The following is a 71804-nucleotide window of genomic DNA, read 5'->3' as shown; positions in this document are numbered from 1 at the left end:
CTGAAACGGCAGAAAAAACGAGCAATGACAGCGTCAGATATGACTACGCGTCGCTTGCTTGCGTATTATATGCTTTCTGTACACTGAGGCCAGAGGCTAGTCCGGCTGAGACATGTATCGATATAGCTTAGGTTGCTATTAAAAGTATCGATATAGCTTAGGTTGCTATTAAAAGGATTCACTCATGTTAGATTAGTTTAGGCTTTCAGGATGTGAAACCAATATATTTTCACAGCCATAACATGCAAGTACTCTAAAAAAGCCATAACATGCAAGAAAAAATGATTGACAACATGCAAGAAAAAATGATTGACCAGACTTGATAGAAAAGCAAGGCACCATGGCTTCAATTTCTATATTCATGACCAAAATCAGTTGAAAAATCAAATATGGCCATGTATATGTTTGCAAGCATGGAAAAACAAGAGATGTTGAAAAACGAATTGAGATAAAAGATTAATAGAATTGTTCATGGGGCCTAGAAAATCAGAGCCTAAAATACCTTATGTTAGCTTCAACCTGAATACTTTGTTGTGGTTGCCGCAAAAAAAATTTTCTGATCAATCTTAACTGATTGGTATGGATAGGAGACAAAGGGGATTAGAATAAGGGTTTAGGGTGAGAAAGCAAATGTATAAGATGAAAAGTCATGGCTGTGTATAGAGTAATATCGAGAAGAGAAATCGACGCTGGAATATGGAGCTTCGGCTGGAGTTGGGCTTTTAAAAGGCCCAACAATCACAGCTCACGCTCACAAATAACGCCGTCGACTAGTCGTATGATAGTCATACAAATCCGTCGTGTGTATAGCATTTTCGAAGAGAAATAGCGTGTTGAGGCTTAACGACATGTTACTGCATTGTGAATGGCCTTAGAGCGTGAGCGGCGTACCGACTTGCTAGTCGCAACGGGGTACTCCGTACTACTAGATCGCAAGGAGTAGCAGCAGCGTTCCAAGCAGCTTATTCACGCAATTATATTCAGTACTCCATCCATTCTAAAATATAACAACTTCTAGCCTTTCAAATATATCTTGAAATATACCAACAATTTCTTTATCAACATTCTCTTTTCAACAAATCATAACCCTCCTCTATTTAATTTTACCTATTTTCTTAACAATCGTGTGTAACTGTAAAAATACTTATATTTTAGGACGAACAAAGTACTCCCTCCATCCACAAAAGTTACACCTATTTCACATTTGAGTTTTTCCAAATAAATTGTTCATATTTATAGTTTTTATGCATTCAAGACTTAAAATAAAGAGATAAATTAAATATTTTATTAGAACCCAAGGAGTCATCTAAATACTCATTGGTTACATGCTTGCATTTACTTCTTTATTTTATAACATCCAAGATGATTTAATTTCTGGTTGGTCTTGGCGTCAAAAGTAATATGTGTAACTTTTGTGTGGATGGATGGAGTACTGTTTACGACAAAAAATAAATGATCTTGATTAAAATTATCAATTATTAAGAAAGGGAAAAATACTAGCTTATGTAAGTAGTAGTAACGTAGTGCAATAGAGTAACGTTTTACATCGTATTTTTAAAAGCGTGGAGTCAAATAGTTCATGGTAATAATCCGTTGCGAATCTATCCAATTCACCCACAGAACCATCTTCCGACATTTTTGGACCACCTTTCTTCTCCATTGTACCCCTACACGGGGAAATACTCCACTAATCACATCATAAGAGAATATCAAAAGAGCTATCACTTGACTGTATTGTCGGTTCTAAACCTATGGAGATTTCAATTTGTCAATTTTGAAGAAATGGCCGTCTCATAACATCCAGAAAAGGACACGTAGATAGCTGCCGCACAAACAGGCCCAAAACCACACAAAACGGACCCAAAACCACCCAAAGTCTGGGAATCTCGTGTGAATCGGTGTTACCCCGAATCCGTGTACTCACTCCATAATTCCCATTCCCATCGATTTCATTTCACGTCCCTTTCGCATTTTCTTTTGCCCTCTCTCTTTTTCTACAGCGACTGACGCAGACTGCACGGGAAGCTGAACTACTTGAGGACTTGAGGGTAGGGATGCAAGCGGGCTGATTCACGAGTTCACTTATAAATCAAATAAATAATAATTCATAGGTTTTTATGTTATGGTCCGATTTACCGTATCTAGATATATAAATAGGTTGATTCATAAACACATTTATAGATCAAATTAATAGGTAACCCGCACGTTACGTACTGATTTTGTTTATAAACGGGTTCGCGGACAAGTCCACTTACACCCCTACTTTGAGGAGCGTTACGGTCATTTGGTGTGCCGTGGGAGAGAGCGATGAGCGGGCCCCACCCCACCCCGGGAACGAACGGAAGTCGTCAGACACAGACACAGGTGTCAGGGGAACGACCTCTGGGGGCCGGTGTCACGTGGACTCCGCCAGGTGTGCGCCCGCGACTCGCTGCCACGCACAGGCCCGCACGGGCGCGCACACGCACCGCTACGCGACGGATGCGGTGGGTCCCGCCGTGACGTCGACCCCACCACCCGGCGCACTGATGATGGCGCGTGGGTCCCAGCCCGTCCGTGTGGGCCCCACACCAGCGGGGAAACAGCATTTTTGCGAAGATGTCCCCGCGAGATGCTGGAATCGCGACGCAGTACCTCCGAGAGAGACACGTGTGATGTGAAGAAGTGGAATCGGTAGGAGCGGGTGTTTGAGGGGCTTGAACGTGATAAAGCCAGGTATGGAACCGTATGGGAGAAGGATACCGTAGACGTAGATAGAGGGAGGAGGAGTACGTGTCGCTGGGGGGGATGGGGGTGGGGCCCACGGGGCAGCGAGAAGCGCAGAAAGCGACAGGGGTAGGTAGGTGAAGTGAGGCGTATGTTCAGTGTACTGCACCCGCGGTCCGCGGGCCTTGGCTCCTTCCCCTGGATGGGTGGGCCCCAACGGGCCCACGTACACCGCTCGCGCTAGTCGTTGTTTATAAGTACCGCTAATAGAAGATTTTGATATTTTGTTTGTATTGTATAACCATTTATCGTATTAAAAAATTTGATTATTATTTATTTTTTACTTGCTTTATTATCTAAAGTACTTTAAGCATAATTTTTTGTTTTTTTATATTTGCACAATTATTTTAAATAAGATGAGTGGTTAAATAGTACAAGCAAAATATCAAAATCCCTCATATTATGAGATGGAGAGAGTATTGTATTATTATTCCTTCCATTCTTCAAATTGATCATTATATAACGTATGGACACGTATTTATCGGAACAACACGAAAGAATATGTGCAATCTAAAAGGTATAGTTATATATTATGTTTTAATCGATACATGTGTATATTACATTATGCTATAGCGTCTTTATGTAGTTTAAATTATTCTTAGTTTTATAATATAAATATTATAGGATAATCAATTTAGGATGAAGGTGTAACATGTACTCCTATTCTTTTTGTTTTTCTTACTATGAATTTAGTGTAAATGTTTTGAAATATGTATATAGCTAGCTCTTTTATACTACATCTGTCTCAGATTATAAGTATTTTTAGAGTTGGATATAGTTATTAATAAAGTACTAGTTACAAGTGAATGATGGAAGGTTGTGATTGACTGAATAGTGATTGGTTGAAAAAAGAAAATATTGATGAAGAAGTTGTTATATTTTTGGACAATTGAGGGTTAAAAGTTGTTATATTTTAAAACGGATGAGCTAACAATTTTTTTTAATTTTTTCTTTCACATAAGAGCTTATAAGTAGTTGATTTTATGGTCTACTGTTAGGACGTGGCGGAAGCCTGATGGTGGAGGTGGGTCCTATCGGATCGGACCCACCAGCGAAGCTTTGGAGTTTGGATAAGGACGCTGCCTGCCTCCTGTCTCCTGCCGGCTGCTGGTTTCGATGGGCCTTTGCTCGCCTCATCTGCCACGGGACTACGGTGACTGGCTCGGTGTGATTTAGGGTGTGGTTGTTTGTCGGCTACACTTTATTACAACTAATGTTAGATAAGTTATAGTAGCCACAACAGTGTAGTGGATAAAGTTATCCACAAAGTGTGGTAAAATTAGTAAGAAAATTGAGTTTATAATATATGAGACATGCTATTGAAAAAGTATGACAAGCCACAACTGTAACAGTGCAAACACTTGCCTAATAAATTGTGGCAGTTAAAAATGTTGTGTGGTAAAGTGTGGCCATGAACCAAACACCCCTTAATACTATGACCGAGTGATGTACTCCATCCGTCTCATAAAAAACTAACCTAGTACCAGATACGGCACATCGTAATACAATGAATCTGGACATAGAATATATCACATCCAGTCTTAGATTTACTTTTTTTTACGGAGAGAGCATATATTTTGTCAGTGCTAAAATAAAACAACCGAATAAATAGGATGAGATCTCCTGGTAGTTGAATGTGTTTTATCTCATATAATGTTGTACTCCCTCCGTACTCTTTAGGATAATATTTAAGTTAAATCTTGGGAATATAAAATATAAATAACTATCAAGTTGCTGAGTTTGAAAATGTAAAAATTATATGAATAGATTTGTCTTAAAAATACTTTTATAAAAGTATACATATATCACTTTTCAATAAATATTTTTATAGAAACAAGAAGTCAAAGTTATGTTTTAGAGACCGTGTCGCTGTTCTAAATGACTTACTTTATGAGTATGGAGGGAGTATGATTGCCATGAAGGGAGTAAAAATCCTTTAATGCAGTTTGCATTCGGAACAGGTTAAGGCCCTCTTCGTTTAGGCTTAGGCTTATTGGCCTAGACTTTTAAATTAGCTTATTGGCTTATATGATTTATAAGCAAGTGGATTTAATGTCCTAAGTTTAGTGGTGGAGTCATACAACTATCTCATATAAGCCAAAAAAGCTTCTCCAACCTAGCTTTTGGCTTAACAGTGTTAGAGTGGCTTATGGCTTCAAAAAAACTAAATGAAAAAGCTGCTTGTTTGTTTTGGCTTAGACTTTTGACTTATAAGTTAGCTTATAAACCTAAATAAAAAAGGCCTAATTACCGTTGGGGGCAATGGATGGCTTTGTCGAGGGGAACCGACAGACGTGACCATCCAGCTTAATTGAGTCCGTACATATTTTCTTACTGCTTCGTACGTTTCTCATATTATTTGTTTTATTTTTTATTAAAGTTATTTTCAGTGTGATTAAATTTATCGAAAAACCACAATGCTATTTTTTGGCACAAAATAAATATATTATTAAAATATATTTTATGTTAGATTTAAGGGATAAGTTCATTCTACACCCCCGAACTTTTCACTATGTCTAGAAAACACCCTCCAACTCTAAAACATAACATCCAAACCCCTCCAACTTTCAATACCATGCAGATGACCCTCCCAAAGTTGATTTCTACCTGGTTTTTGTCCACTAGGATGCCAACTGTACAAAGTAGTGAGGCCCACATGTCAGCACGTTCGTCCTCATCCTCTTCGGCTCTTTCTCCCCTTTTTCATCTTCCCAGCAAGGACCTCCATGGGTATGTGCAGCTCCAGCGAGGGCGAGCTCACAATCGTACCCGTGTTCTCCGAGCTCAGCGAATTTCTGCTCAGGGTCTCCGCATCGCCGCCATTGCCTGTCCCAAGCTCCATCTTGGGCGAAGGCGGTGTTGTCACGGCAGCCAGGGACAGCGAGTGGCCGCCGCGGAGGAGCAGATGGTCGATGTCGACGCGGCCGGCGCCGCCGCAGCTGATGGAGGCATACCCAGCGCCTCCTCCTCCATGCGCCAGCAAGCTCAAGCTCTGGCTTCCCGCCGTTTCCCCGAGCGCCGCTTCTTGCCCGTGCCGCGGCCTTCACCCGAGCACGTCGGGCGCGCCGCCTCCAATGCCGGCGCGGCTTGGTCTTGAACTTTGGAGGATGGCGTGGGCCTGGATCTCGACGCCGACAATCTCCCCGCGCCGTCACATGCATCGCCGCTTCTTCTCCACCGGAGTCTTCCCTATGAAGCGTTGTGGAGCACCATCGCCACCTGGTCGAGGATGAGGTCAAGCTCAAGCTTCGCCATCTGCTGCCACCTCGTCAAACTTGAGCTCCTTATCCCCAAGCTCCTCTGCCTCTATCGAACTCGGCGTCCCCAAGCGCCGCCGCTTGGTCGAACTCCGCCGCGGCCTTTCATCGAGCTCGAGCTCCGCATCCCTGGAGCGCGCCACCTCGTCAAGCTCTGCCTCCGACACGGTTCTCCCCGAGCACCGTTGCCTCTCTAAGCGGAACCACCGTCGCTGCTCCGCGCCTCTCTCTTGAGCTCGTCCACACAGATGGGAATGCGAGCTCGACCTCGCCGGTGCTCGCTGGTGGGGGACGACGGGAGAGGGGAGACCGAGCTCACTGGCTCTCGTGGGTGGGGGGCACGAGGGAGAGAGAGATCAACCTCACGCGGTGCTTGCGGGTGCGACGGGGGAGAGGAAGCTCGAGCTCATCGCTAGTGCCAATATCACGGAGGGGAGAAGAGAGAAAAGGGGAGAGAGACAAAGAAGGGGAGGGGGATGAGGTGGCGTGTGCCATGTGGGTCCAATTTCTTTTTTTTTTTTTGCCTAAGTAGACCACCACATCAGCATCACTTAGCAAAAACCACCCTGATTTGAACCAAGGGGTGTAAATTAAACGGTACTGAAAGTTAGATATCGCTTTTAAAGTTTGAGGGTGCGTTTTAAACCACACGAAGAGTTTAGGGGTGTCAAATGAACTTATCCCTATATTTAATAAAACTAATTTAGTATTTTAGATGTTAAATTTATTTATAAATTTGGTCAAATTTTAAAAGGTTTGATTAAAAAAGTCAAAACAACTTATAATATGAAACAGATGGAGTAGTTACTACTCCCTCTGTCCCATTTTAAATGTAGCGATGAGTTTTCGTATTCAACTTTAATCGTTGGTCTTATTTGAAAATTTTTTGAAAAAAAACATAAGTCACACATAAGGTACTATTCATGTTTTATCATCAAATAACAATAAAACTACTACTAATAAAAAAAATTCAAATAAAACAAACGATCGAAGTTAAAAACGAAAACTTATAGTTGTTGCGCTTAAAATGGGACGAAGGGAGTACTTACTAATGACCAAGGGTCTAAAACCTTGCTACTACATCCGTCCAATAATATAAGGAGTTTAAATCTTAAACACATGTATTAAGAAAGTATATGGAGTTAAATGGTGGAATATTGTGATTGTTTGAGAAAACAAATTAGGTGGAGAATTTGAATGGTGAATGGTTATAATTGGTTGAGAAGAGGATAGGTAGGTAAAGAAGTTATTATAATTTAGGACAATTTTTTGTTATATTTTGGGACAAAATAAATGCATTTCTTGCACAAGGAAAGATAAATGACCTATATGCCCCTTAATTAAATAAGGGATGGTTAAAAGTGGGGGTTAAGATGAAGAGAAATTTGAATAAAAAATAATTGATGGAACATGTAGTGCTTTACAAGTGTATTTATTTTGGAACAAAACTAGAATGATAGAAATGCGGCACTTGTACAGGGATGAAGTACAATTTTTCATGTAGCATTTATCTGAATGTAGTATGACCTATCAAATTCGTATGAAGTTCTATAACTACACCGCAATTCTACATAGGATTATAAACATGAGCTTCAGGCTGAAACCAATGCAATCTTTCATTTGATACCATACATCCAAGGCAATCTTTCTCTGTCTTTCTACTCTCTCGAATCCAAATGACAATGAGCCATCCAAATATACGCAAACATTTCAATCCATGTTTTTTTTAAAAAATATATTCTCCGATGGATATGCATCATATAATTGTCTTATGGTAAGACGATGGGTGAGTTCGGATCAATATGAGGACCAAATTGTCCTACATTGCCAGAATCTTTGGTTCTCATTTGAAGTTGGCTAATTTATGCATTTTTTAGATTTCCGAATTCTAAAGGAGCACAAGAAAATCAAAATCAAATATTCCCAACAGCAAGCATGCATAATCAATAAATTGCATAACTCGTTTTAGTAGATATGCTGAGCTTTAAGGATATCATAATGATACGATTCCCCAGGTTTAGGTAGATAGCACAGCTCAGGGAGAATGCTTTCTGAGTTTAGGCTTTTAGCAGATCATGGTGCTAGGTAGGATTGTAAAAAAAAAAAAAAGAAGTTCGACGCTCGCAAGTTGTTTGAGCTTGACTTTTGAGCCAAGCTCGAATCGAGCCTATGCTAAAACTCATGAGCATTGTCGAACCGAGCTCGAGCTTCTATTGAATCTAACAGCATATAATTTTATTTTTATTTTATAAACTATTAGATAAAATATATACTATTTAGATGTATAAAAACAATAAAATAGCTTATATTGGTATCATATATTTATCTTATTTTGTTTTCTCCTTATTTATCAATATGATTAAATATAAATTAGTTACTTTTACTTGGAGAATATTCTCCAAATATATGTATGCAACTTATGAATCAAGCTTTGACTCGATAATTGATCAAGCTGATACTGGACCTGTCTGGAAGCTCAAAAGATACATAGGTCCAATCGGATCGAGTTTGTGTTGAACTTGAGCCTAAATAGGTAAGCTCGCCCGAGCTCGGCTCGTTGAAAGTCATTGTGCTAGCTAGCTACTTGTAGTGGGTGAGATCTTATATACTCTTTAGTTTCCTTCCCTTGTATCGTTGCTATCTTTTATGACTCTGAGCTAAACGTTGTCTAGAATATTATATGTGGAGACAAATTAAGATCGATGTGCTACCACTAAGAAAACAAAACAAAGCTATGTGTTCCGTTAATTAATTAAGCGCCACATTAGATGTGGGATGATTTGATTAGTTAATGCCAGGACCCAACTCACTAGAGCAGCAGATCTCTTTTACCAAAGCAAATCGGCAGAGAAGCAATTGAAAAATAAGTGGTCACCCCTCAGTTGTGTATGATACTGATGGTTTGAGATTCCCACCTGTGTGCAACTTTTTCGTTGTTATAATATCCTTATACATTTTATTCTTGATAAATAATGCTACTCCTCTTATAAGAGTTAGTCGATATAGTGGAACGCCAACTAACTTTCTCGATCTCTTCAGTTATTGATCACCCAAGATATGTCAGATGACGACATAAGAACATACGATATTTGTTAACGAAGTTCAGCCAAAACCTATACCTACGGGCCTCTGATTATGGACGCTCCTCCCCAATCAATATAGCACCTAGCCGGTACGAGTACATGGCTGCGCCGTCATCATCACCCTGCGTATTTGCGTTACATTGTAGTCACCATGGTTATATTGTGGTACCCTCTCTCTATTTACGAGAGAGCATATGATAGAGTCCGACTCTAACTCTATTCTACACCTATTTCAACTCCAGTCCAACTTCTAGTAGGACTAGTATAGTCGATACCTATTCTAACAAACTCCACCTTGGCAAATATATGCCACATAGCTAGAAGTAGTAGAATCACCATGTCGATCCACCGGTCCTCCAGACTTGAATTGTTTTCTTTACAGCTTCACTGAGATCTGCCCAATGAGTCAGCGCTAGACCCATCACCTTTAAGAGATTCCATTGTCTCTATAACTTCTTCCTCTCGACCCCACCTAGAACAGTGCTCCACCTTCTCTTCTATTATCACAGTCGTCTTGCCAAGCGAAGTTGGACTTCTCCTTACCTGACACATACTAGACTCCCCAAAGACCATGTTCACCTTCGCTTTCCATCTTAAGTTTGACTTGATCTAATCCATGGTCAGATAACACACATCAGCATTAAATAGATAAATCAAACACACCAGACTATATGAAGATAACTCTTTCTTTCTTGTCGTCTTATGAGCCAAGCTAACTGTTAGGGTTATGGATACCACATATCTAATAGTAGTTGACTAAACTCGGCAGGGACCACCACATACTATGTCTTATACGGAAACAAATCTCGTATATAGAAGGAGTTCCAGATAAGGAAGGATAAATAGAGTTCTATATGGAAACGATAAGGATTAATCGGATTGTATCCATATTTATCTCCCTAGTCTTACTTGGACAAGGGGACATTTATGGGTATAAATACAAGCCCCCTAGGAGGAGAGGAGACACGCCACAAAGCCACAAGACACAACATATACACAAGCCAACACATGCCGTCAGATCTTGACATCAGAGATTAGCCTAGCCATACCCCATCCGGTGCCTACGGAAGCCAGCAAGAGGGATCTAGCGCCATTTCTGATCTCGACGAGTTCGCACTTAAGGAGAAAGACTACCCTGTTATCGACTACGAGTTGGTTATCTAGCCGCCAAGTCGACGACAGTTAGATAGGTTATCTCAAATATTGTATTTGTGTGATCTAGATGAATAAAGAGCAACACCCGCTTCGGCCAACAGGATGTAGGGCTATTACCTGTCAGATAAGGGGCCCGAACCTGTATAAAGATTTCTTGTAGTGTACCTAGATCTCGCATATACCCTAGTACCAACGATCCCCATACCATCCAAATACCGTAGTCGCGATATCAAACGTCGACAGTGGCACGCTAGGTAGGGGGATTTTGGTGCTTCAAGGTTTCGGTGAGATTGAGGTAAAAGAGATAGAGACATGGATTTTTATACAGATTCGGGCCCCTTATCTGACAGGTAATAGCCCCACCTAAGTTTACGAAGCCGGAGTACGTGGAGCCAACTCGCCGGGAGATCTCGTCGAATCCCTCGAATACGATCTCGTCGGTACCCTCTGTTTCGACTACTCTCTTTGTAATTATTCTCGTCATCATCAATCTCATATAAACTGGACTAAGGCTATTACCTGATAAGGGGCCTGAACCAGTATAATCCTTGTCTTTTGTCTGCTTGATGTCATACTACGTAGACCCTCGTTCCAACGTACCCCAATACTCAACTCATCCGGTCTGCGAGTATCACTCGTCGACTCTAACAAATCCAACATCCACGCTTTCCCGTATCTGTAGGCTGTATCCATAATATTTTGAGAAAATTCATTGTTGCCTTGAATCATTTGAAGAAATTACCACCATAGTCAAACTCCATATATATCAACTCCTCACCGAGTCCCATATATATCATGTTTATACCAGATAATTCCATATGCGACCTGATAAGCCAATCGCCGCTAGTCTACTCGCCATTTCTCTCAATCCGACCGACTTTGCCCATCAGCCTAACCAGCCAAACCCGGTCTGACCGTTCGGCCCATCCTCGTCTGATAGAGAACCACACACTCCTCATGCATAACTCCTACCACTGAAATGCCCGTCGACATACGAGACTGCTTGCTGCCTCCGTGCACCCTCTTTCACGTGTCTTCTTGATCAAATGCTAAAATCTTCTGCTCTGATACCACTTATTATAAAAATTAGTCGATATAGTGGAATGACGACTAACCTTCTCGATCTCTCCAGTCATTGATCACACAAGATATGCCAGAAGACGATATAGGAACATACGATATTTATTAACGAAGTCTAGCCGAAGCCTATATCTCTGAGGCTCTGATTATGGACTCGTAGCACCTAGCCGCTATGAGTCCATGGGAGCGCCGCCATAATCTTTCTGGGTGTCTACGCTACATTGTAATCCTATGACTATATTGTGGTGTCCCCCTCTCTATTTAAGAGAGAGCATATGACAGAGTCCGAGTCTAGCTCTATCTTACCACTATTTCAACTCCGATTTAACTTTAGTAGGGCTAGTATAGTCGACACATATTCTATCAACTCCAATATGTGTTATGTAATAATCCTGTCGTCATAATAACTACACGGGCTATTAAACAATTTGATAACATGCATATACGAATGCACTAGTTAATTAATTTACTCCATAAACACATAGTATATTTAAGGCACACTACATGTAAACTCCACATACCTTTGGTTATTTTGGGTTTAAATTACAAATTCAAATCTTACTGTTGTGTGCAAATTAGTTCCCTCTAATTACTACTATATTATTCCTACTACACATTTCTTGTGCCAGAAAACAGAACAAACTTTTGCTTCTGAAGAAACCAAGCCAGGTCCAATTCTAGTTGTACCTTGAAAAGTATATTCGTATGTCCTGATCTAGTATAATTTTAAACCTAGGGAGTCGATCAGGTTGCAAATAATTGATCACCTTATATAAAATTAGTTCTCAAAAACCTTATATAAAATTCTCCAGCACTGAGTGATGCATCAGTACTAACATACGGACAAAACAAGTAGAGGTGTGTACTGTACCAGTACACAATAATTTAGTGCTGTACAATAGAATAGAGGCAGAGCATCATGATGTTAGTATAGACTAGCAGCATTAATTAATGAAGCACTACTATCATACAGTAGGGGTTATATGGCAGATAGAGATGAACACCATGATGGTGTGATGAGATCAATTGTAATCAATTAGTGGGAATAGAATAATTACAGGACCGTAATGATGGCTTAAGGGGAGCTGGTGGGTTTGCAGGATAGGGCTGTCTTGCTTTCATACAACAGCAATACTTTATGTTGGCTTGTTTATCACAAGCATGATTAACTAGAGATCTGGTTGAGGTTTTATATGTGGCACTAACTAGGGGGGGCAAGTTGGGGGAAGTAAAAGACACGGCACAAGAATAAAAGTTCTAGAACAACGGTATGAGAACAATGATTTAGGGTAGTACTCCCTCCGTTTCAAAATATTTGACACCGTTAACTTTTTAGTATGTGTTTAACCATTCGTCTTATTCTAAAAATTTAAGTAATTATTTATTTTTTTCATATCATTTGATTCATTGTTAGATATACTTTTATATACACATATAGTTTTACATATTTCACAAATTTTTTTTAAATAAGACGAACGGTCAAACATATACTAAAAAGTCAACGGTGTCAAATATTTATAAACGGAGGGAGTATATTAGTTTAGGGCCAGTTGAAGTTGTAAGATGATATCTATGGGGGCCAGGGAATCATAAACCTCCCTACTTGTGTTGTTTTAATAGGACACTTGCAATTTTGTTTAGTGCCAACTAGCTAGCTGGTGTGTTCAAGTGGAACAGCCACAGGGAAAACAATAAAGAACCATGAGACACGCACGGTCCCTTTTAATACATAGAAAATGGAAAACGTAGCAGTATATGGTAAGGCATATACAGAAAAGTAAGGAGCAAATTGCAAGGTGCGTTTGAATTTCCTTACTATAAGACCTCATCGTTTTGTTTATACTTTATAAGCCATAATTTGAATTTTAAATTCTAATTTTAAGGTTGATTTTATCTCGCTTACTTTAGAATTACTAACGATACATATATTAAGTTTTTACTTATAAATCATTTTTTGCTTATTTTGCTTTGCAAAGTGGATCGGAAAGTTAGTCTGAGTTTAAACTACATTTGTGTTTATTTTGGTTCTACTGATACATTCCCCGGGAGTGGTTTGGTTCCGTAATGTGTCAAGCGGCTGTGTCACTGTGTCAGTGACTTCACCATTGTGGAGCTGCTGGTGCAGAGAATGAAGAACTGCTACTACTACTAGGTTTGCATCAGGAATACACGAGCTACTCGCCTTTTGCAGGCCATGGATGTGGTCATGTGGACATCTCTCTGGGCAGTTGCGGTGGCCCGGAAAGGCTTCACTTGAATCACGAGCTCATATAACTGAGTGGGCCGGATTGCCTGGGAATGAGGTCCAATAGTGGAGTGTAAAAGGAATAAGTCTATTCTGCCTCCCTCCTCTTACCCTTAAATCTTCTCTCAACCGCAAAACCCGTATAAGGTCTCCCCCATTTCCCAAAACCAGTCCATATTGACTCGGATGTTTTTAGATGATTTTATCCTATGTGACGCATAGGTGGCATTCGATAGAAATAATAATAATACTAACATGGTCCCATATGTCGATGAAGCATCCTTATCCCTCCCTTTCGTCGACACTCCTGACAACCCCCGAGCCAGCAACTCCAGCGAGCTCACGGTGCCACCGGCAGTGGCTGCCTCATCGCTGTGTCCTTCCTCAACAAGTCGAGGCCATTAGTACAAAAATATTTTTTTATTCTGGACGAGCACCCTAGTAGGCTGCATACGGGTCATAAGTGGCTACTACGTCTGCGAGTATATGCACTGTCTATCAGACCAAATCGACAGCACCAAGGAACTCAATGTACGTAAAAATCAATAATACATTATTTGGATCGATTTCTTGTTTCATTTCATATATTTACATATCATTTTTTTTAAATGATAGATTATTTACATAAGGGACCAAGTCGACCACTCGGTTTGGATCAAGGCTGTTCAAGAATAATTGATGGGATTTATCAACGAACAGATCCTAGATCTCACGGGTGAATTCTACTACGACGGGAATACAATCCCACGGGTCCTGCATTTCTTAGGAATATGATTGTAGCAACCACACCTGAAACATGCAGTTTTGTTGCCGCTATTATTATTGGGCTTAGAATTGCCTTTCCCCTTTTTGGCGTTCCCACATTGCTTTTTGGCTCTCTTACGCTTGCCCTTGCCAGATGAACTTCTAGTCCGTGTATTCCCATCTGGAACATTTTTCTTCTCATTCGCATGTACTTCAGGCAGTGGTGCAGTGCCCAACGGGCGCTGGTTCTAGTTCCATACAGTGAGCTCATGGTTCTTTTCTGCATGTTTCAATGTCTGAATGAGTGAAGAATAAACTGTGAAATTCTTCTCACGGTATTGTTGAGTAATGATCCTTTCTGATGGGAGCATTGTAGACAGAGTCTTTTCATTTTTCTCCGCTTCAGAAGGTTCATTTTTTAACCGGAGTTTAGATCATATCTTATGAACAACATAGTTGTATTCGTCTATAGTTTTAAAATCCTGTAGACGCGAGTGGTTCCACTCATGCGATACCTCTGGGAGGATAATCGCCTTATGCTGTTCATATCGATTTTTCAGAGATGTCCATAAAGCTCGTGGGTCCTCCTCTAACATGTATTCCATTTTCAAATACGGATGGATATGATTCCTTATCACTTTTAAGGCAGAAAATTTTGACATGTTAGAGGGGGTAACGGTTCCATCTGTTGTTTCATCTATACATCTATATAGTCCATTGGTTGATAGACTCACTTTGAGATCCATCACCCAAATAGGGAAATTGAAACCATCGAGAGCGAGCATATCGAACTCTTTGGTTGTCATCTCACCTACATTGTCATAGCCAAAATTTTGAGAAATTTTGGCATAGTTGAAAAATAAAATAAAATAGGGCGAGGAGAATAAATTTGCAAGGTAAATGTAAAGGACATGGAAATGCTTAAACAAACCCATATATTTACAATAACAGAGAATTACAAGGTGCTGATTGTAAATGTAAAACTATGATTATTTGCTGAATTTAAAATGACCGAAGGTCAAGTGCTATAATGTAAATGCTGAAAATATAAAGATAATTAGGTAATGGGCCGAAATAAAGGTTTCGGCCCACCACCCTTTCCGGTCCGCGAAGCGAGGACGTGAGGCGCGGGGGTGGCAGCCCATTAGCATGGCACTGGCGTGTCCCATGCGTGGGTGGCAAATGGGCTGGCCTGGCTTAAGGGAGGGGAGGAGGGTTCGGTTAGGCAAACCCTAACCCTTCCTCCCCTTCAAGCCACCTCCGCCACCTAGCTCGGGAGGGCGCAGCGCCGTCATCGCCCTCAGCCAAGGCCGCCCCGTCGGGCACCGGCGTGGCTGGGGCCGGCCGCCGCAGCCGAGGCTGCTGCCTCGGACGTCGCTGCCATCGGGCTGCCGCCACCACCGCTGAGGATGCCGCTGAGGACGCCACCCACGCCGCCGGGCAGCCGCCGACGCCGTGGTGACGCTAATGCCGCTACCGCCGCCACCCTGCACCCTCCCCCCACCTCCTGGACCCTTCACTGCCCTTGCTCAGGCCTCCCCCTCACCCTAGGGTGGGGGACGGCTAGACTTGCCGCCGCCGCTTGTCTTGGCCGGGACATGCCCGGTCTTGATGACACGACAGGGGTCGGGGAACGGAGGGGCCGGTGGAGGGGCAGAGTTCTCGCCGGAGCCCCCTGCTGCCATGTAGAATGGCGGGGCTCCGCGACATGCAGCGAGGGTTCCTTTGAGGAGGAACTCCGGCGGATTAGCCGGTGTCAGTGTGTGCAACGGCGTCTCCAGCGAATAGTCCGGCGATGGTGATCGAGAAATGGCGCGGCGAAGATGCTGGGTCCAACCGTGATGAGGACAGAAGGCCGTCACCATGTCGGGCAGCTCCTGCTGCGGCCGCACCCTCGCTGTCCACCCATGGGATTCACGGTGATGCGGGGACTCCACCAGAATCCTTTCTGGTGCAGTGCACATGTCGGGCACCACCAGAGGCCCTTGGTGAGTTGCGAGGGTGCTGGAGTAGGTGTTGTCGGCTCCGGTGTTCCTTCGGGCAGCAGCGCCGCTGCTGTGGCGTCATCCTTCACGTCCAGCGAAGCCAAGGGGAGGAGATGGGGGGCCACGGCCCCTGCCGCATCGAGCACGACGCACTGGAGCCCGAAGGATCCTCTCAAGCTGATGCATGAGTTGACGGAGACGACGGGCACGGATGTTGCGAGGAAGGGAAGAACCGGCATCGAGAGAAACAGTACGTGCCATCTTACCCTCCACGTGCTGATGATATGTTATAGAACAAAAAGTGAACAGTGAAAACAGTGAATCCCCTCAATTTTATTGATCTTAATATGCCCCTTTTATAGCGAGGATTTGTATATATACATGCCTAGGATTCTCTTAGGATTTAAGCCTCTAAATATGGCTGTTTATATGTCACAAATAATGCTCCTTAAAATGTATGTTACAAGATTGATGATTCACTTGATTGCTGCCATTGCTGCTCTTTGACGAGATCAAATATGGCCTAATGATGCTTTTTTTGTAATAGTTGGAACCGTGGTTCCTAGGCCCCATCTATTATGGGCCGGGCAACACTACTATCAGCCACTCCATCTTGATCGTGGGCTACGACGTCGACGACCTGGGAGACCTTTACTGGGTCGTCAAGAACTCATGGGGTAAACAGTGGGGCGATCAGGTACATCTTCATCAGCGCCGCGGCCAACGACGGGATCGTTAGCCAGTCAGGGGTCGCCGGCATCCTCACCAGTGCGATATATGTTCAGTAGCTGTGCTGGTATGTACTGTAAGTTATGCTTATTATTGTGTGATTAGATTCTCTCTTATTTTCTCTATGTTCTCGAGCAAGGATATCTGTTAGTTTCATTGTTGGCTATGTGTTCTGCTGCATACTTACAGTGGCAATATTGGTAATTTACTTACAGTTCCAATTTAATTGTAGTTGGTGGATAATTGTAGTATCTAGGTTGGAAAGCTTTTGGCCCTGCAAACCAAAGTTCATCATGACTGTCCTCATTTTGTCCACTTTACTACTCTACTTTTGCATTCCTGCAACTTCTGCCACGACGAACCCAATCTTATATGGCCAAGCATTCCCTGTGAATCGAATTCAGATTTGTTACTATTTGATGTAATCATGTAAACGCACACATGCTGGTTACAGTTTTAGAAAATATTATAACTCGCATCACTATAAATTGTATATAAGTTTTGTGCAAGTGGCTTTATTTTTGTTGATTACCTCCTTGGTTGCAAATGCAGGTGCTACTGGAATTTGGAGACCAAGGAGTGCCCAACGTGAAAATAAATAAATAAATAAGAAGAAAGAGAAACAGGTCAGAAAAGAAAAACGGGTGTTTGATACAGCTTCTGTGAGCAGTGATTATCTGAAAATCAAGCTGTCCTGAGAATCTGCTAGCTGGAGAAGTTATGAATTTGGCAACTTGATTTTTTTTTTTTGGTGTGTGATTGTCTGCTAAGGGTACAATGACATGTATGTCCTTGAAGCTTGATAAGTTATCTGCACCAATGTTTAATATTACAATATGACATTTCTCTCTTAAAAATCGTATCTGCACATGTACACAGGCTGAAACGAATTGATTCAACATTGAACTGAACGAAAACATCGCAAAATAATGCTTAGGAAGAAATCTCATACTGTGTACGCACACAATTTTGCATCGAGGAAAAATTACTCCTAAACAGCAGAAGCATACAACATACGCACTAATCAATTTTGCATCGATACAGTGAAGGAGCAGATGCCTCCCACAATGTAGAATTACTGCTCGGGGAGGTTACTGTATATCCTGTCCAAAGACCCTGCAAACACATGATCCTTTAGGTGAAACAAAAACAACACAACTTTTGAGAATTAAAAATGAGATCAATATTATAAACCCTCTTACATGTAGTAACTTAGTTGCATAGGAAAAATTCTTTTGACACATGACAAAATTGAGCCCACCTAGCTAGTATGTTTTCCCATGCATATGTGACTAAAGAAAATATTGTTGAAATGTCACATGGTTCCTTTTACACTTGGCAAAATTTCTGCTGAGAATGTTTCTAAAAGATGAGAGATTAGGCTGCTGTTTTAGCTTCTGTCATCATTTCGTAAAAACTAATAGCTGATCGCGACCTGAACCACAAGTCACCAAATAGTCAGATTTAGGAACTGCAAATGAAATTATCAGTTACTTCGTAGGGAAATTCAGTTAGTTGTAGTGTTGCTTCCCAAACTTTGCTGCAAAACTGAAACATTATGCACTGCTTAACACAACTGGTACTAACATTGTTGATTATCCATATGAGTGTCCCTCACATTGTTGTATACTAGTTGCATAACAGTACAAGCCATTCATTCACAGTAAAACACAGCTGCCCCAACTTCGACCTGAAGTTCATTCGCAGTAAAACAGCTGCCCCAACTCAGGGGTGGGCCCTATATACGAGTAGTTCTTTTTTTTTTCAAAAGCGTGCTTTAGTACGTGCTTGTGCTTCATTAAGTGGAATAAGGAGGCTTTACAAACTCGATCTATGCTAAATCGTGTATGAGCTTATATGGATTTAATTGTACTACTTCTCTATCATTAGGTTTGCCCAAGCTCATCCGCCGCTCCCCCCCTCCCCTCCTCTTCCTCTCCATCTTTTCCCCCTTCTCCTCCCTCACAACTCCATGGAGACCAGCGGGGTAGTAGTTGGGGCTCGCCTCCCCCCTCCCGCTAGCTCCGCCGCTGGCCGTGCCTAACACGGAGGGCACATAACATAAATCGCCCACAGCCTCATCATGGCCACCCACTCCCGGCCTCGTTGATTTCTCGTCTTTGCGCGTTGGGCCGTCGACTTCGTGTTGTCTGGCCACTGATCCATCGCCACCTGATTCCCCTCCATTGCTGCTGGAGCTCCACCTGCAGCGTCCTCGTTGCTTTGATCTGCTTCCTCATCACCAATCCCAGCGTCTCGTCCCATCCATGCCACTTGTGCACGGATTCCTGCACACCGGCGGTCCGCGTGCAAGGAGACGAAGTAGCGGCACGCCGGCACCAAATTGCATTAGCTGCAACGGCTCTCCTCGCCTTGAGGAACGAGGGGAGAGAGAGAGGAAAGGAAGATAGATGAGGGAGAGAGAAGAGGGAAGAAGAGCGAGGATGACTTTTGTTTTTGCTACGTAAACTCCTAGATCAGGTCAACTTGCCTTGTCAGCAAAACTCGTCATCTATACTTGTTGGAGGACATAATTTAATCCAGTTTTACAAGTTGAGGGTTCAAGATTAATTTCCAGTACCGTGGTTACTAGGGACGTTAGGTGCACTTATTTCCTGCTATGTTCGCCAAGCCCTTGCTCGTCTGGCCTGTGGCCTCTGCTGCTTGTTGTCCTCTCCCTTAGGGGTACTGAGCTATTGGGCTCTAGAAGACTTGTAAGGACCATTGGCCCAAACAGGTGGATGGTAGGCTCATTTTGATTGCCATTTAATTTTCAAAGTGTAACAGAAATACTCTTTTCTATTGGATTAGCCACTTCTAAGCAAGATTTACAACTGACCTTAAACTACAAATATCGCATTGCATTATATATACGTGAGGTACTAAAAAACACTGTGGGTGGTGGCTAGATACCGGGGTTGCTACATTTCAGGTTACCTTCAATCTAGCAATCATCTTCCCACTTTTTGATCAAACATGCTGAAAAAGAAATAGAGGTCCTAAATTTTTCATATTTTAGTCCATGATAATGTGTTCCAACATGCATGTTTAAAGTTCACTTGTTTCATTTTTATATAGTTTTGCTTTTCTTACTTTGCTGATATGGAATTAATAGAACATATTGATTTTCTTTAACTCCAATAAGTATTCCGATGGTAATCATATCTTCTTCAAAGAACCATGTCTCATGATGATAACGTGATCGTACGATTAAGGGTTTCCACTTCTCTTCTTAATAAAGTTAAATCACTGCATCCATACACAATAATTCTTCTTGGCATTAATTGAAAAAGTGAGTCTATTCAGGTCTGTTGTGCAAATATGAAGAATATATAGTAGCCGATGTAAAAAAAGATATTTTTTGACATTTTCTAATGGTAAGCCCTATTTTATATTTTGCACCAGAACCCTAAATTTCTAAGTACGGCATGAGAAAAGGGAGGATTCCCACCGGTGACGATAGGATCAACAGTGGATTGTGAAAGTCCATGTGGTTAAGAGGTAGGGATGACCGTTGTGACTCCGGCTGTGTAGGCCACCAGAGATAGGGAAGACAGCGGGGTGGGGCACCTCGCCCTTGTCTTGGGGAGGAGAGATGGCGACAATGCTCGATGAGGAGGCGCACTTGATCTGGCGTCGGTGGAGGCGTGAGAGGAGGGGAGCACTACTACGAAAACCCTTTTTGCATGCGGGCGAGAAGGGTCTTTGCATGCAGTTGCGCCAACCGCATGGGCGAGAAGGTCTGCAAAAATCACGCTTTTCGCATGCGGCCGGCGCAACCGCATGCGAAAATGGTCGCTTATACCGGCCGCATGCGAAAATAAATTCAGCAAACAAAAAAAAACCAAAAAACCGAATCCTAGCCCGCCACTGGAGCGTCGTATCCCTGCCGCACGCCGTCACCGGCGCCGGATCTGTCGCCCCCACGGCCCGCCATCGTCGCCGGCGCCGGATCCGTTGCCCCGGTCGCCTGCCGTCGTCGCTATCACCGAATTGGCTGCCCCCGCCGCCCGCTATCCACGCCGGCGCCGGATCGGCTACCCCAACGTTCGCGCGAGAGAGGAGCGCCCTTGGTGCTGGATTCGCGCGGGGTGGCGCCGCCCGTCGTCGTCATTGTTAGCGGCGGTGAGGAGGGGATGGCGGTGGCGCCACCACCCGGGTCGCTGCCCGCTCGTCGGATCGATCCGCCGCCCTTGCTGCGTGCCGTCGTCGCCGTAGCCGCAGCCGCTCCCTAGGGCGGCAGATCCAACGGAGAGGGAGAGGGAGAGAGGGAGAGAACAGATCTGTGGAGATAAAGAGAGAAAGAGGGGAGAGTAAAATTAAAAAATAGAGGGGAGAGAGAGAGGAGATGGGTTGGAAAAAATTGAAGTGGTGGGAGGGAAAAGAGAGATATGTAAATTTTATGAAAATGTTACTATTACTTTGTCGGATGAAGAAATGACCAAAATAAAAGTTATAGATCTTGATAAGTTATACAACTTTTTTGTTGATGACTCTTTCAGCTGAAATTATTTACTGCTTCAAAATATTTTTTGAAGTTTTGAAATTTAAATTTTTAATTGATAAAACGAAGTCACAAGAAAAAAATGTCTAAAATAATAGCAGAAAGAACACAATAACATGATAGAGCATGATTTTAGAAACATTTAGGAAAAAGAATCATCCAATTTAGAGTTCATATGAGTGAGATAAACTAGTTTCAAACTTTATTTTTCATACGGCTCCTTAAGACGTCCGTATGGAAAAATCGATTTTTCCATGCGGGCTCTTGAGTGATCCGCATGCAAAAATGAGCATACGAGCGTCCTAAGGAGTCTATGTGAAAATAAAGGTCGATTTTTGCAGATGCCGCCACTTACGGTTCGTTTGCAAAAATTATGAGGTCTCGTATAGAAAAATCGTACAGAAAAATCGTTTGTGTAGTAGTGGAGGGCTGGGTTCCCTAGGATGAGAATAAGATTATTTCAGTGTATAATTAATCTTAACCTAATCTTTTTTTTGGGGGAAATCTTAACCTAATCTGAGCTATCTAGAGAAGTGACTGGAATTTATGAGTATTTTCATCTGAAAAACTAACCGTGTATTATCCACCACCATTATTCTTTTCCTCGCCGCCACACAGCACCCACCGGTCGGTCGGTCGGATAATGAAATATTTAAACCCCTTACTACGACGTAGTACTCCCTCCGTAGTCGTGAAGGAAGTCGTTTAGGATAATGTTTAAGTCAAACCTTAAAAATATAAATCATGAATATAACTCTCAAGTTGTTAAGTCAAAAAGTAAAAATTATATATGAATAGATTTGTCTAAAAATACTTTCATAAGAGTATGCATATATCACTTTTCAATAAATGTTTTTATAGAAACAAGAAGTTAAAGTTGTGTTTTGGACACCGTGTCGCTGTCCAAAACGATTTCTTTTACGAGTACGGAGGGGGTAGAGCTTAGCTACAGTACTAGCTGGTCCCCTTTGTCCACTACGGCGGCGCTGGAAACATATGCGCGCGCGGTAACTCCGGTACGTACTTAGGCGGCCGGAGGCGGCCCTCGAGCTCGTTCTCGCCTGCTGCATCATATCGTCGATCGATCACCATGAGTAATTGCACCACGCACGGCCACTCGGGAATTGAGCAAATTATCGCGTGCATTTCCTGCGCCTCTGCGCCCGCGGCCGCCATCGTCGTCGTCGTCATCCTAGCTCGTCGCGATCCCATCGATCGAGCAAGGACGGACGGCGAGGTGATGATCGATATCACTACTATAGCACTAAATACTGGAGTAGGAGTACTAGATAAGCATCATCGATTGATCGATGTAGGAGTACTATCATTCATGCGAGAGCGGCCGCATGCATGCAGGAACATGCTGCAGACCTGCAGTAGTGGTAGCCTATTGCGTAGCGCCCTAGCCCTAGCCATTCTTCATCAATCTTCTCTCGTCTTCCATCTACGTACGTAGCTATACTAGTGTCAGCCCCAATCTAGATGCTATACTTAATTACATGTGTAGGCTATACGTATGTACTAAGTAGGCCGCGTAGACTTTTGGAGGACGATAGCTACTAAAGATGATAACGGGTGCATACCCACACCCACGATGGTTAAATGTTCCCACTTAAATACTCACACCCATCGTGGATACAAAATCGTCTCCATACTCATACCCGTACGGGTATGGGTATCCATACCCATATAATTGACTTGTAGCATTTATAATTTTATTCTGTAATTAGCCATATTAGAACTGTAAACCATTAATATTTTCTCTGACAATAATACTATTAACATTATCATTCAAAGGCAAGTAAAAAAAAATCTATAACCATATGACATAATCAAGAAATCAAATAATAATTTCATGTAACTAGACTAGAACAGTGTTTAAGATGTGAAATGAGTTTTATGCTATGATTTAGTAGTAGTTGGGAGTTATGTTACTCATAGTTTTAGATTCAATCTACGGGTTTTTTTCACCCACGGGTTGGTGGGTATGGGTGGGTAAAGAACAGACCCATACCCACGTACCCAATCGGTAAAAATTTTCGCCCGTCAGTAGACCCATGGATATAAGAGTTAGAACATAATTGGCTCCTAATAGAGTAAAAACCCATCGGGTATCGGGTTAGTTATGGGTCCCCGTTGCCATCTCTAATAGCTACTGCTTCCTAGCTATCTCCACCGTTCATGCAGCCAATCACCTTAAGTGTAGACGAGAGAGAGAGAGAGATGAGCTAGAGAGACGTCGATGGGAGGGATATCGCTGTGTTGTGTACTAGTTGAGGGATAGAGGTGAGCCATTTGCACAACTCATCTCTGCTACACCTCTGTCTCTTCTCTTAAGTGCTATATCTAGCTTAGCTAGCTTGTTATACATGTCACGTATATACTCCTTTCTTAAATGTTTAACGCCGTTGACCTTTTTAAACATGTTTGACCGTTCATCTTATTTAAAAACTTTTGTGAAATATGTAAAACTATATATATACATAAAAGCATATTTAACAATGAATTAAATGGTAGGAAAAGAATTAATAATTACTTAAATTTTTTGAATAAGATGAATGGTCAAACATGTCTTAAAAAGTCAACGGCGTCAAACATTTAGGGATAGAGGGAGTATATATATAGGTCGGCTATACACGCGTACGTAGGGTTTCAGCCTACATTGTGTGTGTGTATATGGGAGAAGAATGCTCTTGAATCCTGCCTTGCTGCTGATGGATACAGATGATCCACGCATGCATATATGCTTGTACACTCAATGCATGTATGTCAGACGATGTGCTTTGAGATTGATGAGGCCCCGGCCCTTTCTGCATGCGCTATAGATGAATGCATATGCACCTGTGAATTCGAGGGAGAAGAGGAGTATTTTGGCATGAGGCCAAAAATGTTAGCTTGCCACCTCATTGTTTGACTTGTTGGATGTGGGAACTTGACCCCCCCCCCCCTTAATATATCCCTCTATCCCATAATATAAGACACGATCAAAATTGTCACGGACTATAAAACTAATCTTTAACTTATAATTTCTCATATACTATAAGGTTTGTAGCAATAAAATTACAACCATATGAAAGTAAATATAAATTTTAACAAATAAAATTCATTTCATATTATACTAAGTGTTGATCAAATGTTTTTGTCGAGTGACCCTCTCTAGCGGGAGATCGTGAGACCCCCTTTTGTGAGTTTGGCCGGGGGATAAGGCGCGATGATCAAGAGCGTCTTTCCGCTATGGGTCTAGTTGATGAGACTCTTCGCAAGAGGGTGAGAAACAAGGGAATAAAAAGGTTCAGGCCGCTAGGGAGCGTAATACCTTACTCCTGTGTGTGGGATTAAGCTTGTGCTGTTACAAGGGAGTTCTAACCCTAGGCTCAAGCTAGCTTCTCAAGTCGCGTTCTTTTTTCCGGTGGGCAAGGTCCTCCTTTTATAGTTCAAGGGGATACCACATTTACCGCCTTACACAACCCATCATTGGGTGGGGGCCCATATGTCCTGGGTCAAGCCGTTGTCCTTGCCTTCAACCGGAAGCAAGGCGGTTGCTCATCCTCAGGTGGGCCCAGCGCCGTCCCCCGTCTGACACAGGGGACACGCCTGTCTTTCCCTCTTAATTCCTTGGCGACTTTGGTGGACTCCATACAGGGGCGGCACACTCAGCGACATGCTGATGAGACAGGGCTTACATGCCCCCACTCTGCCTGACACAGGGCGGGATGTGGGTGCGCTGCTGCCCGTTCCATCCGCCTATTGGTCAGCCACAGACCGGTCAAGCCCGATTGACACACGTCAATCGGGCGGCGCCTCACGTCCGCCCACACCACATTAAATGCGGCGGGGGACGGTTGGGGCGCCGCTTATTTAAGGTGCTTGAGAACACCTCTCCCTCCGCCCACTCGGCCACCACGTGGCAGCCAAGCGAGGGCCTCGAGGCAGCTCCCCCCAAGGGCCTGAGGGGTGCGGTAGGGCACCCCGAGGCCCCTTGGCCGCTTCACGACCGCTTGTTTTCGCCCCGAGGGGTGGGAGGGGGAAAAGGCCGCGCGGCCACTTGGCCAGACGGAAGGACTCTTTTCCTCCATCTTGCGTACCCCCGGGCCCATATCACCGATAGTTTTAACGGGTAAATCTTGAAATGTGTGCATGCACACCTTATATTATGAGATGAGGGAGTATATGTACTACTCCCTCCGTTTCAGATTATAAGACGTTTCGACTTTAGTCAAAGTCAAACTACTCTATGTTTGACTAACTCTATAGAAAAAATAGTATTATTTACAACACTAGCATAGTTTCATTAAATCTATAATTGAATAAATTTTCATAATATATTTGTCTTGGTTTAAAAATATTACTATTTTTTTCTACAAAACTGGTCAAACTACTTAGAATAGTTCGACTTTGACCAAAATCAAAACGTCTTATAATCTGAAACGGAGGGAGTATATTGTAAGCATTGTCGTTTCCTTCGAGTGCACATGAATTTTGGTTTTTGATCAAATTAAAGTCAATCTTAGACAACATTTTTCTAATCAAAATTTACATTAGATTTTAATTACTCCCTTCATCCGACAATGAAAGCACTTCTAGATTATTTAGCAAAGTTTAAGGTTAAGTTGAGCGGAAAAAAACTTTAAGGCCCCCATTTAATGAGAGATGCTTGAGGGTGGAAAGAGTGCAAGTTTTCTTGTGATTGGGATAAGATGAGAAGAAAATAATTTAAATGAGAGATGATTGTTGTGACAAACCGTAGTTTAGGAGGTATACTAATATTCTTATGTAAAATTCAAATACTTTAAATACTTATATTATTGGGCGTAGGGAGTATATCTTAATGCTCCCTCTATCCTATAATATAAGGCGTGCACATATTCCAAGATTTAACTTTAAAAATATTTGACCAACAATTATTATAATATAAATTAAATTTTATTTGCTAAAATTAATATCATTGTATTGACATTTAAATTTGCTTTAAGATGGTTATAATTTTATCGCAATAAACTTTATAATATATGAAAAATTATAAGTCAAAGATTAGTTTTGAAGACTGTGCTAAGTTTGACCATGCCTTATATTATGGGATGGAGAGAGTAATATATATCAAATATCACAGTTTGATTCATATGGTGTCTAGACAAGTCATATAGATCAACCTATGAATCATGAAGCTAATTAACACATGTAGCACGAAAAAAAGTTGCCCCTCTTATTTGCTACTAAAACTGTATTTTATTTTAAGCAAGGATGTTTTATGTTGGTTTCCACAGTTCAACTTTTAGATATTATATGCTTGGAGAAGATCAGACTAAAAAGAGAACTAATAATTAATTAATCGCTTTCTAATTTCCTCGTTGGTACTATGTAGAGTACAGGACATTATGCAGTAGAAAAGTTTAGGTTGGCTAGAATTTCAATCAACATTACCATTCTCTGACTATTCCATTTTCAGTTATGCACGATTATGCCAAATGGCATACATGCTTTTTCCAAAAGAATAATTTTGCAGGATTGACCAACCCTACAAGCTTGCTTCCAAGCAACTCCAACATGTTGAAAGGATTGTCATTTTCAGATATGCGGTCAATTTGAAACATTAATTGGTTGTGGATATCCTCCTTGCATATTCAGATTGAACATGTAAACAATATGGTATAGCTTTTTCCCCCTAAGAGCCGTTTCTCAATATTATGTTGTGTGTATATACGTGTGTGTATAGGACCTTCGTGCCTGGGCACCAAGGTATGAATTTTTTTTAAAAAAATTCAAATTATGAGTATATACCTAGCAAGAAAACAACTCAAATAATAATTCAACTCTATTTCACAATTTATTGTTACATACCTAACTAATTAATTATATGTTTGGATACTATATACCTAGAATCAAAATCTAAAAAGAAATGTTCAAATTCAGTTCAAACTTGTTTGAACTAGTTAGTAAAGAAGTTAATGTTCATACCTTAAATATTTTTAAAAATTTCATACTCATTTGAATTGGGTATATACTCACTTTGAATCTTGATGTCCCAGGCACCAAGATTCAAATTGACTAAGGCACCATGTACATATGCTCTATTATCATTGTTTATGATGTGTATGCGACAAGTTTGTTATTTTGCAAATGGTTTTTATTTACAGTTGTCGACGTTTAATGTCGTGATTCCGGTATTTGCATAGTATGGGGATCGTTGGTACTAGGATATATGCGAGATTATAATAAAAGAGATGAGGACGAGGATTTTTATACATGTTCGGGCCCCTGAATTGTCAGGTAATAACCCTACTCCTATTGGCCGAAGCCGGTCGTTGCTCTTATTCACCATAATCACACCAGTACAATATTTGGGGTAGCATATCTAACTGTTGTCGACATAGCGGACTGAAGTATCATCACGTAGTCGACAACAGGGTAGTCTTCTTCCTTGAATCCGTGCCCGGCGAGATCAGAGACAGCGCTAGATCCCTACAGCCGGCCTCTGTAGGTACCAGATAGGGTCAGTCCAGGCATATCTCTGATGTCGATATCCGGCGGTGTGTCTTGGCGTATATTGGTTTGTGTGTTGATATGTATCTTGATCTGTCTTTCTGTGTCCCCTCTCCTCCTAGGGGGCCTTATATTTATACCCACAGGTGTGCCCTTGTCCAAGTAGAACTAGAGAAACCAATATGGATACAATCCGAGTAGTCCTTGTCGTTTCCATGTAGAACTCTATTCATCCTTCCTTATGCGGAACTCCTCCTATATCCCAAGGTTGTTTCCGTATAAGACATGGTATGTGGTGGGTCCTACCGAGATTTAGTCAACTACTATTAGGTATGTGGTATCCATAACCCTGACAACAGTAAAAAAAAAACTTTCACTAATTGAATAATCAAAATTTCAATCTTTGGTTGATGAGATAGAGCAAAATACCCACGCATCAACTTATGACATACTAGCCTCTCGATCAATTTGTGAGGCTATGGAATGATGTATACTAGTTGATACCCCACGCTTTACTACGGGATATGTGGATGAGTGCATGCTGTACATTATAGAAATGGTAGATGTATATATTTAAACGATGTGAAAATAATGTGGAGATATTGATTTGACATTACTTGCATATTAAGTTCTAAAAATACAACAAAATTGTAAATGATACGTCATGTTTATAAGATATTTAAAATACTCTAAATAATAATTGCTGGTAGGTGAAATACTCTAGATAATAATTGCTAATGGGTGATGATGTGGCATACTTGCATGTACTTTATAGTGCTAATGAGTGTCGAGCTTTAGTAGTTAGTGGGCATCAACTTTATAGTAAGATAGAATAAGGTATTCTTCGTGCGATGATGCATGAAATATGCAGAATAAGGTTCAATACTATATATTTCGAGTGTTTTGCCATTGTTTTGTTTGTCTTATTTCGGTTTGTCATTTAAATTTGCAGTGTTTTTACTAATTGTAAAAATTGTCTTCATCTATTGCAACACACATGCATTTTTGCTAGTGTATTAAAAAATGTTAAAAAAAAGAAGCCTCAAACAACCCAATAAGCTAATAAATCACTCTTCTAGGGCCTGCTTTTTTCCTCCTTAGTTGGCCCATTAGCCCAAGTGTATTGGGCGCGAATTACCCACTCCTACTACCCTCTTTCCCACTCCTAGCCTCCCCCTCACAGATACAGCCAACTATCCCTAACCCTAAACTTAGCAGTGGTGCCGGGTGAGGCGCAACAAGCGGCAACGGCGGCGTGCGGCCACCCACCGCCGCCCGCTCCCGGCCGCCTCATCGGCGGCGGCCTGCCAACGCCCGCTCCCGCTCGGAGAGGAAAGAGAGAGAGTGAAGAGAGAGGAGAAAATAATCAGGAGAGGAGGAAAAGAGAGAGGGGAGAGGAGTTGAAAAAAAAATGAAGTGGTGAGAGGGAAAAGAGAGTGGAGGGGAGAAAAAAAATCTATGGAGAAGATGAGTATTTTTGCAAGCGGACCACTTAAGAGGTCCATATGAAAATAGGCTCATTTTTGCATACAACCCCTTAAGAGGCCCACCTGCAAAAATAGAATTTTGCATCTGCTCCTCTTAAGGAGCCGTATGCTGAAATCAATGGTCGATTTTTGTAGACATGACTAGTTACGGTCTATTTGTAACCTGGTACTCGTATAGAAAAAAAATCGTTTTTATAGTAGTGACAAGTTCTAAATCTTGGGTCAGCCCAACATATACCGCCGGACTGGAATACTAGTACGTCCAGTTGCATAGCTAGACAAATGGTCTTTTACTGATCATGGAGCCATGGAGGGAGAGCTACCATGCACATATCAAGTCGAGAGCTAACACTATATTGCATGCAACACATGTACGTGACCGGGCACCCCATCTGAATTCAGTTTTGGATATGCATATACAGTGTGTAGCTCGGTCGACCGATCAACGAACGACCACATTAATAGACGACATTAATGATCAGTCGTGGCACGCAGCCTCTTTTCGGCCCTCAATTTGTAGCTAGCTTATGCACACATGCTGATCCAGCTAGCATGTTTTCTTTCTATCTTTTCGGCTCAGATCAATCTTGTTACTAGCTAGTAGGTAGTTTTGTTGACATGAGAGAGCGATCTCTAGAGAAAGCCATGGTCCGTAGTACGTACATAGACAATCATTCTATCAAGAATGTAGGGTACAATCAGGGATGGCAAGGACTGCACTTGCGGCTGGCCACACATACCATTTGGTCATCATCTTATACATGTCTACTCCCTCCATTTCTCATTTCGTAAGTAGTTTTAACTTTTTTTCTAGTTAAATTTATTTACGTTTGACTAAATTTATAGAAAAATATAGTGGCATTTTTTACATAAAACAAACATATTATCAAAATATATTCAATGCTAGATTTTATTTAATAAAAATAATTTGGTGTTTAAAATATAGTTACTTTTTTCTATAAACAAAGTTGTTTGACTAAGAAAAAATATCAAAGAGAGTTATAATATGAAACGGAATATTCTCTGTGTGGATCTCTTTATCGGTCCATACACTCCATACGTGTGTGCATCAAAGGAAAATTCATGCACATCTCTATCCACTTGCCGTGTATAATTCATGTCTATGTTTTGTAGGCCACACCTGCTTATCTTTATGTGATTGATTGATGAATCTTATCGCCTTCTCGAGTCAGTTGTGTACCGCATGCAGCAAGCTAGCGATGAACAAAGGAGTTGGCCATATTTGAAGCGAATCATGCATTGTCCCATACTAGCTACTTTTGCATCCATGTGCAGTACACTGCAAGAGGGCCGTGGTTTATTGATTGGATTCTCAAATTCCTTCAATTTTTCTGTTTTCCCTTCCGTAATTCTAAGGATGGGATGACAGCCAAAAAAGGGGGTTTGCATGAAGTATGTATGGGCAATAATTCGATCTCATGATAAGCTTGGATATTTAATCAAGAGTACAATACACAAACTAATGGTTCATAGCACATGTGGTGTGCATATAAACTCGAAAAATGTATAACCACCTGAACTCAATTAATATGATTAACAATAAAGGTCCAACATCATACTCGGCACACTAACACGAACGCTGATGTGACACCATCAGTAACCTTGCACCGACTAACATGTGTGGATCCACACCCAAGAAATTTTATTTTCCCTTGTTTTCTTACTTTTGTTTTCCTTCCCTCTTATTTACCTTTTTCCCTTTCTTATTTTTATGTTCTTCCTCCTTACTTAAGATGTGCCCCACTCCCTTTGCAGCCTATATATAGGTCACACTAACACCCCCCAACAATAGGAGTGCCTCCGCCCCTTAAAACCTTTATTAATTTAAATTTTAAGGACAGACTCTAAGGAAGTTAATTTTAAAAATAGATCTTTTAGCCACACCATCGAGATGGCATGGCAAGGAGCTGTGTTGCACCACGGTTCACAGCAACAATAGTAACTTGTTATGCCACCGTGACCCTTGGCGCGTCACAGTTATTTATCGGTGTACCAAGTTTTCTTGCCACAACAATAAAGGTGACGTGGACAAATAATTAAATAGGTTTAGTCAGTTCTTTTAGGTTTGTTTTTAAAATTTAAACTACAAAAATGTCAAAGAAAAGTCACTAGGAATTGTTAAAGTTATGCACCAGATTATGACTCTTTTGGCCCTTGTGGAGATAGTCTTGAATTCTTTCCTATCGTGTATCCATCTAAAAGCTTGACCTTTGAATGACCAGAAAAAATGTCTATATGTATACACATATATCCCTAAACATATCCCTGAGATATGGGGGCCGGCCGGCCGGGAGACTTGGGCTGTTGGGCAAGAGTCAATGTTTGTATTCAAGTACCAAAAAGATGACATGACCCACCGTTGTGTGCTGTCTGTTCTAGCTACACTATCTGCCAACCTACCTACCATAAGACCCCATGTATGCCATGCATTGCCAAAAGGATAACATATGGCATCCTAACAAACTACTCCTACACATACATATGCTTTTCCTAGTACCACCCTATTTATATCACCTCCTTCACCCCACCCCCCTTGCACCCTACCTTCCCATAATACACATCTCTGGCAAAGCTCTCTCTTTCTCTCTTTAGCAAGAAAGCTATAGAGGGGGAATCTCACTAGCTAGGAAGAAGAAGAAGAAGAGACAGAGACAGTGAGTGATTGAGATGAGGAACCACAATCTACTAGTTCCTACCACCACCACCACTTCCTCCTCCTCCTCCTCTTCAAAGAACAATGCTGCCAACAAACAACAACAACAACAAGAGCCACCACACCTCTCAGGGGCTTACATTAGGAGCCTTGTGAAGCAACTTAGCTCCTCATCATCTACTGCAAGATCCAACAAGGATCACACCACCACCATGGGCACCAGCAAACCACATGGTTGTTGCCATCCACAGCCAGACCAACAAGAGCCCCAAACAACACCACCACCACCACAGCCACAGCCACAGCCACACAAGAAGCAGGTCAGGAGGAGGCTGCACACAAGCAGGCCTTACCAGGAGAGGCTACTCAACATGGCTGAGGCCAGGAGAGAGATTGTCACTGCCCTCAAGATCCACAGGGCCTCCATGAGACAAGCCAAGGAGCAGCAGCAATTGCTCCATCTCCAACACCACCACCACCACCAGCAGCAAGAGGTTGTGGCGACTCAGGTAGCAGCAGCAGTGCAAGAACAACAAATAGTAGAGCAAGCAGCAGCAAGTACTAGATCATCAGCTAATTCTGCTGCTGCAGCTATGCATCACGGCTACGCTTCCTTCTCGGATTACCTCTACAACTCCCCACTCACACACTTATCCTCCTCACCTGCTGCTTACTCCTCTCCTGTCCCTTACCACGCACCACCACCTCCTCCCATGGCGGCCGCCGCGCAGGCACAGCTCGGCCATGGTGATCTGCTGCCCCTCCCTGCACAGCCGCTAGGGCTAAACCTTAGCTTCCATGGCTTCACCAGCGTCGTCGCCGACGTCTGCGACGGCGACGGCGGCAAGCAGGGTAGTAGCACCGGCTGTTTGGAACCTTATCATCCGCTGCTCCACCAGCCGTCGCCGGCGTCCTCCTACTCCGTCTACTCCTCCCCGTCGGTGACGACGACGGCCGCCGCCGGCGGCGGCCAGGACATGTCGCCGTCGGCCCTGATCACCACCGCGGAGAACACCAGCTCGCAGTCGCAGCTGGCGGCGGCCGAGATAGCCGACCCGTCGCTGCACCGGGTGCTGGACGACGAGGAGATGGCGGCCATCTACTCCATCGGGGAGCAGCACGACATCGAGTGGAGCGACACCGTCAACCTGGTCACCTCCGCGTGGTGGAGCAAGCTCCTCGACACCGTCGAAGGCGGCGCCGGCGCGGCAGCGTCGGCGGTGGCGGCCGGAGGCGCCGTGAACGCGTCGGCGGCGGCGGCGGCGGCGGAGGAGGAGGAGGAGCTGACGGCGGCGCGCATGGCGCCGGATTGGTTCGGCGGCGACGGCGGCCACCTGGTTGAGCATCACCAGAGCAGCAAAGAGAGCGGGTCTGACGTGCTGGGGATGCATTTCGGCGAGTACTACCACCATGGCCATGGAATTGGGAGCTACGGCGAAGACGTCTCCTTGCCGAGGTAATAAGCATAAAAAAAATTAGGACTTTTTTCTCTACTGCATGCTGGAAATTAATTACGAAATATGTTAGTAAATTAATCTGTAGTTTATTTTGAAATCAAATTCCTGAACACTTAACCCCCCGTTTGAAACGGAGTTTTAATTTGGTCGTAATACTGTACATCGTTGGTTATCGACTTGATTATAAGGTTAAACTAAATATTTTAGAAAATACAAATAACAAATACTAGCTTAATTAATTATAACAGGTAATCTCTAGGTAATGCAGTAGAAGAAAGTTTCCTCAAAAAACTTATTTTTAGAGGTGTAGAGCAAATAATCTGCATGAATAATACGGTGAAATATTACTTTAATTGGAACGGGGTATTAGTGTTCTGAATTGATCAAATCAACAGTATAAATTGTTCATCGGGTACCACCTTTTCCATTTCAAACTGTATAGAGTTTCACCTTTTTTTTTTCATGGCTTAAGTGGCAAAGATATATATGTATATCTTTTAAAACTTTCTTCCTGGCACAATAAAATTAGAGACTCGATCATATATTCATATGAACTATAGTATCGTAATCATAAATTCAGGTTCAGTTTATTAGTATGTTCTTAATTCTATCAGAATAACAGGAAACTCATCTACTACCATTGATTATGGCCTTCATATATATTGCATTTTATTTTAACAGCGAATGTTTTTTTTTGAAACCTATTAGTAACAGCGAATGTTTCTTGTTGTGCAGAATGGATCTAGGAGAAATTGAAGGATGGAATGCCGAGTGGTTCTCATGATCGTCGTCGATAATAGGGAGAGCAACTCATCAAAGTTTTGAGCAGGAATTGCTCCCCTTTGCTGACATGCATTTCACTGTCTTAAATAATGAAAACCCTTGCGTGACTAAGTACTAATACTGAGAGTCAGAAGATCAATGTCAAAGATTTTGATTATATGGATCAGCCGTGCCTTTACTTAACATGCATGTATTAGTGTTGTTGATGTATATGTGTTCTCTGTCTGGCCTAAGTTAGCACTACATCTTGGTAACTGTAGTTTGTGATCTGAACTTCTCAAGCTTATAAACCAATATAATGTGTAAGATATATATATATATATAGAGTTGCCTATGCTGTCCTATGCTCTCAGATCGACTTGTTATTTGAGTCGTTGTGCTCCATCAAGATATATATATTCTTGCAATCAAATTAGTCCTGATAAACACCTAGGGGTCTTCCGGCTAGCTCCACAATGTGGTGGGCTAGATGACCTGGGTTTGAAGCCTCACCTCTTCTAATTATTTAATATTATGTCATTCCCTAATATTCGTGTCTTTTTTCAATCAAATTAGTCCTTCAATTGATCTAATTAAATTTTAGTTAACATATATGCTGAGAAAAATTCTACGTCATGAAAACCTGCACCACTTGTGTTTAATGGATAGCGCGCGCGAAATAATATGCTTAGAATGGGATTAATCAAAATTACTTATAATGGAGTTGTTAAATGTTAATGATATACTGCTTTAATATATATCACATTAATTAATTAATGTAACTAAATGGTGCGCGTTATATGCTCTAAAGTTGTAGTGAAGTCCATATATATACACTGTCATGCAAAATATTTGGCCAACTTAGGTAGAAATCTATACCAAAATCTATCCAATGAAGGTCAACATACCTACATGAAATCCTAGATGTGAAAGGCATGTATAGTGACCTAAGTAGCACCCCAAGGTCTTGAGTTCAAATCTTTATATGAGTGAATTTCGGATTGGGTTGTTTGAGGGGTTAAGTTCTCAATTTAAAAAGCATGTATATATCTAGTTGGATGTAAGGCCGGGTAAAAAATATCCTTCAAATTAATCTCCATATGAGCAAATTTCAGAATAACGGTTGGATGTCGAGACCTAGTAAAAAATACCCTCAAATCTCCATAGGAGCGTATTAAAAAATACCCTCAAATCTCCATAGGAGCGTATTTCAGATTATGTTGTTTCTGGTATCACCAAATATTCAAGCATGTGTACTGAACAAAACCTGGCCATGTTCATGTGGGAGCAGTACTGCAAGTGAGATGTAATATGTCGTACATGTGGGAGCAGTACTGCGAGTGAGATGTAATATGTCGGTGTGTGCATCCACTGTATCGTAGGGGTGAGAACGGTACGGAAACGGACGGAAACTATCTTTATCGTTTTTATTTTCATATTATTTTCCAGAATCAGAATCGGAATCAGAAACCCTGGATACGAAAACGGAATCGAATATTATCGAAACTAAAAACGGAGCGAAAAAGAACCGGCGTGAATACGGTAACGAAAAGTTATCGGAATACAAAACCCCCTCAAACTGATAAATCCAATTCTCAAGTCTCAACAGTTAACAATTCAGCATAAAACACAATCATGTAAGTCCAATTGTTAAGTGACAAAACACAATCTATGGAATAAATAATTATCTAGTTTAAGAAAGTAATGTTGTTGATAAATCCCAATGCAGAAAAAAAAATATTCTTATCTAACTTCATATTTGCATAACAAATATTTTTTTAAAAAAAAAAGTCAAACACCATGGTATTCACTATTCAGTGCTAAAAAATGAATCCGGGGTATTTCAGTCACAAAATTTCCGAAAATTCCGAGAAAATTTCTGGAAAGTTACCGACCGATTTCAAGTTCTGACGGAAACTGCCCTTATCATTTTCGATTCTGTTTCCGAGAAAATATTTCTGAATTCGTTTCTGTTTTCAAAATATTCCGATCGACAGATCCGTTTTCGAAAATAGGTCTAGAATCCGGAAAGTTTCCGTACCGTTTTCACCCCTACTATATGATACTTTTTTAAAAAAAATCAAGCTAAAATAAACATGAGAATTAGCAAGCCATTGGAGACCGCCTTTTTTCTCCCAGCGCAATTTGAGTCATGAAATTTTAAATGATTATTCCATCTAATAAGACGTATTTCACAATATTTCCTAATTTGTTTAGTCAACCCAAGTATTTTGCATGAATCACCTAACCTAACGTCCATTAATCTTATAATGTTAAATTCTTACAACAAAAGTACATATTAGTTTCCAATTTATGATTTGTTTATTTTATTGAAAAGCCATGTTAGACATACTGGATTATTACAAAATTTATTCAATTTTTTGTTAGGTTGTTATCCAAATTTATACATTAATAAGAAAATAGATTTAATTCTTTTTCGAGCGCCATCCCTACGTACTGCTAGCTAACACCTTTTATTTGCACAAAGGAAAGTAAAAGGAGGTCACTGCCAGAAGCATGAGCAAGCTGATTGAACTTTTCTTCGTTTTCTATCTGCAAGCAATAATGAAGCTGAAAAGAAAAGGCAACAAGTGATCTACACAAAGTTGCTCAGTGTACTTTAATTTTAGTTGACACCACTATATATATATATATATATATATATATATATATATATATATATATATCTGTTGATAATTTAATAGGTTTTTTTTTCTGCCTAGCTACATGTATAGGAACACATCAGCCAAAATTGAAATTCCTTGGTATTTGATGAGTACAAGAAACACATACAATTTATTTAATTTGGAGTTTGGATTGTAAAGAAACTGCAACGTTAGTTTTTCCTCCTCCCCGAGAGCACTTACTCGCTGACTAGTTATTTGGACACATGCAACATGCATTTATAGGATAATGCTACTCTCTCTTCATTGAACAAGCTAAGCTACTGAAGCTAAGGTTGATTGGCACACTGCAGTGAATGATTTTTCACTGTGAATCTGTGATATGCATGTCGTCTCTGCTAATGTGTGTATGCCAATGCAAGAATTGCTGCCCCACTCTAGCTAGTTGAGGTGACACATATGAAGCTATATATAGCTGGGGACTAGCATTGATGCACGCCTCCTGATCAGAAGTGTGCACTGTAATTTCCTGCATCATCACACAGCCTCAGCTAGCCTCTTCAGCGCCTGGTAAATTGTTCAGGTATGTAGAGCCTAGAGGAACAGACTGGCAGGCAGTACAATTGGCTGCAGCCTGACACGCATGATCGATCGATCGGTCAGAAGTGTAAGCATGCATGCATGACCGCGGTTGGTTGTACGAGGAGATCGAGCAAGTGAAGAAGACTGAAGAGCATGGGTGTGTTTGATTTGATTTAAGGGCAATGTATGGATAGCGCGATCTATGGTTTTGTGGATAAAACGATGTATGTTATAATTATAATTAGGAGTTTAGTTTTTTTTTTAGAGAATGGTGTTTTTTTTTACTCGGCTTTTAGATCCTCATATAACCCAATCTGAAATTCGCTCATATAGATATTTGAACTTAGAACCTTGAGGTTTTACTCAGGTCACTGCAACCACTAGAGGCCACATGCCCGTTTCACTTAGGAGTTTAGATGGGTGGATGAGATGAGTAAAAATTTGTTTGATTAGAGATGAGAGATGAAGCAATCTTTTATTAATAAGTAGCAAAATATATTAACTATTGAGGGACTACGTAGTGTGTTGTTGTTTTGCGTAAGTAGCATGTCTCATAGGTCATAGCTGTCCACCCGACCATTAGGAGGGGACGGGTGAAGAGGACAAAACTATTTTTTGGGTAAGGTAGTGACAATAAAGATCTACTTCCTCCGTTTCACAATGTAAGTCATTCTAGCATTTTCCACATTTATATTGATGTATGTCTAGATTCATTGACATCAATATATATGTCTAGATTCATTGACATCAATATGAATGTGGAAAATGCTAGAATGACTTACATTGTGAAACGGAGGGAGTATTTGATAGAGCTCTAACTTTTAAATTTAGCTCAAGGAGTTTGGTTTGAAGTGGAGTTGTAAAGCAGCATAAACCTGTTCTATATGTCTAGTTCATTTTGTAAGAGCGCTCCACCCAACTCCGCTCTCATTTTATGTGGAGCTGAAACTGTTTGGTTGGGCTCCAACTCCACTTTCCCTAGAGCTGGAGCTGTGCCAGGCTTCAACTCTTCAATTTAACTCCAGGAGTTGGGGAGTAACCGAAACCTAGCTCCATGCATCTCTCGCTCCACTCAGCTCTGCTCCCATTTTAGGTGGAGCGGAAACTATTAGAAGAGATGGAGCTGGAGCTAGAGATATGTCAAACAGGCCCTTAGCTACTGTACATGAGTTGGTGGGGCATATGGGCTATTGTACATCCTGCGCATTATTTAGCGCTACTGATTAGTAATCATTAATTTATTATAATTAATACTAATTAATAATAAAATGGACTAATTATACCTAATATACATAAAACTTGGCAAGACACTTATTAATTAACTAAAAACAGGCTAATTATTATTAATTAGGAAATGATAATTAAGATTAGTGAAGGTGGATGCATGGTTCCATCCGACCAATATTCAGCATCTTGAGAAAATCACATCCACCCCCTCGCTGGTGAAGCGAAGACATATATAAAAATAAGACGGCCTTTCCCCATTCATCTTCATCCCTCAAACATATCCTAAGTTTCATAACAATTCTATATAATACTTTCCTCATCATCCTAGAAATGTAAGAATTTTTTATATGGTGATAGGTACTAAGGAAATAGATAGAAATAAGGTTAGACGAAGGTTGTGATTTTTCAGAAAAATTAGGTGGAGAAATTAAATAAAGAATGGTGTGATTGGGGTATGTGGAGAAAATATGTTTATTTTGAGACAAGTTAATGTGTTAGAATAGCTATATTTTGAGACGGAGGTAAGCCAAATATTTTCAAAACCGCAAGAATATAGCGTTGATATAACTTTTTTTTTAAATAAAGAGTAAATGTAGATGAGGTCTACTTTTCTTATCACTATTTCAATTTGGTCCATCAACAATCCAACCTTTCCAGCTTGGACTACCTATTTTTATAATTTGTTTCGGTTTGAATCTGATTTTTCTCCAACCCAACACTCTCCTCTCATGCTCTCTCTCCTCTCAATATCACCGGAGGCATCGATGGCAATGACCTCATGTCCCGCCGGTGCCAGTGCCATGCTCAACCTTGACCTCTACAGCTGTCGCGCTCGACATTGTGTCTCACCATTACCGCTAGCTAGCACCGACGCCATGTTCAACCTCAAGTTCCGCTGGTACCAGCTGTAAGAGTGTAAGTAGCTAACTCACGAAATCCACTTATAGATCAAAATGAGCCGTGTGAATCCGCTTATTTTGACATATAAGTTGGTTCGCGAGCTAGCCACTTACGTCCTAGGTTAACTTTATCAGTTAACCCCTCTTGATTGGAGGTCACCGAAATCCCGAAATTTCGAAAATTTCGGTCTGAAATTTTGAACAAAATTTAGTTGAATTTAAATAAATATTACCAAACTTCATGAAAAAAATAAAAAATCGAAAAATTCCGGCCGAAGTAATATCGTATCACTGTCACGACCTCAAGCCAGCTAGCATCGCTGTTGCGCTCCGCCTGCGCCTGCGCCATGCTCGACCTTGAGCCGACCTTGACCCTCTCGGAGGCACCGCCATCGGAGCTCAACCTCTACGTCCGCCGATGCCATCCTTCTTCACCCTTGAGCTCCTCCTGCTTCCGTGCCATGCTTGAGCTCAAGCATTGAGCTCAAGCATGACCAATTGACGCCATTCTCCACCGGCGTTGACACGGTGGTGGTGCTTGAGCTCAAGTTCCATGGCTCTACTTCTACCCTGGGGGATTTCTCGTCTTCTTTATAAGCTCAAGTATGAACCTGTTTGAGGTATATTGGGCTCCAGCTCAAGTGTACTGTGCGAACGGAGCTCACCGGTGGCTACTCGATCTGCTCACTGCTGGGAACAGAGAAAACTGAGGAGAGAGGAAAGCCGGAGGTGCAAGAACAGGTCCAAGACGAAACATTTGGTAAGTATAACTGGACCAGTGTGAAAATGTAGGTTTGTCTTTAGCCCAAGCTGTAAACTGTGATAAAAATTATTGTCCCTAGATGCAATTCACTCGAAAAAATATTTATGGAACCTTATTCATTTGGCAATTTTGAGCTCACCCATCAAGCATATATTCAAAAACTGTGCAATGCATGGCAGGTTAATTAGGCTCAAATCTTAAAATACACCTAGGTGGTTTAAGCTAGGTTACAAATTATTCATTCCTATGATCGCAGTTTGACGAAAGGGTAATATTAATTTGTAACCGGATGTGTGTGGAGCAATTGGACACTTGACATAATAGACTATTAACTTGGAAGCCCAACCCAACAAGCAGCTAATACTGGGCAATAACAACGTCACGTCCTTTATTTTGGAATATAAACCACCTTGACTCGACTTAGAGGTGTAAAGTAAACGGTATGAAAAAGTGGAAGACGTAAAGTAGACTTTTTTTTAAAATAAATTACCCACCTTCTTCCTCCCACGCACGCACGATCTAGGTTAGAGCCCGCTTAGATAATGCGAAAGAGAATCAAGGGGTAACTTTAAATTCTATTTATCTTTTTTTTCCATCTTATTTCATTTTCCTATTGTAATTCCATCTCTCGTTTTTCTTTATCCAAACATGCCCTGAGAAATTAATTACGGAGCACAGCCAGCAAGGCTGTTCTATAGCTACACCTCCAAGTGCTGGCATGGGGTTTCAATTCTCTACCACCAGGATCCAGGTGGAGATGGAGATTAATTATTAGGCCTTATTAAACTCGTGCTTCTGATCTAGTACACCTGAAAGTCCCAAAAAGAAAAAAAAAAAGAACTCAAGCCTGACCCCACTGGATATGTGTATCCTCAATATTGCAATTTTTATCATTTTTCTCAATATTGCATGATCCAATTAACCCCTTTTTCCATTGTTTTATTAGTTGATTAATGCTTCTTGACCTTAGAACGAAACATTTGACCGTGCAAAGATTTGCAAACATCCAGATGTATGTCTCACACTCCCACGCCTACTTGTATCTTTTTTCAAACAAAATTGTCCAACTGAAATTGTAACAAAATATATTGTAGTAGTTTTTTAAGTTATTGAAGTTTTATACTTCCTTCGTTTCACAATATAAGACTTTCTAGCATTGCCCACATTCATATAGAATGCTAATGAATCTGTCTAGATGCTAGGAAGTCTTATATTGTGAAAGGAAATATGCTAATGAATCTGTCTAAATGCTAGGGAAGTCTTATATTGTGAAAGGAGGGAGTAATACTTAAACAAATTAACGGATAGATCAACTTCTCATTTTGTGCTGTCCAATATTCTCTTCGTCCCAAAAACAATATAATCCTAATATTCAAATTTTATTAAAAAGAATACAACTATAGAGTAGTGCATTCCCTTAAATCACTCTTTCTTCAAGTTTCTTCGCATCTTACCTTGAAAGTTGAAACACTCTCCTATTCAAATCATTCTCTCTACTAATTTGTCACTAACTCTCTTTTGAGACCGAGAGTAAATTTTCTTTGGGGGTTGAACTTCTCTGGCGCGATTTAACCACTCTTTGTGCATGCTTGTAGTTCTATATCAGATCAAATGATAGATGCTTGAATCTTTTTCAAGGAGATTACAAGGGCCAGGATATAAGAGTTAACCGAATGCCATGACTTATTAATATTCAAAACAACGTCAAATCGCTGTACCTAGGCAGTTTTGTGCTATATCTGCAAGAAAACCCACTGTATCTGTCGGGCAAACGGTGAGACCAAAAATACCGGCCCCAGTAAAGTTTCTATAGAAGAGAAATTCAATTACACATCTGAAACAAATTGAGATTAACAACACGGCACATTCAACACATATGAAGTGAAATAACGTTTGCACGGACACCCTTTCTTGGGATTCTTGCAAGCTTTTCCGATACAAAATAACCCAAATGCTTTCTTTGTTGTTCTTGCTCCGTTGTATGGCGAAGTAACTCTACTAAGCTTGGATTTCTTTGTAGTTTGCAACTCAGGAATGTTATTCAGCCTGGTAAATCCTCTTATACAAAGTCCCCATGATGCAATCGGACCATAGCCTACCAAATCATCAGCTGAGGTCACTTGAAGGGTGCAAACAAAACCGATGAGTTATGCCCACCGAATCCGAACGAGTTCGACAACGCCACCTTTACATCACATCTCTCTTTTTGTGATCCCACTAGAATGCTGACATCCTACATCAATATTGAAACCACAAGCATTTTGGATGGATTAAAACATGGTGGAAAGGATTGCTGAAAATAAAGAACAAGATGGAAGTTGCTGTTCCAAATAACTGATTCAAGCTATTATTTAATGCAACAGGTTGATCTAAACGAAGTTAAACCAGGATTTCTGTTATATGCCTGGCATTTTCATTTTTGGGCACAATGTCTATGAAAACAGAGTATCATTATAACTGAAGCCCTAAAATTTACCAGACATTTGTGAAGTTAAAATAAGTGTGGAGTAAATATATCTCGTTTTAGTTTTTACAAACCACGGCACAACTTCTTTCATTCAAAAAGTATAAAAAAGAGCCTTACAGAACGACAATTTGGCAAATCTTCTCTTTATACCAGCGTTAGCTTAATTTGGTAAAACAAGAGGAAATAAAAGATTGGATGAATGAAATTACCACATTTTTCTCCGGGTTGTCTAAATTGATATTTGGGTGGACCCAACCAGTCCTTATAGCCTGCACATACAAGCGCAACAGGAAAAAAAATGAGGAAGACGATCATGATGGCCCAATATCATTTGCATTGAAAAATATGAGATATATCATGAAAGACAGCTTGATCGCTGAAGTTGATAACTGGAACTCCCTCCGTTCATAAATGATGTCATTTTAGGATCGTGTGCAATAACATTAAGATCTGATATGTATACTGGACAGATGGTGCTCAACAAAAGTGCTGTTAAGGTTGACATGTAAAAGGTGGAATGATGCTTTGCAATAATCTTAAATCACTAATATATGCAACTATATTAAGATGTGACATGCTAACTGCAACAATTTCTGTCCTTAACAGATGAACTGTTAAGGTTAGTGCTAGTGCCCGTTGGCACCCATACCCAGAGGGTGTACCAAAAGTAGATTGTTATGTGGAGATGGGGTGAATTGGCACAACTATATTGAAAAAGCATTATGCAAGCAGATTGAAAACCATGCGTATTTTGATGGTGGAAACATCAGTAAAATTGGTTATATAGTAGACAGATGGATACTATTTTTTTTTAAAAAAAAAAGAACAGCGTAACTACAAACACTTCTAAGAATACAAAAGATCTTTTTCTAGCTAAACCCTTCGTAGCCAAACCAACTCTATGTGGTACTGAAAGGTCAGAAAACAAACTGCAAATTGCACAAAATCCTTTGGAAGGGAAATTTTCTTGGTTTGCCATAGGATCTGTTAGAATGTTGAATGACAATCGCAAGCACTGAAGTAAGCTAGTAATTCTTGATGGCATCTTAGTTTTCACAGGCGCTACAATAGTGAAGTATTAAAATTGAAGTGTTGCTATAGATTTTTATACAAGCCCAAATGACATGGTATGCCATATATAGTGCTTACTAAAGTGTCCTTTCAACAATGTTAGTATAAATTGAATTGAAGTTACCTTCATAACCATTCACTATTAAATATCCTACAAATATACACAATACCTGATCCTATATCCAGTAAACAAGTCTAGGTTTCATTCTGACTTATTTCAGGGTACATGTGTGCCCAAGTGCCCATATGAAAAACTCCACTTCAATAAACTTTAACAAATATGGTCACTATAAGCAGATATTCTTCCGGCATACTTGACAGCTGAATTTAGTCATCATCAAATCAATCCCTTATTCCCTTTCGAGAATTTTAGAAATCAATCCCTATAGAGAATTTTAGAAATATTATCTGATAGATAAGCAATGGCTGACATTTTATTATACTATTTTATGGGTTCTTAAATCATGACATATTTGTATTTGGGACAACTCTCCAGAACTCAACTGCGTGCTTCAACAGCACAATCTAGCAATGCCAAAATGGTCCTAATCTAGCACTATAGCTTCCTTATTGTCACATCAACTGTGTTTGCCTCGTCGTATTGCAATAATATTTGGGCAATCAAAAGTCAAAACATTAACGTAGAAAAAGTTAAAGCAAGCCCACAAAGGTACGTTCATAAACCAAAATGGCACTAAACAATATAATAAGACAAGAAAGAACCAAAAATGCAAATAGTGCAGAAAACCTATGGGGAACACTAATTAATGGTCACACATTGGATGTTACGAGTGTGCACTCCAGTTCCCATTTCATCTTTCACTTTGCACAATTTCAACTTTTGATATAGAGAAATATTACCTTTCAAATCAATCAACATCTTTCATATCAAATAAACCACAACTATCAACTTATTCAAAATTCAAAGCTTAGGTTGAAATAAATTCAACTCTCAAATGGACTGATGTTTACTTGGTAAATTGAAAAGACACATTCCATACTGGCTACCGCATAAACAAACTTTAAGTTCCAGCATGATTTCCTCAAGTTCCACTCATAAACTGGAACTTAATAGTCTATTCAACTTTTAGAATCAGATATGGGTTTTCACTTAGTCATTTCATAAACTTTCAATAGGGCAAGCAACACCAGTCAGCACCAGCAAGGTGGCACTAATACCAGTTGGGGGCTGGTGCTGTGGGATGTGAATGTGTGGGCTAATGGCTGGGGTTGATAAGATGTTGTTTCCAACCTATGGGACTCTCCACGGCAGATGCGTGTTGGGGTGCAGAAGTAGCAGTGAAAATAATGGGGGTGACGGGATGATGAAATAAAGCAGCAGATACTCCTGCCTTTGTGGGTTACTCCATTTATCTTAGTCACAAGCACCTCAGATGGGAAAAATCATGGGTGTGCTGCTTGCTGGGAGGGATCAGGGAACTCACAGGCACCCGTGGATTGGGAAATATAAAAATGTTCTTCTATGATCGGTCCAAATGTAAACACTTACTTGTATAGCAGCCACAGCTTCTATTCCACCTGCAGCTCCTAGCAGATGACCCGTCATTGACTTTGTTGAGTTTACTCTAAGCTGCATTGTAGAATGCAAGGTTTAATATATGTAACTCAAAATCAAGAGAAAAGTAGAAAGGCTTTCAAAAGAAATTTTAGATTTCTGAAAAGGAGGCATGCCTGAGGGTTCTGACCAAAACAGCGGTTGAGAGCTTCAAATTCCTTCAAATCACCCATCTGCGTCGATGTTGCATGGGCATTTACATAATTAATGTCTTCCTTTGCTACTCCTGCATCTGCTAGTGCATTTTCAATACAAAGGATAACCCCTCTACCTGATAGTATATAAGCATAATATTAGTATCTACATAGACAAGGAAATATGAGGAGAATAACAGTGAATAGGAGATCAAATGCACCACAAGGTATAACCATTCTTCACCTTCAGGATGTGGCTCTGTCATGTGGTATGCATCACATGTGAAGCTTCCTCCTAGAAACTCAGCATATATTTGTGCACCTCTTTGCTGTAAATAATGTATATCCATATTGCACGTCTTAAAATTTGAACAAAATCACTATGAATCAATCAGGAAAAAAGAAGAATTTGCACAAATGCAACCTTAGCATGCTCAAGTTCTTCCAGAAGAAGCACACCAGCCCCTTCTCCCATTACAAATCCATCACGATCCTGTGATACAAAAGACAGATAAAAGAATATTGAAACAATGAGAGTACTGCAGAATCATCACCATCAAGTAAATATGTGCACTCAGCTAGTAAGAGTATTGTCGAATGCATCATTCACACAAAAATGCAGTGTAGAAACATGAATCAAATTGATTGGTTAAAATTATTGAAGAACTAACCACATCCCACGGCCGAGAAGCTTTTGCTGGATCATTATTTCTCTGTGAAAGAGCTCTGCAAGCCACAAAACCACCCAATCCTGCATGCAATGGTTCGAAAGATCCAAACAGTAAGTTTGACTTGTACAAGAAAAGGCAAAAGATTTAAGTAAAAAAAATTGATAACAACTGGAATAATGATAACTCAAATAATTAAAACCATACCAATCGGAATAATTGGTGCATCAGAACCACCACAAAGCATCACATCCTGCATATTTAGGATAAATTACAATTAGGATGTTTTCACCTTCCAGAAGAGATCACAATAAGATGGTGTGGCTTACAGTTTCCCCTCTTCTGATATGATTAGCTGCATTTAGTATGCAGAAATTACTGGTGGCGCAAGCAGTAGAGATAGAATAGTTTGGGCCCATCCAGCCCTGCTCGGGAATACAATTTTACTTCTTGAGAATTCATTACTAATTAATGAGAAAGTTTATAAAAAAAATAGTCAAAGGCCAGATGGCATATAAGTTACCAGATCCATCGCAAGTATTGCAGAACCCATGTTTGTAGTCGCAAAAGGTACACAGAATGGGTTCATCTTCTTGTAGGATACCCTCAATGCTTCAATTGCATCACTAAAAATCTGCTTAAAATACCACCATAAGCTTGAACTAAACTGAAGAGGAAAGTGTCTAAAGAAAAAAAGGTTGCTTCTTGTAGGAAGCAAAAATAGTGCAGTGTGTGAAGATTTGAACCTTCATGCCACCCATAGCAGAACCAACAAGAACTCCACATCTCGATTTGTCCAACTCATTCATGACTTCTTCGGTGATTCCACCGTTTTCCAATGCTTTTTTCCCAGCAGTTATCAAATATAGCATGAACTTGTCCATTCTCTTAGCTAATTTTGGTGCTACCCAGCCATCAGTTGAGAAGGACTTGATTTCTCCTGCAATTCTCTGCATGAGATAAAAAATTATTTTTGAACTAAATTGTAAAAATGAACCTCCATCCAGTAGAAAAGGTAAAGTACCGTGGGGTACTTGGAGCAGTCAAATGCTTCTATCTCGCTTATTCCACTAACACCCTGTAGAAGGTTGTTATAAAACTCATCAGGATCATGGCCTAACGGTGTCACGACACCCATGCCAGTGACGACCACTCTCCGTTGTTTAATATCAGGCTTCTTGCTTTCCACAGCTCCCCTTTCAGGATGCAAAGCTATAGCCATGGGTATTCCTGCAGTTCATAAGAAATCTCATTACGATGGTGGGCAATTAACTCAACTTAGCGCATATGGCCAAACAAAAGAAAAGTAGCACCATCCAAAAAAACAAGCTTATCAATTGCATGCTTCTCCGAGCACCGGCTTAGTGGTCAGTGGTCACCTACGTACTGTAACTGTTGGGGCCCTATGTGCCATCAACAGAAAGTACAAAGTTGACAAATAGCAGTAGCAGGGCTGTTCCGTTCAGATAATTCTCCGGGCAAGCAGGTGATGAAACGTAATTACATTGTAATGGAAGTTGCAAGTTAGCAATATCACTAAATTAAACTTAAGGTTTCCCCAAGGACAAGATCTCAGTTTCCTCTAGTACCATGCCAAACATTAACATTTCGCAAGGACAAGATTTCAGGGTTTTCTTTAGTACCATGCAAAACATTAACATCTCCAACTGGTTCTTTAGTCCCCCTTCTCGCACCTCTCTCGCTATCCTTACACATTCTGACCAAACTCCCAGGTATACTAGAACAACAAAAGAATCATAGACAGCCAACCATGTTGATGCCGAAGCGGCCAATTCACTCCAATAGCGTGCAACATACATGGCATTGACGAACAAGGTGAAAAAAACAAAAGAAAAATAGGAGTACTACACCAAGATGCCCAGCACAAAGCAGCGAATTATCCTGGCCTTGTGCGCCTCAAATCCCAAACGCGCACGCGAGCGATGTGACATCTAAAAACCGCATAAAAATCGCACCACGAACGCCCTCGTCGATACTACCAATGCGGTTAAAACCACCACCACCACACCGCGATTTTTACAGTATTACACTCGAGCGAGCAAAAGACAGCACACACGAGAAAAAGATGGAAATGGAAATGGACTCACCACCAGAGCGCGCGCCCCTGCCGCCTCGGCACCGCGCGCCGGGGGGGCGGCCGCGGCGCGACGAGCCGAACATGGCGCCGCCGTGCCTGCGCAGCTGCTTCTCCTTGCCGGCGGCGTCGCCGCAGGCCGCCGAGAGGCAGGCGGCGACGAGCCAGGTGCAGAGCGGCGGCGCCACCACCCCGGCCATTGCTTTGCTGCGGATGGAGATCCCCGGCGGCGATGCGACCCCTGCTTCGTGTCACGCGGAAGGGGGGATCGGGCCGGGCGCATCCACGGGCGGGGGGGCAGCAAAGCAAGAACGTCGGCGGCGCCAAGAACCCCGGGGGCCGCGCCGAGATGCGCGCGGCGGCGGCGGCGGCGGCGGCGGCGCCCGGGCGAGGTGCGGGGCAGGCAGGCGGAGGGGGGGAGGAGCGGTGGAGGAGCGAGGCGGCGAGCGGGGGGTGGTTTATATGGAGAGGAGGCGCATCTGGGATGAGGTGGCGGCAGCCGCCATTAGCAGGTGGAGGTGGAGGTCGCGGTGGGTTGGAGAAAACATTGGAAAGAAGAAGTGGAGGAGGAGGAGGAGAAGTTTTTAATACACCACAAATTTTATTTTATTTTGTTTTGATTATATTTTAATAAAAAAATATAAACCCGACGCAATTTTTAATACCTTTGTTTTTATCTTTTTCTGTGTTTGTATGTTATTTTGTAAATTAAATAATAAATGGAGAACTGGAGAAACAGAGAAAAAAATGATGAATATGATTTTTTTGGGTTTTCTTTTCGTGTTTGCGTTTTTCTTTTATTAATTAAAAGAGAAACGGAGAAGAAAAAAATGAATTGATATGATTTTTGTTCTCTTTTTGTGTTTGTATATTAATTAAATAAGGAAGTGGAGAAAAAGAGAAGAAAACAAATAAATGAATGTGATTTTTGGTTTTTGGTTGGTGTGTTTGTGTGTGTGTGATGGGATTTTGATGAGGGCATGAGGAGGCCAGGTAGGGCTCTGGATGCTCCAATAGAGTTTGGTTGCAGATATATGGATTTGGATTTTGAGATCACGAGATCACAACGTGGGAGAGTCGACAGTGAGAGGTCTCTGTGTTGCGGGATTACATAGAGAGAGAGTATGTGTGTGTGACTGAGATTTTTGTGTTTTTAATAAAGGATATTTGTTTGTTTTCTAACAACAGTTTGAACTGGTGCTAGCATAGTAGTACCATCTGGCACTTTGAGTTATTGCCATACAGGACTCACTGTATTATAATTATGGGCTTTATTTTTATAGTGGATTCACGATGTTGGCTGTTTAACACAGTTGACCACAAAATAATTCTCTATCCAGATCTCAAATACTTAAACTTTCAATAACCCTTTGAATATTTTTATCACAAATAAGTGGAATTTTATAATGTGTGCATGTGACACATTTAAACTTTCAATAACCCTTTGAATATTTTTATCACAAATAAGTGGCATTTTACAATGTTTGCATGTAACACATTTAAACTTTGAATAACCTTTTGAATATTCAACTTCTTATAAAAAAAATGGATATGTAAGATTGTCTTCAACAAATAGTTCCGAAATATAATAGTTGTTCTACATTCTTCAATCTTCATAGTTTTTAGGCCATCCCCAACCCAAAATCATAATGTAGTTTACATACTTGCCATGTCATATAAACATTATGTGAAGAAACTATGTGTTCCATGGATGGTGTCTTCAAATTAAATTCTCATCCAATCACCTCTCTTATCTCTCCTTTTATCCACCTATCTCCTTGTTTTCATTCTTGGTTCTTGTGTAGAGATGGTTTCTTCATCTTTTTACCTCTCTCCTCATTAACTCTCTTGTCACATATCATTTTTGCTTATGTGACAATGTATTTAATGTTATGGACACTAGATGACATGGAGGGTTGGGGATGGCCTTATTATACTACAGTACAAGTAACTAGTAAGCAAAGTAATATCTTGGTGACCGTGTCGATGCCTAAAAATTAACTTATATGTGACCGCAATGAGTAATTTCCTAGGCAAAAGATTTTTAGCATGAAGGATGAAAGAATAGACATCAGAATATGACCCAATACAAATCTGAACTCACATGACCACAAAATAAAATTGTACAATTTCTCCTAATTGACACCAAAAAATCACTTGTCCTTTAGCAAATAAGGACATATGTATAATTTCAATGGCATATGAAATATTAACCTTTTCTTCATAAGGATGGAGTTAGCTTTTACATAATTTTGGGGAACTACATAGAGTTCAAATTAGTGTTTATTTTCTCCTAAATTTATTTTAATCATCTAGAAGGAACATATATAAATCCATTTAAGGACCTTAATCCATTTTCTCCCAATTTGTCACCCTCCATAAACTATTAGTTAGATCTAGAATCATTCTAAATTGTATTTCTTAGTGGCTAGTTAACTCTAGAGCTAATTTGGAAAGACTTCAGAACAATTACTTTTGTTCTAGATACATTTAATGTTTTCAAATGTACTAGTATTGTCGAAGGACCTAGTAATAAAATGTATTGCTGACGGAATTAGACCAAACAAATTTTAAAACACTACTTGCTTTCTAGGGTCTTTTTCAATTGCTTATTGGGCTATCTGGGACAGGTACTCATAATCAAAGTGATATGTACAAGTTACAGTGCTACAAAGAAGAAAAATACCAAGGGCAATTACTAGAAAATTAAGTGACCAAAGAAAATGACAGCAGCAAAATGAAGCCAATAAAGCGCACACAAAAAAAATCCGTTTATTTACTCCTGTGACATTCTAGTCGCTCACTGTACAATGAGTTTGTCATCCTTTTATGACATAAAGATGAGTAGAATGCCGACAATAATGTCCTAGGCCATCATGACAGCAACACCATTTGAAAAAAAAGCATGGCTACATGGTCAGTCCTTGGTCTAATTTCTTTTTTTTTTAGTTTTTGTTCTTTTGTGCACAGTCACAATTTTTGTCTGTTCGAGTCAATGACATAGTTTTATTTCGTTGTTATTTATTTTGGCTGCTTGCATCATGTCTTGCTTCCATCATGCATGTACATTCAGCTTAATTAGAAAAACTGGCATATGCTGTTGGTTTTGATGTTACAAGTGTAGTTACCATTAAGCCCAACCTTTTTTCTGACGATCAATGCACTTTCAGTATCATTTTTTTATCCTTATTGCAAAATTTGCTTTATATAACATCCAGGTTTTTTTAGAGGGAAAAGAATGCAGCTAGCAGAAAACCAAAAGCAGTTTTATAATCTTCCCTTGTGACGAGTGACGACCAATGATGAGCCGTGTAAAATTTCTCTACAAATGTTGTTCTGTCATGCATGTACATTCAGCATAGAAAGTTGGTGTTACTAGAAGAACAGACGGTAAACATCCAGTCATCCATTTTACTGAAGATATATGCACATTCAGTATTTATTACAATTTACAACCGTTTTAAAATACAAACATTTCTAGTATTCAAATAATATTCCACGATATAAGCATTTCTACCATCATTCATAGTAGTGCTAATACATGTCTCATCAATCACTTTACATTTAAATTTCTTTCTATTCTATTTCTAACCACCGTCCTACTCTTTACCCTTCTTATTTATTGAAGGGCACCAAAGTTTTTTAAGTGTTTATATTTTGAGATTGACGAAGTAATTTCTTCAGCGTGGCAGCAGCTTTGTAAACTGAGAAAAAATAGAGAGAGAAGTAACGCACCCAGCAGAAAGCAAAAGCTTAGCTCACGCAGTTTTCATATCTTCAATGGTGATGACAAATCGCAAGTGAGTCGTGTAAAAATTCTCTACAATTACCGGGTGTTGCTGCCTTCAGAATCTGAAGTTCATAGAGCAGTTCAAGTTGTACGCTATTGTGCTATTGTACTGTGGCAGCACGGCCGTTTCTCTGACCGATTTGGACATTCTTTGCCTTCTTCATGACTGATCATCATAAACCTCGAGCTGTTAGAGGAAACTGGCCATTGAAAACCCACGTACTTAAACACCAAATTGGCAATTAGTCACCACCGGAATGAAATTCAAGGAAGAATGTTGAGATAGGTACCAGGCAAAATTTGACCCGGTGTCTCGTATTTTGTCACACTTTGACACAGAAAGAACACGGAAGCAAAAAAACGCCAAATGCGTGCTTAGCAGAGCGTGCGATGCGTGCCAAAATCTGGTCGTCCAAGCAATTTGAAATGCACACGTCGGGAATTTCTAGATATCCAAGAGCTCGTCAAAAACCCGGCATGTGTGTGGTGAGAAATCGAAATCTAACGGCAAATCATGCAAGTTTGTAGCCGAAACTTGCCGGGATTTCCTTGTCTTTCTCCTTAATTTAGCCAAAGTGCTGTGCCGCCGGCATTGCTCGGCTCACGCGTGTTTGATGAGGCGCTAGATAAGGTAGCTAAAATGCGAAGCTAAGCTTGTTTGGCTGTGTTGCAGCTGGCACGCCAAGGCTGGCATTTAGTTGCTAACCCAACAGAAATATTGATCCTACCAGCTTAATTAGACGAGGATGTCTGAACCTTAATTTGGGCCCAATCTGATTTGATACCTCTGCAGCTGCCAAAGCATGTGCAAACGGAAGAGTTCAGGAGGCTGAAGATATATGCTTCAGTTCTTGTCGAGAAACAGTGCAGATTTGTTCTTACATCCGACCCGGAACTCTAGCAAGAGTCTGTTTAATAAGAATGTCAGAAATGGAAACATCATAAGTTGATTCTGATTTAGATCAAACCACAGGCAGACAGGCGAATGAATACTCCCACCAAACGTAGGGCAAATGGGGCGCTTAATCGTCAGTGCAACTTGGGAGCATTCGGCAAATGAAGGGATTAAAGCTGCCTTCACTCGTATTAATGAGCTTGCAAAATCAGCTCAGCTATTGCACCATGCTCAGTTGTCGAGATAGCGAGATAATTGCCATAATGTCCAGAAACTATTAGATACTTTATCAAACGTTTGAGCAAATCCATAATGTCAGGCAGCAACGTTATGCAGTTATACCACAGATGCATGCCATAAATATCAAGCATAAGGCACAGGAATGCTCACCGACAAATGACATCAGAAGATATACAAGAAAAATTACCAGAGTTGCAAGTCATAGCATTTGCTCACAAAATGCACTTGAAGCAATGTAATCCATGAACGTTGACAGGAAGGAAGCTAACACGCAGTAACCAGATGCATCGGCATTCAAAATTGATTCTCACTTAACATTATGCAATACTTTAACATGGAGCTACTTAAACAGATCTACCAAATACATTACATAATGTTAAGTAACTCAGTTTTCCTCCAGTAGCTGACGAATGATGATCCGCACATTTCCTACCAGCCAGTAGGTGCCGGAGCACTGCCTTCCTCCCATCCAGGGGCGGCAGGAGGTGCAACAGCAGCAGCGGCGGCAGGAGGAACAGCAACTGCATCCCACCCTTCTGCAGCCACAGGAGCTGCCGTTTGAATGCACAACAAACATTAGACCATGTTACAGGTTTTAGAGAGTTTTTAGACAGTTTAGTCTCATCATAGAACCAAAAAAAAAGAAGCACTTTTGATAGAAGCGTTAGTATTGTTCTATTTATTCAACATTAGTCTAATCCCATTGTTCAAGACATTATAACAATTAATCTTGTTTATGCAATCAAACATATCATCAGACAAAAGACAACCAAGAAACCAATCACACAATTGAAGTCCAATTAGACAGGCTAAGACACTTGTAAACTCTTCAGCTTAACACACTGCAATTAAAGTTCTACTCACTCCAGATGAGAATCTAATCCAACTGTTCGAAAAATACTTGTCCCCATAGACTTTTCTATTCTCTTTATTCACATGTAAATCTCACCTGGTGATCACCATAAAAAACTTATACCATTTTACCCTCATAATATCCCGTTTCCCCTCTACACACAAAACTTATCCCATTTTGCCCTCATAATATCCCGTTTCCCCTCAACACATGAAGCATTTTTTGGTTGGATAAGAACTAAAAATTACCTAGGTACAAATGACCTCGTAGAGCTTCAAATGTGTACCATATAATCTCATATAAGCTCATAATTTACTAAACATCATATTAAGGGAAACAGGAGAAATAATTAAGTAGGAATGAAATTAAGATTGTTGAAAATCAGGGCGGCAAGCCAACCTGGAGCAGCACCCCATTCCCCAGTCGGTGCAGCAGGGAGGGCAGGAGGCTGGACCTCTCCACCCCATTGCTGGTCACCCCAATTGTCAGTTGGAGCAGCACCATACTCAGCAACTGCAGCATATTCAGGACCTACTGCAGCCTCCTCTTCCTCCTGCTCCTTAGCTTCCTCTGGATCTCTATAAAAGAAAAGATCAACCTACAAAAGAGAAACAGAATCAAGGAGAAATTAGAAGACTTACGGCTTGTTTGGTAACTCGATGGAAGGGGATTGGGAATTTACACAAGGGAATTGATGATGGGATTAAGATGGGAATTTGATTTTTAATCCCAATATCTTGTTTGGTAGAGGTGATGGAAATTGATAGGGAGTTTAGTTGGAGATTAGGTCATTAATAAAAACGGATGGCTGAGATTTGCTTAGACAAAGTAAAGGAGGAATTCCCTCCCAATTACCTGCCCCTACCCAGGTATTGAAAAGGAGGAAGTTCCTTCCTCAATTCCCCATCCCCATCCCACCAAAATTCCCATGTCTCCCAACCAAGCAAAACACTTAATAGCCTCATCCCTCTAAACTCCCAATCCCTCCTAAAAACTCCCTCCAACCAAATGGGCCGTTAAAGGTAGCATGTTATACACAAAAGGCAATTCAGGTACAGATCCAAAAATGATGAATTGAAATGTGTTCAATCATTGTCAAAGTTTACCATGACATCCCACTTGTGCCCAGGGAGAATTGTGCCACGCATCTGAAGAACCATCCTAGCAAGCAGCCAGAAGAGGCAACCAATGCTCTGCTTCCCCTTGTTGTTGGCAGGAATACCAATGTCGACATAGCGCATGGGAGAATCAGTGTCACAGAAAGCAATAGTGGGGATGTTTCCAAGAGCAGACTCCTTGATTGGCTGCACAAAACATCAAAACAATTGACAGCTATAAACACATATGCAAACTCCATTGCAAAAGAGTGCTCATGGAACAAATATAACCTGATGATCTGTCCTGGGGTCAGTAAGGATGAGAAGACGTGGCTCACTGAATGAGGTTTGCAGTTGGTTGGTAAATGTACCAGGAGTGTGCCTGCCAGCAATGGCATGAGCTCCGGTGTACTGTGCAAACTTGAGGACAGCCCTCTGACCATAAGGCCTAGCAGACTGCACGATGATGTCCTGTGGGTTCTCAATGGCAACAATCACTCTGGCAGCCAGCTGAAGCTTCTCCCAGGTTTTGCCAAGGTTAATGATGAAAATGCCTGAAGGAAAATATGCAAGGATAGCCTCTTGTCATCACCATTGTTACATAATCAAGAATCTATCGCTTATGAGAATGCAGATGAAGGAGGCCTTTCACATTCACGTTTTCTTCAACAACAAAAGAAATCATTACAAGAAGCATACTTTACCTCGTCAGGTTGCTGCATTAAACAATAAATTATAAAGGGAAAAAAACCATGATCCAGGGCACAAGTTTCAAAAATAGGAGAAGTTGCCGCATGTAACATTTGTGAGAAATTGGAATTGAACAACAATCCCACTACCCCAGCACAAGACAAGACTAGGTTGCTTCGGCTAAATAGATAGATTAAACTATTAGGCCCTTGGTGCATGGTAACTACTAATAACTATGAAAAAAACCTAGCAACCGTACTGCATTACCTCCATATGCTGAAACATTAATCCCATCACAAACAGAAAAAAAAAAAAAGAACAGCGGCATGGTCTCCTGCCAGTCTACAATTAGCAAAAACACACCAAAGCCCGCATCCTAACACAACGGATTTCGGCTTATCACAGGGAAGAAACCTACTCACTCGCACCAACTTAGACAGATCTAGCTACGCCTACGCCTGCGAGATCGCGACGGACCACAAATCTAGAAGAGGTATGATCTATACGCGAGCGGGTGGGGTTTCGAGGGGAGGGAGGGGGAGGCGCGGATCGTACCGTCGGATCGGCGCTTGTAGACGTAGCGCTCCATCTGGAAGTCGCAGTTCTTGGTGCCGAGGTGGACGTCCGCCGCGAGCATCATCTGGATGTCCTGCTCCCGCTGGGAGAGCGCCCGCGGGGCGCCGCCGCCGCCGCCGCCTGCCGCAGCCGCCGCCATCGTCGATGTCGCCGCCGGGGAAGGAGGGGGAGCTAGCTAGGGTTGGGGAGAGGTGGCGGCGCGATGGGAGGATGTGAGAGAGAGAGAGGAGGGTTTGGAGATGGGAGGTTTATAAGTATATGGGCCTTTTGGGCTAAAACCCTAGACCTCTCATTCAAGTTTCTTTTTCAGATTTATGATTTTTTTTATCAAGAGAAACTATATCTATTTATTTTTTTAAGGCAGAATGATTTTTTTTTATTTTCTGAGTTTCACCTTGGATCAAGTCTTTACACTTTGGACCCAGTAACTTTGCTATTTTTTTTTGTTTGGACCACGGCAAAAAAAACTTCCATCTACAAGTTCAATCAAATCAGTTATGATAGATCAATGAACATTCCCTTATATGCAACACATATCTTTACCAGATTAGAGGGTTGACATGAATAGTTAAAAGAGTTGGGTGATCCAAACCGAAAAATGACAAAGTTACTGTCAAGGTTATGGATACCACATACCTAATAGTAGTTAACTAAATCTCGGTAGGACCCACCACATACCATGTCTTATACGGACACTGACCTCGGATATGGATAAAGTTCCGGATAAGAAAAGACAACCAGAGTTCTACATGAAAACGACAAGGACTACTCGGATTGTATCCATATTGGTTTCCCTAGTTCTACTTGGACAAGGGAACACCTATGGGTATAAATACAAGACCCCCGGGAGGAGAGGGGACGCGGAACAATAGATCAAGATACAAGATCAACATACAGACCAACATACGCCAAGACAAGACGCTGGATATCGACTTCAGAGATAGGCATGGCTAGTCCCCTACGGTGCCTATGGCTACCGTCAGGAGAGATATAGCGCTGTCTCTGATCTCGCCGGATGCGGATTCGAGGAGGAAGGCTACCCTATTGTCGACTACGAGTCAGACCTTCAGACTGCCATGTCAACAATAGTTAGATAGGCTACCCCAAATATTGTACTGGTGTGATTATGATGAATAAGAGCAACGATCGGCTTCGGCCAACAGGATGTAGGGTTATTACCTGACAATTCAGGGGCCCGAACCTGTATAAAAATCCTCGTCTCTGTCTCTTTTACCTAAGTCTCGCATATATCCTAGTACTAACGATCCCCATACTATGCAAATACCGGAATCGCGACATCAAACGTCGATAGTTACCGGTTCTAAAATAAAAATATTGGATAAGGCATAGTCTAAAGTAAAACTTTGACCGTAAAAGATGACCAAAACTTTAATTTACTCTTTTTATTTATATAGGAACTTATAAAACATGAACAAAATTACTCTACATCATATTCTAAAATCTAAACAAACAATCAGCATGCATTAAGATACAGTGTGTAACACAAAAAACATATTATAGTATTATTATACCGATGCTTATTAACCATGTTGTCGTGCTCTCACATATCATGCTTGTTAGCTTTAACATTAACAATATACGAGACAAAAAAACAATATGCTACTCTTACGGTCTTACCGTGTGGTTTCAACAAAATGACATTTAATATGATGCACAGGATAAAAAGCCATTTAATACGTTGCCTTCAGTATATTTTGTCACTTTGCAGATTTTTAGCTATTTTCTTTTCTTTTCTCCCTTGCACATGAAATGAGTGAAACGTCCTTGGCTCCTTAACAGATCAGATCAACCCCTTCTCAATCCAAATCAAGCGTTGCATTGCCGCTCGACCGCTGCCTCCGCAGCATTGCCCGCCCATCGTGCGGTTCCTCCAGCACCGCTCTGTCGCTGCTTGCCGCCTCCGCCATGCCACGCGACTCCTCCAGCGCCGCCGACCGCTTTCTCTCTCTCTCTCTCTCTCTCTCTCCGTCTCCGTCTCCGTTTCTACCGTTGGATGGCATCAGGGAAGCAGGACCAGGAGTGCCGTCGCCCGTCCGGCTTGGCCCTTCCCCGCGCTCATGTCTCTACTGGCCAGACAGGAAGACAAGAATACCTAGTTTGCCAATTTATCCTTAAAATTATGTTGCTCAGTTGAACAATTTGTATATGCACTGAATTACGTGTTAAATGGTTTGTGTATGAACTCGATTGAACAATCTGGAACTCTGGTTTGGCTGCTGTCAATCTGAAAATTTGAGTTTGGTGCTCATTTGTCTGCCTGCTATTTTGATGCCTGAGTTGGTACAGAGATAGACTACATGTCAATATGAACTATTTAGGAGCAGCCAAGGGTGTTTTTGCGTGAAGGGGGAGAAAAGGAAATCAAATAGCTAAAACTTTTCAAAGTAGCAAAATATCCTGAAGACAATGTATTGAATGATATTTTATCCGGTATATTTTATCAAGTGACATTTTGTTGAGACCACCTAATAAGTGTGGCATATTGTCCTATTTCTCGACATATACTCCCTCCGTCAAAAAAAGACAAACCCTGGGTTTCCGTGTCAACGTTTGACCGTCTGTCTTCTATGAATTTTTTTATAATTAGTATTTTCATTGTTGTTAGATGATAAAATATGATTAATACTTTATGCGTGACTTATCTTTTTATTTTTTTCATAATTTTTTCAAATAAGATGGACGGTCAAACGTTGGACACGAAAACCAGGGTTTGTCTTTTTTTGGGACGGAGGGAGTAAGCTTTAAAAATTCAGTACTAATAAATATTAGTGGCGTTTATTTGGCTCTTGCGTACTGTGTTCGAGAAAAAAAAAGGTATTAATGACGAACCAAAACTAAATCGAACATATACTAATCAACGAAGTTATATCGCATAAGCATTTGTGAGTATATTTTACTGCTATTTTCTCATGGGAATAAGTCTGTTTGACCTCTTTCAATTCTTGCCCTTGGTTGAATCGCCTCTCTCAACCTAAATATCGGGTATAACTCATCTCCCATCTTCGAAAACTGGTGCAAATCGAGTCCCTCGGCAGTTTGGCTGGTGGTTTTGTCCTACGTGGCATCCCTCAATTCTTGCCCTTGGTTGAATTGCCTCTATCAACCGTAATACAAGGTATAACTCCTCTCCCATCTTCGAAAACTTGTGCAAATCGAGTCCCTTGACGATTTGGCTGGTGGTTTTGTCCTACGTAGCATCCATGTGGCTTGTTGACTTAGTCTTCGTGCCATTAGTCATCTACATGGTACTTATGTGTCAACTAAAAAATAAAAACTTAATGGGACCCACATGTCAAACCGACAAAAAAAAGAGTAAAATATAGTGGCCCTACATGTTAATCTTCTATCCCTTCACCCATATCTCTCATTCACTTTCCCACTAGGACGTCCCGACGAGCTCGGGGCTATTGGCGCCGGCGCAGGCTACCCCAGTGGCGTCCACTAAAGATCCCACGCCAAACTCCGCCCCGCGCTCCCTTGTTGTCCCCCATGAAGAAAAAAAGGAGACAGGGGAGAAGGGGGGAGAGAGAGCCATCTCCGTCATGGCCGGCGCCGCTGCCCTAGAGCTTCCTCACCGAGGTCCGTCCTGCAACTGCCACCGTCCACCGCTAGTTGCAGCCCTGTGCTCCTTCACTATAGTCATGCCCCAATTTTTGTTTGGAATTAAAAATCATTCAATAATCCATTTCTAGAAATTAACTTAAAGTTTTAAACAATTTATCAAGAAAAATTATTGAGCGAAATTACAACTTCCTTTAAAAATCATGGCTAGAAATATTTTTTAATATTCTCCATGCCTTAATATACTCTCTGAAATTTCCCGTAAATTTTTTAAGCTCAAGAAATAATTGTATTAATACAAACATCATTTCAGCCATTAATTAAATAAATGAAAAACAAAGTACAATCATTTTTCCCCTTGGGCCGTCCCAAGTCCTTTCCCTCTCCCGCGCGGCCCACTTCCCTCTCTCAGGCCGGCCTTTCCCCTTCCTTCTCCCGGCCCATTCTCCCTTTATCTCTCTCTCTTGGGCCGACTCCCGCCCCTTCCCCGCTCGGCTCGTTTGGCCCCTCTCCCTTGAAGTCCACTTTACCTTCCCATGCTGGTCTCCTCTCCCCCTCTCCGACAGGTGGCCCACCTGTCAGCTTCTTCCCCAACAAAAGTTATTACAATATGATAATGTAGCTTTATATATACCCTATGTTATTACAATATAATTCATGCTTTATTTTTTAAAACACCATTGTGTATTGTTATAATATATGAATATAATTTTCATGCGCAATATAGATAACGTTACAGTTAGATAGTTTATACCCCTCTACTTCACTCAAGCTTGCTCTGAAAATGGTTTCAGATAATAATACCTTATAATTATGTGATATCTAATCATGCATTATAAAACAAAAGTCACATCTTAAACAATAATTTGTGTTGTATTCAAAAAATAGCATTATTTTTAGGACTTAGAAGTGAAAAACACAGTGTTACATGCAAAATAGGTAATATGTATGACTATGAGGTGAAGCAAAGGGAGGTGAATGTACAACTAATAAATGATGAATTAGATGGACAAGCAGCTTCTCGATCTAACGATTGTTATCTTTGTACTAACTAGGTGATACCCCGCGCTTTGCTGCGGGATCCATGTATGAGTATATGTTAAATATTGTCGAAATGATGAAAGTTAAAATGTTAAGAAAATAATGTGAGAAAGATGATTTGGCACATACTTGTTAATCTCTATAATATAATATTGCAGATGATGTGTTATGCTTGCATGAGATTTTAATAGCCTAGAATAGTAATTGCTAGTGAGTGAAGATGTGGCATGCTTGCATGGGATTTTAAATGGTCTAAAATAGTAATTGCTAGTGGGTGATGATGTAGCATACTTGCAAGTTGAGCTTAGCTTCTAATAATTGTTAGTGGGTATCAACTATATAGAAAGTATATATGTGATCCGATGGCTTAAAATTATTAATGATGTGGCTTCTTGCATGTAAGTAGTTTCTTGATCCAACGGTTGTTATCTTTGTACTAATGTGATCTGAAGGCTTAAAATTATTGATGATGTGGCTTCTCACATGTCTTGTTTTATATGAATAAATGTATTTTAGTGGGTACCAACTACATAATAGGATTTTGTATAGCGTTTGTTATCTTCTTCTCCATACATTTTATATTACTATAAGTCATTTTTTTAATATTTTTAAGTTTGACAAAATTTATAAAATATATAGCAACATTTCTAATAAAAAATATATTATCAAAATTTATCCGATATTATATTTATAAAGCTAATTTAGTATTGTAGATGTTGTGAAATTTTTCTATAAGCTTATTCAAACCTAAAGAATTTTAACGTGAAAAAAAAGTCAAAGCGACTTGTAATAGGAAACGGAGGAAATAATTAAGAAATGACGTATTATCCTTACACACGTTCGTGAAAAATAATACTCCCTCCGTTTCAAAATATTTGACACCGTTAACCTTTTAGCACATGTTTGACCGTTCGTCTTATTCAAATTTTTTTTTGAAATATGTAAAACTATATGTGTACATGAAAGTATATTTAACAATGAATCAAATGATATGAAAAGAATAAATAAATAATTAAATATTTTAAATAAGACGAATGATCAAACATGTACTTAAAAAATTAACGGTGTCAAACATATTGAAACGGAGCGAGTATCTACTATTAATCACATTGAATTGAATGACTCTGGTAGTCTGGTTGAAGAGGACATCATCTGCGAAAGGAACAGTGTTGTGAGGTCGCAATCCCGTCTCGGCCCATCTAGTAAGTAGGCTACAAGGCCCATAGGCGGTTCTCGCCTCCGGCTTTACACTCCGATCTCTCTCTCTCACACACCCGCCTCACCCTCACCGCCACCGCCACCGACGAGCTCCGGTCGCCGCCGGCGAGAGGCGCCGCGCGATCCCGGGAGATGCCGCCGCTCACGGGGCCCAAGTCCGGGGACGCCCTCTTCGGCAGCGTCGAGCGCGTCGTAAGATCCCGCCCCCCCACCACGTTTGCTCCGCAGCAAGTCAGAAACCTCCCCCTGGATCTACCCGGCCGCCCGCCCTGATCTGCTTCGTTTTGGCTTTCTCCTTTTGCTCGCAGAACGCGGAGCTGTTCACGCTCACGTACGGGGCCATCGTCAGGCAGCTGCTCACGGATCTGGAGGAGGTCGAGGAGGTCAACAAGCAGCTTGATCAGATGTATGTGTGTGTGGTTCTCCTCTTCCTCGGTGTCTAATTTTCTTGTTCCATTTAGGGTAGGAATCGAGACGGCGATCGTGTTATGGGAGTAGGAATTCGGAAATATTCACTTCTTGCAACCCACAAATTACAGTGAAGCAGCTACAATGGCCTCAGTAAGGCAAAATTGGTTATATAACATCGAAGTTCACGTTTTTGGTTTTATAGCACCAAAGATGCCGGTTCACTTTAATAGCACCCAAAGTTCACCCTGTTCCCATTTTTAACACTTCCGTCAATTCTCGATCGTTTTCCGTTCGCTTTGATCGCTATTGACCCAGCCACGCACGCGATGTGAGTGACATTTCTACCCCTCACAAGTACAAGTAGAATGCATGGCAATGAGGGGTAGAAACGTCATATCACGTGCGTGGGTGGGCCAATAGCGATCAAGGCGAACGGAAAACGATCGAAAGTTGACGGAAGTGTTAAAAATGGGAACGGGTGAACTTTGGGTGCTATTAAAGTGAACCGGCATCTTTCGGTGCTATAAAACCAAAAACGTGAACTTTCGATGCTATATAACCAATTTTGCTGAGGATTCTATGTAGACTTTGCTGTGGAATTTTGAGCAAACTAACGAACGTTTAGGTAGTCTGAATGATCCAAGTATTCGTAAAGGTGACCTTTAGTAAAGTTCTTCTTGAAGGTGTATTACAACGATTAGGGATTTAGAAGCTCAACCTTATGCCTGGATTATCTGATTTTCCAATTTAGTGCAGACTTTACACCGCAACCAAATGGTGATTGATCATTTTGATATGGCATTTCACGGCGCCTTATATTCACAACACCTTCATGGTGTCATGGTCCAATGGGGGTGGGGGTGGGGGGAATAATATGTACAAACATATCCTATTATATTCCAGTTTTAGAATTTCTTTACTTCATTAAACACTAGTGGGGTTAGAGTGCCACAACAATTAGTATATGTCCATGTATAGGGATGATATTAACTGAATCTTGACTTTGAAGTAGGAAAATATATCAAGTGATTATCTGGCGAATATTGGGATTCTTATTTAGTAGAGCTAATCAGTATCTATGGCTTGCTGGCTGCATTTTTTTTTTCATAATTTACTACTACCTTCTTCCATTGTCTTTTCGCTCTTTCCTAAATAAGTCGCTGCTATATTTATTTTCACTTTGCAGGGGCTACAACATTGGAACTCGGTTGGTTGACGAGTTCTTGGCCAAATCAAATGTATCAAGGTGTGTTGACTTCAAGGAGACTGCCGATGTCATCGCAAAGGTATTTTCGTTAAACTTGTTATTATATGGTTCAGATTGAATAGGAACATTATCGCTCGAGAACATTATTACATGTTTCCAGAGCTTATTGTCCTTATTCAGATATCCCGGACTTGATGGTGCATTAAGATATAGGTATATGATCTAAAAGTTTTATTTCTCCTTTTTAAAACAGCTTGGATTCAAAATGTTCTTGGGTGTGACTGCAACTGTCACCAATTGGGATGCTGAGGGTACAAGCTGCAGCTTTGTATTGGAGGACAATCCTCTTGTAGACTTTGTTGAACTTCCTGATACTTGCCAAGGTCTTCAGTACTGCAATGTGCTAAGTGGAGTTATTAGGGGTGCACTGGAAATGGTTTGTTTTTCAGCTTCCGCTACCTTCTCCTTCCCTCTTCATGTTGAACGATCTATGGATGCATGACAGGAAGTTGTCGTTTTCATCAAAATTCTCATGGTCTTGTTGTACATATTTAAGTTAGTTCATAATGACTAGATGACTGTTAAGGTGCCATCAGCAACCAACCTGCTCTATTATGTGGGGTTATGCCCTACTATTTCTCACCATAATAGCATAACGGAATTTCCTTTATCAGCACATGATATTTTTATACTTTGTTTATCAGTCAAGAGAAATCTTTTACAAGTGCTACTCTGATTGAATTGCAATTGTCATATAGGTGTCCATGAAGACCGAGGTTACATGGGTCCGTGATATGCTTCGTGGGGATGATGCCTACGAGATGCGAGTGAAGCTTACCAAGCAAGTCCCAGAGGAATACCCCTACAAGGATGATGACTGACTTGACAATTTCGTGGATAGTTTCTCAGTTCTCACATGCTGCCTGTTTGTTCGTCTGGATTTCCCTTCTTTTCTTTCCTATGTGACTCTGGTTCTGGATCGACTTGGCTGGACGCTACATGAGATAGCTGTGCATTATATTCTACACTTGACCTTTTCACGGCAGCATCAAGTAGGTATGGAATTAATTCACTTCATTGTCCTTAAGATTTTAACATGCTGATCAAGTATGTTATCCGCACGCTACCATCAGCAACATGGATATGCCATGTGGTCATTTGTGAGGTTTGGCTCCGAGCGGGCACGGAATTAATTCACTTCAATCACCTTAGAGCGAGCTCAGTAACAGAGCCAACTATCGGCTGCAATATATTGACACACTGCAGTAACCATTATAGTCAACTGATACAATAGAGATATCATATACTTATTGGAACACAAATATTTTTTTTATTTTTATGGGCCCACCATCCCTCTATTCTCTTGCTTGCTCCCATCCATCCCTTTCAGCTTTCTTCTTGCCGGTGAGGCGGTGATAACGAGGCAGTGTCCCAGCCAAATGCACGGATGCGGCTGGGGCGAGGCCGGGGCGAGGGAGACGGCGGCAGCTGCAGTGGACACGGTGACGGCAGCCACGGAGGACGAGGGCGACGAACGCGTGAGAGGGACGGCAACCGCGGGAGAAAAAGTGGGATGGGCGCAGGAGACGGCGACGGGGACGGTGGCCGCTGCAGACGTGGACGAGGGTGGTGGGACGGGCGCGTGCAAGGACGAGGGGATGGATGAGGACGGGGACGGCGGGGCGCGATGGATGTGGGTGAGGACGGTGGGATGGACGAGGACAACGGCCGTGGCGCGACGGATGCGGGCGAGGACGACGGCAGCCACTGAGGACGAGGACGGTGACCGTGGAGTGGCAGATGCGGGCGACGACGGCGGAAGGGATGCAGGGCACGGCGTGGTGGATGCGAGCGAGGATGGTGGCCATGACGCAGCGGATGCGGGCGAGGACAGCGGCTGCGGCGCGGCGGTTGCCGCGGGAGGATGAGGACGAGCTGACAGCGACCGCAGCAGCAGGACAAGGATGGCGGCTGCGGCGGAGGCGGTGGGACAATGACTGGGCGACTGCGATGGCCGCGAAGGAAGAGGACGACACGCGTGAGGATGGTAGCATTTATTCCCTTCCATCACAGCGGGCCCCACAACCTTGGGCCGCGCGTGTAGCCGGGTGGCAAATTTAGTCGCCGCGCGTTCTCTGTTTCCTTCTCTCCTCCAGCTTAGCAAAAAAATCCTACGTTGATCTCCTACCGCCCATTACTGTGCCATCTGTAGAAAGAATCAATTGAGCAAGGGTAAGACAAGGAATTTCCCCTCCTACCCTGATCCTAGCCCTGAACACTAACTGGTCATGCCGCTGCCAAGCCTCGCTAGACTAGAGTTACTGTGATTGCGATTTGTTGGAGCTAGAGAGTGGAAGAGCCAAGGAACAAATCACATGGCCGTTTTTGGAGGGCTTAAAATTAAAATTATAAGAAGTAGCTTGTAAGAATCTGGCTTCTAGTTTATTATCTAAATTATATCAGAATCTAGATAAAAATCTAAACTGTTTGACGGAACTTTTAGTAAATATAAATTTTAAAAGAAGCTGCAGCTGTTAGAAACTCCTACAAACAAACCAACAGGCTCACAGTGATGATCCGACAGTTCAAACCGTATGATTTCTCCCCCAATTTCTCTTCACCGGGTGTGTGTTGGGTGGGGGTGGGTACCCATGGGCCACGGTCCGTGCCCGTTTCTTGTTGCATTTGCATGCGCCCTGCACCTTTGGAATCCTATGTACTACTACTAGTAGTATGTGTTGTTTGTTTGGTTGGTGGATGCTTCCGTCGACCACCCATGCTTCCCATTTTGCTATGCACGTGATGACTCGCACATCACAGGAGACGACGAGCCATGCATCCTGGACCATTATATTGGCCTTGAAACTAGTTAAGCTCTTGCATTGTGCATATATATGGCCAGGCTCAGCTAGCTAGGAATTGCAGGCTGATCTACCGCAGCGGTGGCATATGTATTTAAGGCTGAGTTCGGCACTCCCTCTTCTCAACCCACCTCTCGTTTTTCCGCGCGCACGCTTTTCAAACTATTAAACGGTACGTTTTTTTTTTCAAAAATTTTCTACACGAAAGTTGCTTTAAAAAAATCAGAATAAAATATACCAACGGTTCTTAAACTTGTCAGGAGGTTTTACTTAGGTCCACGAACTTGCAAAACGCACATTGAGGTCCCTAAACTTGGTTTATTGTATCATCCAGGTCCAAAGCCACTTTTGACCGTGGTCTTGCCTACGTGGCATGCCACGTGGACGATGACATGGATTTTTTATATTTTTTTCTCCCTTCTTCCTTCTTTTTTCTCTTGTATAAAAAGACGATGACATGGACGATGATGTGTACGAGGCATTTTCGTCTTTTCGACAAGGAAGAAAGAGAAAAAAGAAGGAAGAAGGGAGAAAAAAATAAAAAAATTACATGTCATCATCCACGTGGCGTGCCACATAGGCAAGACCATGGTTAAACGCGGCTTTGGATCGGGATGATACAATAAATCAAGTTTAGGGACCTCGATGTGCGCTTTGCAAGTTCATGGACCTAAGTGAAACCTCCTAACAAGTTTAAGGACCGCTGTTGCATTTTACTCAAAAAATCATATTGTTGTCGAAACGACAACTGCCTACGTCGAAAGACGTGGTTACTCAACAGTGGTTGAAAGTAAAGTGTATTGATTAGAGAATTTTTCTTGGATCCCCCTATTACATGGCCCTATGAGACTATTTATAGCCCTTATTACAGGTTCTTACTACTAGGGTTTTTGTTATACAGGGGAATTTACATGGTTACCCTTATGAAAGGGACATTTACATGGGTACATAGTGTAATAGAGGTTCATGGACCCTTGATGGGCCGTTAGGTGATCGTCGGCCCAATGGCCCCTATGCTTGATGGGCCGGAAAAGGCTTCTTCGGCCCTCGCGGGGGCAAGCTTGCTTTGGCAAAGTCGTCTCCCTTCGGCATATACTCTTCGTCCTGCATCCTTCGCCCAAATGGCCTCCGGCTTGGCAGAGTACCCGCATGATCCTTCGCCTCTCGCCGTCCTTGTTCCATAGTCTTCGCCATTGGGGGGGGGGAGGCTTCGCCCCGCCTAACTTTGACGTCTCGGGCTTGGATCCCCACTCCTCGCATAGCCTTCGGCAGATTTTGGCCGAAGGGCCTCATGCCATACCGCCAACAAGCCCCTCACGGGCAAGGGTGAGATTGGAGCTTCGGCCGAGAACGTGCAAACCATGTGGTATGTGGTATGGTATGTGGCGCCCCCTTTTGACCGATGCTCCTGCCGAAACCTACATTGTTCCACATTGTTCCTGCAAATAAAGTTTGTTGTCTGTGCGGCTGGTATTGATTTGCCGCTCTTCGCCTCATGCAGACGGTGATATATATATTTTTTATTTTTACCGGGCCGAAAGGAACAGTAATGGGCCTTCCCTTTGTGGGCTTTTTACTGTGCAGCTCGGTCGATGGGAATTTACCGTTTCGCCTACCCTCGCGACACGTGGCGCTTTATTACTGGTGGGTAGGCGAAACGTCGCCTTGTTGGGCTATATATGCTCCCCCGTTATCTTTTCACCGCCAGACTTGCCACTTTCACCACTCGCGCTCTCTTCCTTCGTTCTTGCTCTCACGGCACCCCTGGGCCCTTTAGATTTCTCGCTCACACCCCTTTTTTCGCCACTGCACACACCCTTCGCCACTTCATACGTCCTTCGTCATGGCTCCCCGCAAGCCTAACCCCTCTTCGGCAAAAGGGCCTGACCCCGGCCGGATTGACGACGACACCACCGTCTATTTAGGGATTTCTCTCATAGACGACGGTGAGCTGGCAAAGTTGGTCAGCTCTGGGGCGTTAGTCAAGGGATAGGCTTTCGCCCCGGGGAAAGCCGTTGTACCGAAGCCCGTCGACAACCGGACAGTGGTGTTCGCAGTGTTTTTTGAGGCGGGGCTCCGGTTTCCATGCAACGCGTTGTTGCCGGAGATTCTTCGCCTTTTCCAGGTGGAGCTCCTGCAGTTGAGCCCATCGGCGCTGGTCCGGATCGCTATCTTCGACTAGGCGTGCCGGACTTCCGGGTTTGAGCCAAGCGCCGAACTCTTCGGCACCATATTCTTTGCCACCGTGAATTCAAAGACGGTGATTACCCCAGCTGGAACGAAGAAGACAGTGTTCGGGAACGTAAACTTTAATGTTCGCCCCGAGCGGTCCGATCTCTGGCTGGTGAACGCCGCCATGTCAAAGTGGGACCGCCATTGGATGGCGAGGTGGTTTTACCACACCATCCCCTTCAAGGCTGGTTCTGACTCCGCAAAAGCCCTTCGGTGTCGGCGCAGGGCGATTGCGCCGAACCGAAAGATCAAGATCGCCGTGAACGACGCTATGGAGGCACGGTTCGCTCTACTGCGTAAGGTCTGCTCCCGCCTTAGCTGCCGCGACTTGGTGGAGGAATTCTGCATGCTTCGCATATTTCCCCTCTCCCAGTCGTGGCAAGTCGCAGTTGAGCAAGGCGAAGAGGTTGATGGTTTGCCGAAGTTGGTTCTCCCTGAAGTGACGAACGGTAAGATGCCCTTTCGCAATGCACTCCTACGCTTTGTTATTTTGCTTTGTTCGACGCTTAATGTGGCTACACCCTTTATTTTTGTAGTGTTGACCCTCGACCAGGCTGACACCGAAGCCCGTAGGATGATCGGCGACGTGTCGGTCGTCGAGTATAGCCAACTACTAACGCGACAAGCGGCTGGCCGGGCGAACCAGGTTTACAACGGCGAATTGCCTCCCCGAGCGAACCCCCACAAGGTCGACGACGATGCAGGACCTTTGCGAAAGCGAACGCGCGGACAAGTAAAGCTTGCGCCCAGGAAGCGAAGGGTTCCTATTTCGTCCGATTCCGACGCCGACGATGAGGACGACGTCGAAGGTCGTGACGACGAGGAGGAAGGGGAGGAAGAGGAGGAGGTTGAGGTCGTGGTCGAAAAGGCCGCGGACGAAGTGGTCGAAAACCGCGTCGACACCCCTGGCTATACTCCTACTCCAAGCCCGGGTCACAATGAGACCGGGTTGGAGTCGAACAACTCCCCCCTTCGTCGAAAGGAGTTGGATGGGGTGAAGGCGCTAATTGCGTTTTCGGCAGGCAAGGCAGCGAAGGGAGGTCCGGTCAAAAAGATTTCCAAGAAGAAAGGACTCGTCGATGTCGCTCGCGTCTTCAACGACGACGAGTCTTCTGACGAGACTCCGACTTCGCCCGCTGGCCACAGCCTGGACCTTTCGACCGCCCCCGTTCTTTCACTTGGCGCTGATGGAGCAGACGGTAGCGCCGCCGCTGGGGCTTCAGCCTCCGCGGAACGGATCGTGACAGCTGCGGCGAGGGTCTTCGGTAGCCCTTTGCGTCAGCCGGTTGTTTCGCCGCTAGTCAAGGCGAAGGGGAAGGGTGCGACCGTTGAAACATCTGCTTCAGAGTATTCCCTTGCGGCGCCCCATTTCGCCCCTGGCAATTTCGAGACCCGGGCATACCTTATTCCCTTTGTGGAGGGAGTAAGCAATCTTGTCTTACCTGCCAGCACCCCGAGCCTATTCACCGAACTGAATGAGTTCGATGAGGGGTGTTCTGCTATTAAAAGCTTGGCGGTTCGGGTATGCTTTTTCTCCATTCTTGGTTTTCCTCTTCTTTTTTACATGTCCCATAATTAACATTTGATCTCTTCGCTGTTCCTCTTTTGCATCCAGATTCTTACAGCTCACTGTTCGACAGAGCGAACCGTGCGGGCTCGTCTTGACGGATTTAAGAACCGTCTTTGGGCCAAGGATGACAAAATAGGCCGCAAGAACTTGGAGATGGAGGCCCTCGCCAACACCCTGAAAGAGGCGAAAGCCGAAAACAAGCGGCTCCAATCCGAGTTGGAGAAAGGAAGAGAGGCTAGGGCCGAGGTCGATCGCCTCAAGGCCAAACTGAAGAAAGGGAGAGAAGCCATAGCTGAGGTTGATCGCCTCCAGGCCGAATTAAGGAAAGAAAAGGCCCATTCCGCCGTGCTGACGGATTATTATAACCTTACTGAGCCAAAGATGGAGGCTCTTCGCCTGGAGGTCAGCAAGGCCGAAGCGAGCGCTGTGGAGGAGTCGCAGCGGTTTTCGCGGGAGATGGTGAAAACTACCGAATCTGCAAGAACGGCGTGCCAAACGCTTCGCCTCGCCCTTACTGACATGGGTGCAAAAGTGCGAGGGGTCCCTACCGAAGATGCCTCGGCCTTCAACTTCTCCGAGTGGACCCAGCAGGCTGGTGGTTCGGTTTCGGACTGCGCCACTGCGTACGGCGATTGCTGTGCGCGTGTATCAGTGGCCTTTACTATGGGTCTCCTGCAATAGTTCGGCTGCGAGCACGTCGCCGAGTTCCCTAACTATGCGAAGGGGGACTGGGAGATTAGTGCGCAGGACATTTTGCCTGCACTTCGTGCGTGGCGGAAACAGTTCTGGCAGAAGGACGGCCAGTCCACCGCCAAGGCGCGCCTTTTGGAGCAACTAGCGAAGGCAGAGGCGGCAGACCTTTGCGAAGAAGAGGACGCGGCGGCTGAAGGGGTTGGAGGCGATGCCCAGGATCACCCAGAGGTGTAAGGCCCTCCGCCCTTTCCTTAGATTTTTGTATTTTTCCTTCTTCTTTTTGTGTTCGCTAGGAGTGGCGAACGATGTGTATTTGGTGGGCTGCCGCTAACCT

General features: G+C 42.1%; 4 protein-coding genes and 1 long non-coding RNA gene across 5 annotated transcripts; 3 read left to right on the top strand and 2 right to left on the bottom strand.

Moving 5' to 3' along the window:
* Positions 1–15557: 15557 nt before the first annotated feature.
* On the top strand, positions 15558–17901 carry LOC107279836 (uncharacterized). Its single transcript, XR_001542374.3, has 3 exons — positions 15558–16565; positions 16863–17111; positions 17597–17901. It is a non-coding gene; the product is annotated as an uncharacterized lncRNA (long non-coding RNA).
* A 14170-nt stretch (positions 17902–32071) lies between these two features.
* On the top strand, positions 32072–34776 carry LOC136355723 (stress response protein NST1). Its single transcript, XM_066308573.1, has 2 exons — positions 32072–33645; positions 34382–34776. Exons 1-2 carry the CDS (start codon positions 32204–32206, stop codon positions 34428–34430), a joined length of 1491 nt encoding a protein of 496 aa, XP_066164670.1. The 5' UTR covers positions 32072–32203; the 3' UTR covers positions 34431–34776.
* Positions 34777–42162: 7386 nt separating this feature from the next.
* On the bottom strand, positions 42163–49063 carry LOC107280428 (3-oxoacyl-[acyl-carrier-protein] synthase II, chloroplastic-like). The gene is made up of 13 exons (XM_015775144.3): positions 48528–49063; positions 47444–47649; positions 47166–47369; positions 46943–47053; positions 46749–46844; positions 46627–46672; positions 46423–46502; positions 46176–46244; positions 45996–46080; positions 45734–45888; positions 45552–45632; positions 43180–43239; positions 42163–42736 (listed from the first exon to the last, which is right to left on the bottom strand). Exons 1-13 carry the CDS (start codon positions 48712–48714, stop codon positions 42620–42622), a joined length of 1497 nt encoding a protein of 498 aa, XP_015630630.2. The 5' UTR covers positions 48715–49063; the 3' UTR covers positions 42163–42619.
* A 4548-nt stretch (positions 49064–53611) lies between these two features.
* On the bottom strand, positions 53612–56915 carry LOC107276998 (small ribosomal subunit protein uS2-like). The gene is made up of 5 exons (XM_066308572.1): positions 56635–56915; positions 55681–55943; positions 55399–55596; positions 54692–54890; positions 53612–53990 (listed from the first exon to the last, which is right to left on the bottom strand). Exons 1-5 carry the CDS (start codon positions 56792–56794, stop codon positions 53869–53871), a joined length of 942 nt encoding a protein of 313 aa, XP_066164669.1. The 5' UTR covers positions 56795–56915; the 3' UTR covers positions 53612–53868.
* Positions 56916–62513: 5598 nt separating this feature from the next.
* LOC4333064 (uncharacterized) lies at positions 62514–65186 on the top strand. Its single transcript, XM_015772327.3, has 5 exons — positions 62514–62688; positions 62805–62902; positions 64094–64193; positions 64368–64550; positions 64873–65186. The coding sequence occupies exons 1-5, from the start codon at positions 62629–62631 to the stop codon at positions 64993–64995; spliced, it is 564 nt and encodes a 187-aa protein (XP_015627813.1). The 5' UTR covers positions 62514–62628; the 3' UTR covers positions 64996–65186.
* Positions 65187–71804: the final 6618 nt, after the last annotated feature.

The sequence above is a fragment of the Oryza sativa genome, chromosome 3 (assembly GCF_034140825.1).
Source record: "Oryza sativa Japonica Group chromosome 3, ASM3414082v1".
NCBI classification, from domain to species: Eukaryota; Viridiplantae; Streptophyta; class Magnoliopsida; order Poales; family Poaceae; genus Oryza; species Oryza sativa.
Note: the sequence above shows the minus strand (reverse complement) of the source record. Positions and strands in the feature narration are given on the sequence as shown.

What these genes read in the sequence shown, in the direction of transcription:
- LOC136355723 (XM_066308573.1), top strand. Translation starts at nt 32,204, where the DNA reads ATGAGGAACCACAATCTACTAGTTCCTACCACCACCACCACTTCCTCC. An exon ending in GAAGACGTCTCCTTGCCGAG is followed by an intron (nt 33,646 to 34,381) that starts GTAATAAGCATA and finishes CTTGTTGTGCAG; the next exon opens with AATGGATCTAGGAGAAATTG.
- LOC107280428 (XM_015775144.3), bottom strand. Translation starts at nt 48,714, where the DNA reads ATGGCCGGGGTGGTGGCGCCGCCGCTCTGCACCTGGCTCGTCGCCGCC. An exon ending in ACTGCTCCAAGTACCCCACG is followed by an intron (nt 47,370 to 47,443) that starts GTACTTTACCTT and finishes TATCTCATGCAG; the next exon opens with AGAATTGCAGGAGAAATCAA. An exon ending in AAGAACTTGAGCATGCTAAG is followed by an intron (nt 46,081 to 46,175) that starts GTTGCATTTGTG and finishes CATTATTTACAG; the next exon opens with CAAAGAGGTGCACAAATATA.
- LOC107276998 (XM_066308572.1), bottom strand. Translation starts at nt 56,794, where the DNA reads ATGGCGGCGGCTGCGGCAGGCGGCGGCGGCGGCGGCGCCCCGCGGGCG. An exon ending in CTACAAGCGCCGATCCGACG is followed by an intron (nt 55,944 to 56,634) that starts GTACGATCCGCG and finishes ATTTTCCTTCAG; the next exon opens with GCATTTTCATCATTAACCTT. An exon ending in GGCACAAGTGGGATGTCATG is followed by an intron (nt 54,891 to 55,398) that starts GTAAACTTTGAC and finishes TCTCTTTTGTAG; the next exon opens with GTTGATCTTTTCTTTTATAG.
- LOC4333064 (XM_015772327.3), top strand. Translation starts at nt 62,629, where the DNA reads ATGCCGCCGCTCACGGGGCCCAAGTCCGGGGACGCCCTCTTCGGCAGC. An exon ending in AACAAGCAGCTTGATCAGAT is followed by an intron (nt 62,903 to 64,093) that starts GTATGTGTGTGT and finishes TTCACTTTGCAG; the next exon opens with GGGCTACAACATTGGAACTC. An exon ending in CTGCCGATGTCATCGCAAAG is followed by an intron (nt 64,194 to 64,367) that starts GTATTTTCGTTA and finishes TTTTTAAAACAG; the next exon opens with CTTGGATTCAAAATGTTCTT.